Source organism: Papaver somniferum, chromosome 11 (assembly GCF_003573695.1).
Source record: "Papaver somniferum cultivar HN1 chromosome 11, ASM357369v1, whole genome shotgun sequence".
In the NCBI taxonomy this organism is placed as follows: domain Eukaryota; kingdom Viridiplantae; phylum Streptophyta; class Magnoliopsida; order Ranunculales; family Papaveraceae; genus Papaver; species Papaver somniferum.
Window position 1 is genome coordinate 109,269,355 of NC_039368.1, and position 72,089 is coordinate 109,341,443.

At 35.9% G+C, this 72,089-nt stretch overlaps 4 protein-coding genes across 5 annotated transcripts; 1 reads left to right on the top strand and 3 right to left on the bottom strand.

The window, feature by feature from the left end:
* Window positions 1–25,457: 25,457 nt before the first annotated feature.
* LOC113324893 lies at window positions 25,458–26,656 on the bottom strand. The gene is made up of 2 exons (XM_026573173.1): window positions 25,988–26,656; window positions 25,458–25,817 (listed from the first exon to the last, which is right to left on the bottom strand). Exons 1-2 carry the CDS (start codon window positions 26,654–26,656, stop codon window positions 25,458–25,460), a joined length of 1,029 nt encoding a protein of 342 aa, XP_026428958.1.
* An 8,873-nt stretch (window positions 26,657–35,529) lies between these two features.
* Window positions 35,530–37,610, top strand: LOC113322378. 2 transcript variants are annotated; one of them, XM_026570450.1, is made up of 2 exons: window positions 35,530–35,859; window positions 36,175–37,610. In XM_026570450.1, the coding sequence occupies exons 1-2, from the start codon at window positions 35,610–35,612 to the stop codon at window positions 37,431–37,433; spliced, it is 1,509 nt and encodes a 502-aa protein (XP_026426235.1). In that variant the 5' UTR covers window positions 35,530–35,609; the 3' UTR covers window positions 37,434–37,610. The 2 variants fall into 2 exon arrangements, with proteins under 2 accessions (XP_026426235.1, XP_026426236.1); XM_026570451.1 differs by having other exon boundaries at window positions 36,352–37,610.
* A 795-nt stretch (window positions 37,611–38,405) lies between these two features.
* On the bottom strand, window positions 38,406–40,780 carry LOC113320683 (O-fucosyltransferase 19-like). The gene is made up of 7 exons (XM_026568574.1): window positions 40,083–40,780; window positions 39,869–39,953; window positions 39,714–39,781; window positions 39,532–39,620; window positions 39,312–39,444; window positions 39,004–39,236; window positions 38,406–38,916 (listed from the first exon to the last, which is right to left on the bottom strand). Exons 1-7 carry the CDS (start codon window positions 40,629–40,631, stop codon window positions 38,532–38,534), a joined length of 1,542 nt encoding a protein of 513 aa, XP_026424359.1. The 5' UTR covers window positions 40,632–40,780; the 3' UTR covers window positions 38,406–38,531.
* A 24,413-nt stretch (window positions 40,781–65,193) lies between these two features.
* Window positions 65,194–68,594, bottom strand: LOC113323196 (protein SSUH2 homolog). The gene is made up of 6 exons (XM_026571472.1): window positions 68,315–68,594; window positions 67,233–67,302; window positions 66,471–66,802; window positions 66,245–66,386; window positions 65,960–66,085; window positions 65,194–65,763 (listed from the first exon to the last, which is right to left on the bottom strand). Exons 1-6 carry the CDS (start codon window positions 68,520–68,522, stop codon window positions 65,379–65,381), a joined length of 1,263 nt encoding a protein of 420 aa, XP_026427257.1. The 5' UTR covers window positions 68,523–68,594; the 3' UTR covers window positions 65,194–65,378.
* Window positions 68,595–72,089: the final 3,495 nt, after the last annotated feature.

Genomic DNA, 72,089 nt, shown 5'->3' on the forward strand with positions numbered 1-72,089 from the left:
TTCAATGTCCGTTAATAATAGCAGGGCTATGTAATTTGATTATGTACAGTCACTCATCTCACTCGTACGTGTTAGCTTCAGTCATGTTTACTAGTTGTGACAGGTTGTACTGAAGACCAATCGTCCTTTCTTTGTTTGTATTATGACAAGAGTATAGTGTATAAATACTCTTGTCCAGTGTGTCTTTTTTTGTATCTTTTGGTTAACATTTTAATACTTGTAACCAATACAACTATGGTATCAGGAGAAAAGTTCTCGCACCGTCATTAATGGTTTTTGTTTCGGATCTCAAATTTTTCTACTTCATTTTCTTTCTTTCAGATCTTACTGCTATTATTTTCTTCTTCGGTTAATCATCAGATTGTCCTTTGATTTTTCTTTTCTCTGTGTTTTCAGTGACGAACTACGAATCAAGAATCTCAACTGTTCCTCTTAATCAAATTTCTAGTATTTTTTCTTATAAAACGAAAGAAGATAACTTCCTAACCTGGAAGTCTTTACTATTTCCTTTGTTGAAAAGATATCGAGTTCATGGATTTCTTGATGGATCCATCCAATGTCCTCCATATCTGGTCGATAACGCTGTAAATCCAAGTTATACAGCTTGGCATGATGATGATGCAACACTCGTTTTGTGGATTCAAATGTCAATTTCAGATTCTGTAATTCCATATGTAGTTGGAGCTGATACATCAAAGGATCTATGGGACAATATAGAATCAAAATTCACAAGAAGCTCATCTACGCACTCAATTCAACTTCGTTTAGAGCTTCGATCATTACGTCTTGGTTCAGGTACTATTTATGCTTTTCTTGGTGAAATTAAGAAGATTCAAGATGAATTATATGTTGCTGGATCTAGAATCTCAGATGAGGAATAAGTTATCACCATTCTTAATGGTTTAGGACCAGGTTATGGTTCTTTCTCTACTTCTATTCGTGTTCGCAATCCTCCTGTTATATCTAAGGAATTAAACAACTTACTTCTCAGTGAAGAAGTAGTTGTCACAACAAAACAAAAAAATTTGCTCTCTAAAGCTAATGCCAAAGCTTTTGCTGCTAATGCTAGACCTAATTCTCACTTTGGTAGAGGCAGAAGTAGAGGTTATTCTCAATTTTCTCAACCATCACCTTTTCAACATTCATTTCCTCTGAAATATACCTTTCCCAAAGGTTATTCTCAATTTCAACTATATCAAACACCTCAATTTGTGCCAAATTTTCAATATAGACCTCATCAAGGTTCTACTTCATACACTCCTGATGTTTCAGCTTCAACCTCCTCGCCTACTACAGATCCACCTTGTCAAATCTGCAAGAAAGATGGTCATCAAGCTCTTGACTGTAGACATAAATTGAATTTTGCTTATCAAAGCTTCAATACTCCTCACAACTTAAGTGATATGCTTGCAACTGCCAACATTATGGGAGAGAATCCTTGGAATGTTGATTCTGGAGCAAATAATCACATTACCAATGATGAAACTGATTTACATCACTCTACTCCTTTTGGTGGTTTTGAAGAAATTCAAGCTGCTAATGGTGAAGGTATGCAAATAACTCATATTGGAAATACTTCTAAAATAACAGATTCAAATGATTTTTTTCTTAATGATGTTTTACTTGTGCCAAAATCCTCTCAAAATCTCCTATTTGTTCACAAATTTACAAGTGATAATAATTGCTCCATCACATTTGATTATCTTGGTTTCACTATTAAGGATCTTCTAACTTGGAGGATAACTTTCCAAGGGCCACATAAAGATGGATTATATCCTATGCAATTTCTCAAGCAAAGTTCATACAAATCTTTTTCAAGAATAACAACTTCAGCTACTACATGGCACAGAAGACTTGATCATCCTTCATTCCAAGTGCTCCAAAAAGTGTGTAAAACTTTAAAACTATCTCACATTGTCAAGACACCTTTGTTATGTAATGAATGTCATCTAGGTAAAAGTCACAAACTACCTTTTGTTGTTTCTACTCATGGAGATACTTCTCCTCCTGCATTATTACATATGGACTTATGGGGTCCAAGGCATGTACCTTCTCTTAGTGGTTTTAAGTACTATGTCAACATTATAAATGATTACTCCAAGTTCTGTTGGATATATCCTTTGTATGAAAAATCAGAGTTCAAGAAAATCTTGTTATCTTTCAAATCCATGGATGAAAATTTACTTCATACTTATATTATTACAATAAGAAAAGATGGAGGGGGAGAGTTCTTACATAATGAACTGAAGGATTTCTTGTGTCTTCATGGGATAAGTCATGAATTTTCATGCCCTCATACACCTGAACAAAATGGAGTAGATGAATCTAAACATAGACACCTAGTTGATTCAGGTAGAACATTTCTTATCCAATCTAGTATATCTTTCTTACTGGGTTAATGCATTTTAAACTGCAAACTATGTGATTAATAGACTACCTGTTACAAACATTGGATTTATTTCTCCCTTTGAAAAGTTATTTCATCAAGTACCAGATTATTCGTTCCTCAAATCATTTGGTTGCTCTTGTTTTCCAAGGTTAAAACCTTATACAACTCATAAATTACAGCCTAGAAGCATACGTTGCATCTTTCTTGGATACAGCTCCACTCACAAAGGCTATAGATGTTTGGATATTCTGGCAGAGTTTATGTTTCAAGACATGTTTTCTTTAATGAGAATGATTTTTCTTTGGTCTCTAATGCAATATCAGGTTCTCCTACATGCTCTTTTACTAATACAGATTCTACTTCAGCTCAAGTTGCTAGTTCTCCTACAAGTATTTCAGGAGATATTCCTTATATATCAAATGCAGATTTTACTTCAATTCAAACTGCTAGTTCTTCACCAATTGCAGATGATGCTTGCCTCAATACAACTACTGCTTCTAAATTCCCAATTCTTAACACTCATCAAATGGTAACTAGAGGAAAAAGAGGTATTTTTAATCCTATAGTTTTCAATACAAAACATGCTTTATCTGCACACTTGGTTTCTAAAATACCTCAACCTACACCTACATGCTTTTCTAAAGAATTTAAAATTCCACAATGGAGGAATTCAATGGTTGAAGAACACACATCCTTAAAAGATGTACTTGGTCTTTAGTAGATCCTGATCCTTCCTACAATGTTGTTGGTTGTAAGTGGGTCTTTAGGATCAAATACAACTCAGATGGCACCACTCAAAAATTTAAATCTAGACTTGGTTATAATGGTTTTTATCAACAAGAAGGTGTTGATTACACATAGATTTTTAATCCTGTTGCTAAGCCAACTACCATCAGACTTATATTGTCCTTAGCTGTGAATTACTCTTGGCCAATCAAACAATTGGATGTGAGTAACGCTTTTATACATGGAGATTTGGAGGAGGATGTTTATATGCAACAACCACCTGGGTTTTTTTTATGCAGAGAAGCCTCATCATGTTTGCAAGCTACATAAGTCTATTTATGGACTTAAATAATCACCAAGAGCATGGTATGAAAAACTTCTCAATATTCTTGTTTCTCACAACTTCAAGTCCTCAGTTGCATATTCTTCTTTGTTTGTGAAGAAGATTGGTTCAAGAATAACAATCATCTTAGTCTATGTTGATGATATTCTTATCACTGAAAACTCTCAAGACTTTGTGAACTCATTTATCATCACTTTGCAATCCTATTTTCCCCTCAAGGACTTAGGAATTTTGCATTATTTTCTTGGGCTTCAGGTTAAAAGGGATAAAGATCATCTTTTTTTGTCTCAAACAAAATATGCTCTTGATCTTCTAGAGAAGTTTGATATGACTGGTACCAATCCTTGCAGTACTCCTATATCTCCTTCTTCTCAGTTATCCAAAACAGATGGTACCCTTTTGGCAACTCCAAGCACATACAGGTCTCTTGTGGGAGCTTTACAATATTTAACTTGGACTAACCCTGAAATTGGTTTTGCTGTCAATCAAGTTTGTTTACATATGCAGGCTCCCACTGAATCTCATTTACTAGAAGAAAAAAGGATTCTCAGATATATCAAACACACTCTAGATTATGGCATTCTCTTCTCAAAAGGTCTCTTAGCTATTCATGGATTTAGTGATGCTGATTAGGCTGGTTCTGTTGATACTAGGAGATCTATATATGGTTATTGTATATTTTTTGGCACTAATCCTATTCCCTGGTCCTGCAAAAGGCAAAATGGTGTTGCTAGGAGCTCAACTGAAGCTGAGTACGGATCCATAGCAAATACAGCTGCAGAGGTAGTGTGGGTTTGTCAGTTGCTTAGAGATCTTTATCTATTTCTTCCTATTCCTCCTCTCATTTCCCGTGACAATCAAAGTGTATTCTCCCTATCTTCTAACCCAGTTTTTCATAGTAAGATGAAACATATTGCTATTGATTATTATTTTTTGCGAGAATTGGTTCACAACAAAAGTCTACAAGTCACTTACATCTCCACATGGGATCAAATAGCAGATATCTTCACGAAAGGATTAGCTGGTCCACGGTTTGATCTTCTCAGACACAAGCAAAGTAACTTCTTACAACAGACTTCAACTTAAGGGGGAGTAATAGCAGATCTGTGTAATTTGATTTTGTACAGTCACTCATGTCACTCGTACGTGTTAGTGTCGGTCATGTTTACTAGCTGTGACAGGCTGTACTGAAGACCAATCGTCCTTTCTTTGTTTGTATTATGACAAGAGTATAGTGTATACATACTCTTGTCCAGTGTGTCTTCTTTTGTATCTGTTGGTTAACATTTTAATACTTGTAATCAATACAACTAGTTAAAACAAAAAATTTGTTTAGTTGTGCCTTGGTTTCATTTTTCCCTAGGTCTTCCTCTACGTATATGTATTCGGCACTCATCTTAACTGGTTTGGAGTTAGGAGTTGTTTAAGACGATGCTACTTCATGAACAATCATGTTTTTACAACACTGTTCTCCGTAATGGTCGTTCAGATCTTCTGGCCCATGAGCATCTTGCTTTATTCAGTGATCTGCATGGTGGAACGTGGATGTTTCGTCTTTGTGTTTTCAGGATTACCCGATAGAGACTCAGTTGGAGCAGTTACCATTAGATGTGAAAGAAGAATCACCGTGAATTTCAAATTAATCTTGCCTATAACAGCCCAACCACATCATTAAAATTTTAACTTTGATTTCAATGTGTTTGCTTTACTCACCCATTTTTTTTGAACCGTTTTTTGGGGACCATGGTTTTTTTGGGGGGACCATGGTTCTATTTTGGGTAAAGACATTGGAAGTAATTCTAGGTCACCCCATATCTGATTATTTATATTAATACCTAAACTACCCTCCTAATTAATTTTAGGTTATGATTAGTGAAATGATTTAGTTAAAAATAATTAGTGAGATTAAATTAAAAGATGGGTTTTTATTAGATGGATAAATTATTTTGAGTAGAATTTTTTGTGAGATTAGAGTTAAAGAAGATGAAGGAGAAAAACATGGAAAATAAAAAATATTTTCAATTCACCCTATTTGAGTATTCAAGTGATGAATCTGATTTTTCATCTCCATCCTCTCCTAGTATATTTGTTAATCTTCAAAATGATCCCGATTTGGCTTATTTCTTAGATGGTGATTGTATTATTCAAGAAGAAACTCAAGATGAAAATCATGGGTTTTATCAACCACAACCGGAGGATGAGTTTTTGGGTGAACATGTATGATGCAAACTTAGATAATGTCCGTTAAATTGGTAGAAATTCCCCAAAAATGTATGATTTGGAACTGGATTTCGAAGAGTTCGGTTAGTATATATGAAGAACAACTAACCCAACTCATCTGAAGGTGTAGTTCGGTTTCCTTGTGAGGATGAACAAGTAACCGAACTCATCTGAAGGTGTTGTTCGGTTACCTTGTGAGATGAACAAATAACCGAACTAGTTTGAAGATGTAGTTCAGTTACTTGATCCAAACACGCAGGTTACCGAACTCCATATCAATGGAAGTTCTGGCATGCAGCGTTATGTTTGGTTAGTTGCGTTTCGTTCGCAACTAACCGAACTTTACGTACAAAATTAATTTGATATAAGTGTATAAGGTTCGGTTGGATCGCAAACTGCATGCTTCTGCGATCCAACCGAACTCAGATTAGTAAGTTCGGTTGGATCGCAAACTTGAACTTAGAGCATATCCAACCGAACCTTCAAAGCACAAAAAATTCTGAAGTTACAGTTTCTAATTCGGTTGATGCGATAAAATTTACACGTAACCGAACTCTCTTCTTTTTGTTTGTTCGGTTACTTGCCAAATTACCTAACAAAACCGAACGTGTAGTTCGGTTTCCCCAATAAAATTTTCACATGCTTGCATTAAGAGGTTAATGGTTGAGGTGAATTTGATCGACATATGGGGAACCAAGCCGGATGAGGTGTATGTTTGCAACATGATGAAGTCTATGAGACTCCCTTGTCGCCACATGATAGCTAAGTATGAACACGGCATAATCCCTTTAAGCGATAATGATCCACATTAGCAACAACTAAGTTTTGTCCCTCCTCCAAAGGGCGATGTCGGAGAAGAGTTTGGTGACAATGAAATGGGAAGAACGGTTATCGAAAAATACCGAAACATGAACAAACTCGAATGGAAAATCTTTTGGGATGACATGCGGCCTATCGTTTTCCCGCACACTTCGGAGAATGTGCAAGAACCGAGTAAAGGCAAGGTAGGAAGAGGTAGGCCCAAAACCAAAGAAACCAAAAAACAAGTTAGAGAATATGCAAAGGTGTTGTCTAGGAAGGCAAGTGAAATGACTCCTTTTACCAGAGATCCTTGTGGGCATGAGTATACCGCGACGAAGTACCAAGAAGATTCGAGGAAAGGGGGAAGGAAAATTATTGAAAATGGCAACTCAAGTGAACGAGATATGAAGAAAAAAGGACCGATGTTACGCTCTCAACCTACTCCATCGGAACCGAGGCAACCAAGTCAACGATGCGTGATTCTAAAGTCTCCAATTCTTACACTACCTCTTGATGATAAAAGGTACTTGGAAGACCTACCTCCTTACATTAGATATTATGTCATATCCACCCATGACGTCCCTCCGGATGGTAATTGCGGTTTCCATGTAGTCGTACAACAAATAGGGCCTTTCATTCAAGGTGCCAAGCTATATAATGATAATCAAATCACTTATGTTCGTCAAAGGTTGTTGATGACACTAAAGGAGAAACCGGAATTCTACAAGACAATGTTGTCTGATGGCGATGGTAGTTCAAGGGTGCAACTTGTTAGGTTTCACATTCGTCTCTACGGGGCCGATCCAATCACAAGGGATCATTGGATGTCAATGCCGATATGTGAGCACTTAATCGTCGAGGCTTCAATTGCGTAGTGCATTATTTTTCAAAAGGTGGTAGTTTCACATACACTCCCAAAACAACCATATGTGTCGAGAAACTTAGACATATGAGAGTGGTGATTGCGTTGGTTAACAACAACCATTTTATAGGCCTCCGGTTAAAAGACAATTGTCCATTGTCACCGATATGCGGGCGCTCTTATTGGTCGGGATTTAACCCCGACACAATGTTGGGTTGGTGCATTATGTATGAATGTAACATGGAGATGAGGAAAGCTTTGGAGGAATCGGACAAAATCATACACGGACATGCGGTTTCCTTAGGGATGATTAGATTTACTCTTGGCTAGAATATATGTATGCTTTTGAATATCATGTGAATGAAAGATTGTGTTTTTTGGCATTTGGTATTATGTATGCTTTGAACCTCAACATAAAAATGAAACATCGTGTTTTTGGGTATTTTGTCTTAAAAGTTCAATAATTGATTAAAGTAACAACACAAAAATAATAAAAAAAAAGTGCAGGAAATTTCTAGAGCTAAAATTACATAACATTTAATATCCGAAACGCGTTACGAAAAAATGCACTAGGATGCGGAAATGATCTTCGTACTTGAAATGCTTTCTCTTCCATGTTCGCCATTCATTTTTTGATGTTAAAAGAATGTCCTCGTCTGTTTCACCCCTAAGTCGATACCGCCTTACAATCATAAACAGAGCCATAAATTCCAAAACTCTCTCTTTAATCTTATCAAATCGGAGTAACAAAGTTATATGATCACGGTTATGAGGGTTTCCTGTGTCGGAGAAAAATTGCTCATGAATTTTCCCCCAATAACTTTGACTCATAATACCATTCATTCTTCGTTCTTCACCCCTCTTTGGATAATATAGTTTGTAGTTTCTACAAAGAGAAAGATCTTCATGTAGAGTAAATTTAGCCGTATTATCAGCCATAAACAGATGATTTTGAGAAAAAATGCTAACTATGAGACACATATTTATACCACTGAGGTGTGTAACGGCTATAAAAATAGTCGTTACTTGAAATCCGTGTCATTCAAACTTCAAAATACAGAGTTGGGTTACTTGTAAAATTGTGTAGGTAACCGAACTCAACCTTTAAAAAAAATCAGAAGTTCAAGGCTTGAGTTCGGTTCCTCGTAAATGTCTGCAGGGAACCGAACAATGTCATGTTTTTTGGAACACTAGAGTTCGGTTACCTGGAAAATTTCTGCAGGTAACCGAACAATGTCATGTTTTTTGGAACACTAGAGTTCGGTTACCTTCCATTTTTGACAGTTCACCGAACCTTCTCCTGGATGTTTTAGCCTCTTTTCTTTTTTGTTCAACATTTCAATTCGGTTACATAGAAATTTTACAATTTATTTGCGATCGAACCGAACTCGTAGGTCATAGTTTGGTGCTTACATTACTCAAAATAATGGGAATAACATCAAGGTTTGGTTACATAAAAAGAATTTTTTCTTTGTTTTTAACCCTAAAGTTCGGTTACATTGAGGTTATAAAATGTTTGCGATCGAACCGAACTGAACCTTTAAAAAATTAGAAGTTCAAGGATTGAGTTCGGTTACTTGTAAAATTATGTAGGTAACCGAACTCAAACTTTAAAAAAATCAGAAGTTCAAGGCTTGAGTTCGGTTCCTAGTAAATGTCTGAAGGTAACCAAACTCTTCTCTTGGATGTTTTAGCATGTTTTTTGGAACACTAGAGTTCAGTTACATATAAATTTTGCGAACAAACTGAACTCATAGGTAGGAGTTCGGTTCTTACAGTACTCAAAAAATGGGAATAACAGTAAGGTTCGGTTACATAAAAAAATTTATTTTTATGCTATTCACCCTAAAATTCGGTTACATGGAAATTTTACAATTTCTTTGCGAAACAACCGAACTCTAGAGTTCGGTTACATAATCTGAATCACATATAACCGAACTGTTCTTCGTGTTCTTCAGTTAAGTGAGTTCGGTTAGGAACCTAGGGCAAATATAAAACACGTTGTAACCGAACTCAACACTGTAACTACCATTTCAAGCCTATTTTGATGATTTCTATTCAACTGAATCGATGAAAAACAAATTAAAATGAATGGGTTTATCGAGAAATACCCGTGTATGATTTCTATTCAACTAAATCAATGAAAAACAAATTAAAATGAATGATTCCTATTTTGATGAAGACGAGTTTGAAATGAAGAAGAAGAAGAAGAGAGGAACAGGAAGACGAATTATCTAGCTTTATCGACTTTTTTTTTAGATTAGGGTTAGGTTAGTATTAGGGTTAATGTTAATTAGGTTAATGGAAAATTAGTAAACTTGCTAAGTAGGATTATTGTTAGGACATCCCTTATCATTGTAGGGTAGGTGGCCTAATAAGACCATGGTCCCCCAGAAAAACCATGGTCCCCAAAAAATAGTTCCTTTTTTTACACTAAAATATTGTTTCTTCTCGTTTTTTTACATGGCCAGGCCACATGGGTAACCTTACTTTTGTATCGTTTTTTTTTTCTTCTGGACTTTATGTTTCAGTATTTTGTAGCTCAGTTTTTATTGCGATTGCTTTTATTTATTTATTTTGATTGGAAGAGAAGAATTTTAATAGATGAAAAAATTTACAAAGGATTACTTGATGTTGTGGTTGTACGTCTTTACCTACTTTATCTCCCATTTCTTTCATTGTTGTAGGTCTTCTTATTTTGTGTAGTCTCAAACTGTTAAGGTAGCTATTCAGAAATACTATGTTTGGGCAACGCAAGTTTAATTCATTTCCCCTTTTTTCTTCTCTTTGTTAAATTAGTAATATTCCCTCCTTTTCTTTTCAGAAGCTTATTTCAGTAAAGCTTGAATGATGGTAGTTCTCTGCGCTGAGAAGAAATTGGTGGCCAAATGGCTAAATCTTAAAGAATAAGTATCCAGGGCTTAAAAAGATTAGCTTGACAATGGAGGTTATTGTTGGTGAAATCAAATAAATAATGACTGGATGTTTATAATCTCGCTCTCCTGCATCCAGTTGAAAGTGTCGATTTACTGGAAATTAGCAAGAATTGTGTCATACATTCTTGCGAGGTGGGGAGGCCGATGTTCTTGAGCCATATACATCAGGTAATATATCATCAGGGCCGGCCCTGAGATTTGGCTGCCCCGAAGTGATGGTAAAATAGTTGCCCCATACATACTGATACCCTTAGTACCCTTTGCCAGTCTTGATGAAAAATCAAGGTATAGAGAGACAGAACAGAGAGGAAAAATAGACGGAAAAGAAGAGAGACTACATTAACAAAAAAAAAAACAGATGTCTTTATAGGACATTACAACCACGACTCATCACGTTAAGCTATCCGAAAGACTAGGAACCATTAACATTGAAACTACACGATTCTTAACAGAATCCCAACTACTGAAAATATGTATACGCGTGAATACTAGTCACACAAGACCAAGTCTAAGACTTACCGAGTAGTTTCACCAAACCCATTCATTAACAAGCTAGATCTACGACTCTTTTCACGCTTGCCAACTGAAAATGAAATAAAACCAAATTAGGCACTACTTTACTTACAGGAGTGTACCTTCAAACATTTAGTGGGCACCAATGAAATTCAAGCATGTTTCACTCAACTCTCCTACATTGCTGCTACCGAGTTCATCACTATCCCATTTGTTCAAGTCATCATCAACTCCCTCTCCTCGTATACGATATTGGTAATTCTCCTGTCAATTATACCAGTGGAAGTACAAGGATCATCTTCTTCTTTGACAAGAAAACATAACTATCACACAATAAATCAAAGAAAATCTATTCTCTCTAATAATAAAATTGGGATTTGAAGTTGTTTATGAACAAATACTAAATCAGTAAACAATGAACAATTGAATTGGGCATCTAAAGCTTTTCCTTAAAATATTAAATTTGGATTTTTGACTTGGAAAACTCAAAAAACTAAATTGAATATATATCATGATCTTTGTATCTATATAATGATATCTTACATCAGTAATAGTTTATCTCACCATTCAATTAATGGTCGTCGAGTCTGGTCGATGGCACTGGCGATAACAAAGAAAGAGAAAAGGGTCTTAAAACCAGAGAGAACTATTGGGGGCTTGAGGCTAAACTATGACTTTGACATTTTTTTGTCTTCTATATTACTTATTTACAGTGGGGGGCCTTTAAACAAAATTTATATTTTTATTCCTGCTACTTCACTTTCATACTTATTAGTCCTTATTTCATTTCTAACCACAGTTTAAACCAGTTTTCTTTTGTTATTCACGCATAGCCTCTAATAGATATCACAATTTTGATGTCCTCTTGGTCGTGCTGCCCCGAAGTTTGACTTGGTCAACTTTACCTCAGGGCAGGCCCTGTATATCAGTGTCTACAGAAAATCTACAGAGGAATTAAAGATTGTTTGACATTAGGAAGATGCAGCAAGAAAGAGGAATTAAAGTTGCTTCTACTTAATGCTTATTGTGCGATAATAAGGTAGTGGTAAGGATGAAGGTGCTGGACATTTAATACTCAATGGATCTGCAGTGGCTGGCACTTAAAGACGTGGCAACACAGTTGAAGGGAAGGTGCTTCAAGGAGAACATGATGGTAGTAGAAAGAGCAAAACTGAACTGATTTTGATGATTAAGAAAACACTATTATTAGAGAAGATACATCCAGCGTATATACTAGCTCGCAAGTTATTTTTTTATTGGGAAAGACATAATTATGGGATAGTTCAAACCTATGTGGTGTGTTATATTTTTGGGCTTTATTCGGTCATGTTTTTACATAACTTCTTAAATCTTGATAAAGATTTTGGGAGCTAGATGTATCGTGATCCTGAAGAAACTTTCGCTGATGATTTTTTTTTTTAGGTTAAAGATCCAGCCAGTTGGCCAAACCCTTTTATACAACTAATTATATACAAAACCCTGCGGTGGGAATTGAAATAGAAACCTCTACCGTGGGGTTGAACCCCTGACTTCCTCTTTACTGGAGTTAGGGATGCACATGGATCGGGTTGGTCGGGTTTCAGCTGATACCAATTACCAACCCAACTATAATGAGTTTTTATTTTCATAACCAACCCCATCCGCTCAAGTATCGGCGGGTTTTTGATCCGTCCATTACGGGTTGGTTGTTTTCAGGTTTTAACCCGCTTAAACCCGCTTCATGTTGTGGCAAACAAAAATTACCGGGTTTATATGTAAAACATGCATGTTAGGTTTATGTGTCTCGACACAGCCGATAATTTTAGTTATGGTGCTTACAAACGGACTGTTCTTTTGGTTACCTCTTGGAGAAAATTCTCTTCCCCATCTTTTGAGGCCTTATGACATTGAGGTAATAATTATACGTGTTTAATATCATTTTCCCTATATTTCTTCATTTGTCGGGATCGAATTGACTAGTAGTCCTTCTTTCGCCTGCAATCATCGTCTTCAAAACATTTGGAAACCTATAGAGCACAACTGAATGGTTGGAAGTCGTCTTCAATATCATCATTCTAACCATGGGCTCATGTAAGTGACTATGTTTATTGGAAACATTAAGGTAACTAAATCAGTAATTAATGATTCTGAAACTTGAGAGACTATCTAATGCCAAGGCATATATAGCATCAAGCCATTAAGCAAATTTCCAAATGCCCATAGCATATAATATTATGTCAAAATACGGGCTCGATAATTTTTGCAATACAAATACCGTAAGTTTCCTTATTTACTATTAGGGTTTCAATAAATGGAGGGCTAGGATTAGTTTCTATCAATGATCTATATTTATCGGGTTTTTCGGGTGGGTTTGAGCGGGTTTCTCTAATAACCAACTACCAACCCAACTATAACCCAACTATATTAGGTTTTTATATTCATAACCAACTACCAACCCGTTACGGGAGGGTTCGGATTAAAAACCCATAGATTTAGCGGGTACATACGGGTCCGGATAAGTCGTGCAGGTCTTGTGCAATCCTAACTGGAGTCGATGAGATACCTGTAACACCCCAAATTTCAGGCTCGGATTCCAACCCAAATCCAAACCCAAAATCCAAGATGATACATTTAATATCAGGTCCTGAGTTCCACACTTGGCCCAAGTCCAAACGACTAATTCTTTGTCTAATCTTTATTTATGTTCAATTCAGAAATTCTGTTGCAGCGGATACATAAAAATTCTTTTAGGAAAATATAACCGTTAACTTGACGTGATTTTTAATTTAAGTGAACCCTAAAGAACTATACGTTATCAGAAAAATTAATTTCACCGTTAAAAGTTCCATATTTAATCCAAAAGAGTTACGTTTTTAAGAAAGAGTCATAGAGAAGAAACAGACACTAGGTAACTCAAGACATTTTACTGAGTTCAATACGAATCCATAAATTATTATTATTATACATTATGAATCCTAGCTTAGCATATTTCCAATTATAAAATTTCTATAATTTTTAGTTTATATTAAAGACCTTTTGACCATAGTCAAACGAGTAGTTGACCAGTACTACAGAAACGTAAAACAGTGATGGTTCATTTTACAAAAATCATATCAGTTCACTCACAACTTCAATTAGTTTTGGTCTACCATTCTGAAAACATAAAAGAACCATCTCCAAGTCTACAGAAGACACCAAAGACTAAAACATGACATAATATATTTTAAAAATAAACAAACTTCAGTAAAGTTGAATCTGACAGAAAACGTCTGAGTTTTGTACAGTGAAAAACAATTAATTTAAAAATACTTATGGAACTCAGAAAATTCTGAAATTTTTATATGTACATATTGAAAACGTGTTACATGTACCACAAAAAAATGAAACAAAAAAGTATTATATACTAATTATGATAGACAGTCAAACTGACATGATCCAGATATTTCCATTATTCAATCAAATAGAGTAGTCTAAACAAAGCATTGTTTTCATTGGTTATACATTAATCTAATAATATAAAGTTTTAATAACCAATAATTAATTAATTAAATCATCTAAAAGAGTTGATGATATTTTATTACAATCTCCAATCATAAATCCTATGCAAACTACTAATAATAGTACCAAAATCGATCTCTACGCTTTTCCGCCATTAGCTCCTTGTGGTGCCATAAAATCTGGAATTTTTTGTCATTAAATGACGTGAATTGTGACAACCAGTAAGCGGATGACTGACGACCTTATTAGGTTTCAACACTTCTTTTTATACAGCCCAAAGTCCTCCCATCACTATAATTATCTCATTTGACCTTGGCTAATAGGAACTTGACACGTGATAATGGGAATATAATATTTTTAACCTACAAGAAAAGATCAAACTCGATCCAAACTAACTAGGTTTACTTGTCCATAGTTTTAGCTAATCAGGAGACAGGCTAATGGGCACCACTTAAGTATTATCTAAAAAAATTTCTAGTATATAATAATAACATTATAAGGACAACCATGAAATTATTTAACCAATACTATCTTGACAAAAAACTCACTCAATAAATGTCTCATCACCCGTAGTCTAATTAAGTCCATGAGTCCAACAAAAGATATGTGTGAACATGTCATAAATAAATAAATAAATGGAATGAACTAACTAATTGCCCTTCCTCAGTGACACAATGTGCACTAAAAGTCCTATTAACGACTATATACTCAACTGTGTATACGGTTAAATAAGTATGAACCAATAGCTCATATGCCTGGAATGGCCCAACAAGGCTAACTTTTATTGGGCCTAAACTACACAACAAATCAAGCAATAATCACCACTACCAAATGTACTAGCACTTTTGTACCCATAATTACGATAATACCATTTATGCAAAAAATATGACTATTTTACCCTCAAGAGTAAAATCACACAAATACCCTTAAAATTTGGGACAGGATTTACAACTGTATCCTCCTTAAATGAAATTTCGTCACGAAATCTAGAGGTTACCTTAGAAAAGCTCAGGATATTTGCTCCGCATTTCGGACTCTAACTCCCACGTCGCTTCCTCAACATGGCGGCGTTGCCACTGCACCTTAACCATAGGGATGGTTTTAGTGCGAAGCACATGCTCCTTAAAATCCAAAATTCGAACCGGTCTCTCTACGTACGTAGCATCCTCTTGGATTTCCAAATCTTCCCAGAATAATATGTGAAGGGTCAATAACATAAGACGGATCTCTCTCGTACTTCCGCAACATTGACACGTGAAAAGTGTCATGAACGTGCCCAATTCACTGAGGTAACTCAAACTGATAAGCAGCTGCACCAACACGTCGAATAATTTGAAAAGTCCCAATGTAACGTGGTGATAACTTTCCTTTCTTGCCAAAATGCTTAATACCTCTCCTCGGGCTCACTTTGAGCAACACCAAGTCACCCTCAGTAAACTCTAAAGGTCGACGTCTCTTGTCTGCATAACTCTTCTGACGACTTTGAGCTGTCATTAACCTCTATCGGATTAACTGAACCTTCTTAGTCGTCTCTCGTACCAAATCAGATCCAAAAATGCTACGTTCGCCGATCTCGGTCCAACACACTGGTGATCTACAAGGTCGTCCATACAATGCTTCAAAAGGTGCCATACCGATGCTAGCCTGATGGATATTGTTATAAGCAAACTCTACTAATGGCAAGTGATCACTCCCACTTCCCTTGAAATCCAAGGCACAAGTTCTTAACATATCCTCTACAATCTGAATTACCCGTTCAGACTTCCCGTCGGTCTGAGGATGAAAGGCAGTACTAAGTGAAACACGTGTACCTAACGTCTTCTGTAAACTCTGCCAGAACTGAGAAGTAAAACGAGGATCTCTGTCAGATACAATTAACACCAGTGTACCGTGCAACCTTATTATCTCGTGGATATACATCTGACTTAACGTGGCCAACGTATCAGTCTTCTTGATTGCTAAGAAGTGCGCCGACTTGGTAAGTCTATCAACAATAACCCATATAGTATCCTTACCATGTGCAGTTCTAGGTAATCCCATGATAAAATCCGTAGTGATGTGTTCCCATTTCCATTGTGAGATGGGTAATGGTTGAAGTAACCCTCCTGGTTTCCGATGATCAATCTTCACTTGTTGGCAAGTGAGACATCTCAACAATACAAGGAAACATCTTTCTTCATCCCTTTCCACCAATATTGCCTTTTCATGTCATGGTACATCTTTGATCCTCCCGGATGAACGCTAAATTTAGAATTGTGAGCCTATTCTAGTACCTTCATACTCAATTTCACTGGCACAAAAAGTTTCCCCATAAAACGAAGTACACCATAAGTTTGAGTCCAACATTCTGGTGTTTGTCCTTTCTCTATTTGAGCACGAATCGAAATTATCTCTCTATCAGCCTGTTGAGCTTATACAATCCGTTGTTGTAACTCTGGAACAACTATAGTATTGTAAATAATCTCGTCAGGGCCCAAGTCACATTCCTCCATAAGTCTGCACAAATCCCAAGTATGAAGAGTCATACTTGCTACACTGGCCCTCGATTTTCGGCTAAGAGCGTCTTCTACCACATTTGCCTTTCCTGGGTGGTAATGTAAAGTGTACGTGTAATCCTTAAGAAATTCCACCCAACGCCTTTGTCTCGGGTTCAAATATCGTTGGGTAAAAATATACTACAAGCTCTTATGGTCACAAAATATGTATATCTTCTCACCATACAGATAATGTCTCCACAACTTCAGAGCGAACACAATAGCTGCTAACTCGAGGTCATGAGTTGTGTAATTCAACTCATGTGTCTTTAATTGTTTTGAGGTATAAGCTACCACTTTTCCTTCTTGCATAAGAACACATCCTAAACCCTTCAACGATGCATCAGAAAATATCACATAACCAATTTCGCTTACCGGTGTTGTCAAAACTGGTGCAGTAGTTAATTTCTCCTTGAGCGTGGAGAAAGCCTTCTCACAATCATTATTCAACTCGAACTTGGAATCCTTTCGAGTCAACCTTGTCAGTGGTGAAGCAAGACTTGAGAATTCTTGAATGAATCATCTATAGTAACCCTCTAAGCCTAGAAAACTACGAATCTCAAACACGTTCTTTGGCCTTTCCCATTTGGTAACCGCTTCAACCTTAGTCGGGTCCACTTTGATTCCTTCTCTACATACCACGTGTCCCAAAAATTGAACTTTAGAAAGCCAGAAGTCGCATTTACTCAACTTAGCGTACAACTGATGAGATCTCAACAACTGCAATGTTAATCTCAAGTGTTCCTCGGGCTCTTCTCGTGACCGTGAATAAATAAGAATTTCATCTACAAATACCACTGCAAATTTATCTAAGTACGGACGAAAAATTCGATGCATAAGATCCATGAATGCCGCTGGAGCATTTGTGAGTCCAAATGGCATCACCACAAACTCGAAATGTCCAAATCGAGTTCGGAAAGCGGTTTTTGGAATATATTCTTCCTTGATTCGGAGTTGATGATAAGCCGATCGCATATCAATTTTCGAGAAAAGAATCCTTCAACTGATCAAACAAATCCTCGATCCTAGGTAAGGAATACTTATTTTTCACTGTAACTTCGTTAAGTTTTCTATAATTGATGCACAATCTCAGCGGGTTATCCTTCTTCTTCTTCTTCACAAAAAGGACTGGTGCACCCCAAGGTGACGTACTACCTCGAATAAAACCCTTAGCTTCCAACTCGAGTAATTGCTTATCTAGTTCTTTCAACTCCATAGGTGTCATTTGATAAGGAGCCATCGAAATTGGCGAAGTACCAGGTTGAACTTCAATGGTGAAGTCCATTTCTCTTCTTGGGGGTAAACCTGGTAATTTCTCAGGAAAAACATCTTCAAACTCCTCTATCACTGGAATACCCATAGTAGAGACAGAATCTTGTTGCTCGTCTCCTATCATCTCTAAGTGATAAAGAAAACCTCTAGAATGAGTCTGTCGGAAATGTCTTTCCGATAAGATAAGGGGAGACGCAAAACTACGAGTTCCGGTAAAGTGTATCACTGACCCTTCACCCGAGTGAAGAGTCACACGTTTTTGAAAACAATCAAAAACAACATGATGAGCAGATAACTGTTGTAGTATTTTTCGTGCGGTAAATAAGAGTTCGTTGCTCGGACTTGAAAAGATTTTTAAAACAAAAATATATACAAAATTTTTCACAGGATCAAGAGACACTAGGACTCAGGATTCCACCATTAATCATTCACACAATTCATATATTTATTCGAAACAATTATAGCTCAAATCATAAGGACTCTCATTCTTGCCAAGGTAGATTTTTAGAATATTTATTGTATATCACTAGCATGACGCATCAAAAGCACTACGACCAAGCATACATCATCATACATATCACAACCAATTAAGAAAAATCATAAATCGATTAATAAAAAGTGCAAGTAGTCAAAAAAAGAATTAATATAATTATCATATGCATAAAGAACGGCTTCCTCCATCATCCCAATGTTGGGGTTTAGTTAATCATAATAATCATGTTTTCAAATATATATTTGATGCTCAAAGTATGATTAAAAGAGTCAAAAGTTATAAAACAGTGGTTCTGAGACTCATCCAGAAAGAAACATACCACAAAACTGCAGCTAAATTGCGACACTTAGTCACTGCGCTGGAACGGTTGAAGAACGACGCTTCTCTGCTGCTGACGCTGCTGAAAATAAGACTGTTCTGGGGAGTCTGTTCTTCGTGTTCTTGAAGCTCTTTAATGGCTGCAGCAGTAGCAGGTGAACATTGCTGCTACTCCTTCTTCTTCGCTCCCCCTGGCTCTGACTCGACCCCAAACTCTTGATAAACCTTCTCTAACTTCTCTCCACCTCTTATATACTTCACATCCCAAAGAAATCCCGATAGAATCTCTTTTTTTTCTTCTCTGCCAGTTACGGGTTTCTATCTTCTTCTCTCTTCTGTACGCGTCTGTTAGCTATCCCATTGCCACAAAACTCTCTCCTGACTTGAACAAAACTAGATACATGTATATCCAGCGTGAAAGTCTCCCAAAAATTTCTCACAAAATATTTGAACGTGAACAACAACATACGTGTCCTGTTTGGACTTTGATTGCTTCTCCCGGTCATTCCAGCCACTTCTGGCCCTTAAAATCACCCCCGTTAGCTTCCTATAAGTCCATAGAGTAAGCCCAAACATTTCCAGCCCTTTAATCGCACTATAGCTCCTTCAAAAATTCCGGTCAAAAACTGCCAGTTAACAAACTCACTTTCCCGCCAAAACTTCATTTGAAATGTGAAAAAGAGATGCCCCCTATCCAGCTCCGGTGTCCCTTTAGCAGCTGCCTGGAAAAGGGTCGCCCCTTAGTAATTAGGTTACCCCTTATCCAAAATCGAGGGTCCGTATAGTGAGTTTTCTGGGACATTTTCCGCACTTTTTCGGGGTTCCTCCGGGGTATTTCTGAGGTGCTTCCGGTACTCTATCAACGGAGGTCCAAACGCCGCATTTTCAGCCAATTTCGCCGCAAAACCTTATTCTTCTAAAAACACCTACAAATAAATAAAATAACCAAATAAGTATAGAATCGAGCACTAACACTATATACAATTGAGATATATTAGACACATAAATGCGTCTATCAAATACCCCCAAACTTATTATTTGCTAGTACTCGAGCAAATCAAATAGAAAATAAAATCCTAACTCACTGTCGCAGGCATCGTCAATTGCATTTAGCGTATGCAATAAACCTTTAAACCCCTAGGTGTCCCTAGTGGAGGAGTAATGTCTCCGTAGGGCTTACTAGAGATATACCCACAAAACCTTAATACTCCAGACCCTAGCTATCTACGCAGAACCTTGGAAGGCATTAAAGAGTCTCCTTGGTTGGCATACTTATTAATTACAGTAGGAAGTACCCTGATGCGAATTTCCAATTGTTGTATACGAGTTTGCACCCAAGTATACTAAAATTCATATAAGTTACACAGCTCTACTAAGATAGTTTCACGATGGACATCATATTCGGAGTCAGGCTAATCATATGGATAGAAAAAGAGATGGATATAGAAAAATATATAGATGGTTTTGATGTTAACTAGGTGAACGATGTTTCTCATATCTGTCTGAAGGCCACTGCCAAAATAAACCTATCCTAAATGACTGAGATAGTCTGACTAATATCATATCACTGGAATATACAAGAGAACCAGTGTTCGATAATCCTAACTCTAGGTCAACACAACTGGCATATACAAGGGTTCCAGTGGTCGACTTTATTGAATTTTATTCCGTTTGGTCAAATGGTCTGGTCTAAAACTTTTTTTTTCTTTTTCAATTTTTTTTTTCTTTTTCATAACTTTTTTCTTTTTCAATTTTTTTTTTCTTTTTCATAACTTTTTTTTTTTCAATTTTTTTTTCAATACTCAGTCACTATAATTCATCCTAGCATTGGTAACAACTTGAATCGTGAGCCCCACCTAATCACTTAGAGTAACATAGTTTAAAAAAAAAAAAAAAATAGAAGTGAAAAGGAATCAACGAGATATGGTGAAACTATCATGTTATTTGTAACACCTGAGCTCTGTACTTTTATGAATAGACTCTTCTAGATGTTTCCATCTAGTCAGATTGGTCCCTCAACTCCTAAAACCAAAATGCTTCCATCCACTTAGATTGGTTAGTGCCATCCTCAATACGCATAAATTTCTAGGCTCTGGAGTTTATTTATTACGCAACTAAAAAGTTTTTCCCAATACCCCCAAACTTAAATCTAACATTGTCCTCAATGTTCTAAAGATAAAATTAAAAACATGAACAAGGAGAAACGATTACTATTGAAGTAAAAGAGTTAAGGAAGGATATTACCGTGTTGCGTGAGATTGGGTTACCTCCCAAGAAGTGCTAAGTTTAAAGTCTTCATCCAGACTAAGAAAAAGTTTAGTCAACTCGAACCGTATAACAGTAATCGGAATAATTGTGGGTCTTTAAAACCAAAAAGAGCTGACAAAAGGAGACTGCCACAAGCCAGAGAGTGATAGTCTTCCTTAGAGCTAAGATCCAACAGTTCAGGTTTAAAAGTCTGGAAAAACTCAATTGAAAATAATAATAACCTGAATAACTGGGGGTCCTTAAAGTCAATCAGATTTGACTTACATAGTTGACCACAGTGAGAGTAGTGGTCATTCTTAGGAAAATGTGTCGATTCTATTAACCTAAAGTACTTAGGCTTAGTCTCAGAACTTAATATTCGACTCATTTGAAACGTTCCCACAGTTGGAAGAAAACTATTTGGTGGGAAAGCAAAGTCAATCTGGGTATCATAACCTGGGCAAACCACATCAACCAGAGGATGGGTTTCTAATAACTGAACTCCTTCATGGACGTCATTAGGCTCGGGAAAACGAGTATGAAGGTAATCTTGTAAAATGGTCGAGGCACAGATATCAAGTCCTAAGTGTGGGGACTTTCTGAGAGTTAAAGGTAAGGCACTAGGGAGGTGATAATCACCCCAAAACCTAGAGTTTTCAGTGTCTCTAGATAGACCTCTAATTATTTCTTGAATTTCCGTATCTTTAGAGTCCTTAAAATATTCAAGAGATTCTTCTAAGTTATTATCAGGTAGTGCATCTTTACTCATCTCTACGGGTCTATCTTCTTCTTCCAAGACTATTGTTTCTAAGTCGCTAGACTCTAAAACAGTATTTTCGAAATGAAACCGTTCCTCTAAACCACTATCGGCTTCGTAATCAAAAGGAAAAACTACATCGTAACGGTGGTATCCCTAATCAAATCCTCGTCCTTTTGAATAGGTGAATAATCATAAAAATTATTTGGATTTGAACTAGAAATAATATAATCACTATACAGCTCAGTTGGATTACTAGACTCCTCATCACTATGCCTACATATTTCAGATTCTTCATTACTGCTATCCTCATCATCATAGTACGAAGATGATTGAACCTTATCTAAATAAGTAGTGTCTTTTATTCTAACCTCGTCCTCTAAATTAGGCAAATATTCACTATTTACATCAAGGGTAAAATTGGAAACACTATTTTGGAAATGTAAATCTTTTAGAGAAGTTCTATTCTGGGTCTCTAACAAAAGATTCTGGGCCGACTCACATGAATTCCTGACGTAATCTAGGAAATCAGGTAAAGAAAGTTCACTCATTGCATTATTTTCGTCCATAACTAAGTTATTCATTTCGGCGAACTTACGTGCTGTCTCATCTAACTTACGTGTCGACTCAAGTAAAGAGGAATTAGCAGAATTTTTCTCGTATGACTGATGGTTGTGAGGATAGTGATTGGGCTCACCATGGTATGAACCATAACCTTGAAAAGTTTGGCGTTCCCAACCACTATTCCCACCATGGTAATAAAACTGATGATGTCCATATTCAAATTCAGGTCAATATTCATTGTATTGGCTTCTATCATACCAACTCGACATTCTTAATTGCAAGGGAATTCTATACAATCACAAACAAGGCCGACTCGACTCCACCAAAACAAACCTAAAGATTTCTAGCAAACAAAAAGCATGATGGCTCCACTTAGATTGTTTCTAGACCAGCTTCTATCTTTCGAAAGGGAATTCGTTGCAATTTGAGCAGACCCCTCTGGAATCAATCCGAGTCAAAGTAAGTGGAATTGAGGCGAGGGAAGCTCAGTGGAGCTTTGATACCCAAGGCCTCACCGCTATCACAAGGCGGCGCAGTCACGCATTCAACTCACAGAAACCATCATGAACTTTGGAGTGTGCTTAAAGAGCAACCAATATTTTTCGAACGAGTTTCCTATTTAAGCTCGTTACCCTATCGGTCTCGTTCTATTCCAAATTTTAAGCTTGGGTTCGCGTTAGGTTTCGTTTTCCTAAGGCGGGCAAGAAGGGAACGGTGATGAAATCCGAACCCTTATCTTGTTTAGGCCAGGCCTTGCCCTTTACTAGAAAAATAAAGACAGTATGGTTCGTCCTCAAACAATTATCACCTTACGGCAGACAGTAACCCGCTTGCAGGAGATTCGCGGGTGTTTCGATTGGACTTACCTCCCGTACCAGACGGGCGATGAACCGTTGTCGTCGACTCGGGCCACGACTCCTATGCCGTGTGCGAACCCGAGGGGCCGAGACGATATAGTAATCGTCGTCCTTCCCTGTAAACAGTTTGTATTTAATTTTTTTTTTTAAATTTATAACCCTTCCGTAGGGTTTAAAAATAATGTCCAAAGTCCAGAATAAAGTCCAAATAAAAAAAAAAGTCCAAAAAATTACAAAAATTATGACAAATAAAGCCTATTTACAAATTCTAAAATAAATAAATAAATAAAAGCTATATACAAAAAAATAATAATAATAAAAATTAAATCCTAAAAAAATATTATGTCTATTTTTTTTTCTTCTCTTTTAGCTTTTAGCTTTAAGCTTTTTGTTCCCAAGTCCTTAGTATTCCACTTCAAACCTGTAAATCAAAGACACAAAAAGAAACGTAAAAAGGAAAAAATAATAATAAATAAAAAAAATATTAAACCTAAAAACAAATCTATATACAAGTCCCCGGCAGCGGCGCCATTTTGTTGTAGTATTTTTCGTGCGGTAAATAAGAGTTCGTTGCTCGGACTTGAAAAGATTTTTAAAACAAAAATATATACAAAATTTTTCACAGGAAGAGACATTATGACTCAGGATTCCACCATTAATCATTCACACAATTCATATATTTATTCGAAACAATTATAGCTCAAATCATAAGGACTCTCATTCTTGCCAAGGTAGATTTTTAGAAAATTTATTGTGTATCACTAGCATGACGCATCAAAAGCACTACGACCAAGCATACATCATCATACGATATCACAACCAATTAAGAAAAATCATAAATCGATTAATAAAAAGTGCAAGTAGTCAAAAAAAGAATTAATATAATTATCATATGCATAAAGAACGGCTTCCTCCATCATCCCAGTGTTGGGGTTTAGTTAATCATAATAATCATGTTTTCAAAATATATATTTGATGCTCAAAGTATGATTAAAAGAGTCAAAAGTTATAAAACAGTGGTTCTGAGACTCACGAAACACGTCCAGAAAGAAACGATACCACAAAACTGCAGCTAAACTGCGACACTTATTCACTGCGCTGGAACGGTTGAAGAACGACGCTTCTCTGCTGCTGACGCTGCTGAAAATAAGACTGTCCTGGGGAGTCTGTTCTTCGTGTTCTTGAAGCTCTTTAATGGCAGCAGCAGCAGGTGAACATTGCTGCTACTCCTTCTTCTTCGCTCCCCCTGGCTCTGGATCGACCCCAACCTCTTGATAAACCTTCTCTAACTTCTCTCCACTTCTTATATACTTCACAGCCCAAAGAAATCCCAATAGAATCTCTTTTTTTTTCTTCTCTGCCAGTTACGGGTTTCTATCTTCTTCTCTCTTCTGTACGCGTCTGTTAGCTATCCCATTTCCACAAAACTCTCTCCTGACTTGAACAAAACTAGATACATGTATATCCAGCGTGAAAGTCTCCCAAAAATTTCTCACAAAATATTTGAACGTGAACATCAACATATGTGTCCTGTTTGGACTTTGATTGCTTCTCCCGGTCATTCCAACCACTTCTGGCCCTTAAAATCACCCCTGTTAGCTTCCTACAAGTCCATAGAGTAAGCCCAAACATTTCCAGCCCTTTAATCGCACTATAGCTCCTTCAAAAATTCGGATCAAAAACTTCCAGTTAACAAACTCACTTTCCCGCCAAAACTTCATTTGAAATGTGAAGAAGAGATGCCCCCTATCCAGCTCCGGTGTCCCTTTAGCAGCTGTCTGGAAAAGGGTCGCCCCTTAGTAATTAGGTTACCCCTTATCCAAAATCGAGGGTACGTATAGTGAGTTTTCTGGGACATTTTCCGCACTTTTTCGGGGTTCCTCCGGGGTATTTCTGAGGTGCTTCCGGTACTCTATCAACGGAGGTCCAAACGCCGGATTTTCAGCCAATTTCGCCGCAAAACCTTATTCTTCTAAAAACACCTACAAATAAATAAAATAACCAAATAAGTATAGAATCGAGCACTAACACTATATACAATTGAGATATATTAGACACATAAATGCGTCTATCAATAACCAATCCATACCCAGGATTACATCATACCTAGACATATTCATCACAAAAAGGTCAATCAAAAACTCATGCTTAGCTACGTACTACACACATTCGTGCCACGCGGTCAACACGTGCACTACCCCCTACCGCACTAGCTATGCCTAGGTGCCCATCAAGTAATTCAGTTTTCAAACCCAATGACAAAGTAAACGAAGAAGCAATAAACGAATGAGTAGCACCAGTATCAAATAATATCTTAGCCCAAGAATTGTAAACTAAGAATGTACCTTCAACAACTGAGTTATCCGGATCCTGACCAACATGAGCAATATTGAACGCCTTAGGTTGTTGAGGGGGCTGCCGAGCTTGGTATTGTGGTGGATTGTTCTGAGGACGGTTCTGCTGATAACCTTGACGTTGGTCCTGAGGTACAAAGGGTTGTTGGTTTCTCTGAAAAATAAGTGCATGACAGTTCCTATTAAAATGTTCAGGTTGCTTGCAATGATAACACGAAGGTGCAGGAAGCTCCATATTCGGTCCGTTTCCTTTCTTTTGGTATGGATGGTTGTTATTTTTATCCTTTTCTTATCCCAAGTATGACGTTCTCTAATTCGATTTGCCTCCTCAATGTCTCTCTCAACAATCATCGCTCTTTCCACTATCTCATTATAAGAGGTAATCTTCAAAATAGACAACCTACCCTTAATTGAAGGCCTAAGTCCCTCCTGAAACTTAAAAGCCTTCAGCTCTTCATTCTCCACCAGATGAGTAGCAAAACGAGAAAGTTCTTCAAACTTGGCTTGATACTGTGCTACAGTCATATTTCTCTGAGTCAACTGCATAAACTCGATCATGCGTTGGTTTCGTGCAGTTTGTGGAAAGTACTTATTTAGGAAGGCGAGTCGAAATTCCACCCAGGTAAACAGACCGTCATTCCTAGAACGACGAGTCAATTCCCACCAGCGAGTGGCCTCACCCTCAAGCTTAAAAACAGCAAGATCCAGCTTATCCTCGTCATTCACGCCTAATAGGGTGAATATTTTCTCAATCTTATTTATCCAATCTTCAGCGACCAGTGGATCAGGACTACCCTTGAAGGAATCATGCTTTTGTTCACTAAACCTTATAACTAACAAAGCTCGTTGATCAAGTGGTGGAGGAGGAGGAGGTGCATTATGATTAAAATTCACTTGTTGTTGCATCGCTTGAGCAACATCATTCAAAGCACGAACAACCACACTGAAACCCTCATCATGTGGGCCGATTGAACCATTCATACGACGAGACATGTCCTGATTGAAGGACATTAAATTATAAGTAACACCGAGAGAATTATCTATGCAAAAGATGTGAAACCTATTCCGCATTCAAACAACAACAATCAACAGATACACAAACAATTTCACATTCAAGCATATAGACGTACCGACTTATTCAGAAACTAGCCTGCCCAAAGGATCAAACTAGCTCTGATACCAAATTGTAACATCCAAAATTTCAGGCTCGAATTCCAACCCAAATCCAAACCCAAAATCCAAGATGATAAATTTAATATCAGGTCCTGACTTCCACACCTGGCCCAAGTCCAAACGACTAATTATTTGTCTAATCTTTATTTATGTTCAATTCAGAAATTTTGTTGCAGCGGATACATAAAAAATTTTTTAGGAAAATCTAACCGTTAGCTTGACGTGATTTTTAATTTAAATGAACCCTAAAAAATTATACGTTATCATAAAAATTAATTTCACCGTTAAAAGTTCCAGATTTAATCCAAAAGAGTTACGTTTTTAAGAAAGAGTCATAGAGCAGAAACAGACACTAGGTAACTCCAGGAATTTTACTGAGTTCAATACGAATCCATAAATTATTATTATTATACATTATGAATCCTATCTTAGCATTTTTCCAATTATAAAATTTCTATAATTTTTAGTTTATATTAAAGACCTTTTGACCACAGTCAAACGAATAGTTGACCAGTACAACAGAAACGTAAAACAGTGATGGCTCATTTTACAAAAATCATATCAATTCACTCACCTTCAAATTAGTTTTGGTCTACCATGCTGAAAATATAAAAAAACCGTATCCAAGTTTACAGAAGACACCAAAGACTAAAACATGACATAGAATATTTTAAATATAAACAAATTTCAGTAAAGTTGAATCTGACAGAAAACGTCTGAGTTTTGTACAGTGAAAAACAATTGATTTAAAAATACTTCTAGAACTTAGAAAATTCTGAAATTTTTATTTGTACATATTGAAAGAGTTTTACATGTACCACAAAAATACGGAAACAAAAACGTATTATATACTAATTATGATAGACAGTCAAACTGACAAGATCCAGAAATTTCCATATCTCTACGCTTTTCCGCCATTAGCTCCTTGTGGTGCCATAAAATCTGGAATTTTTTGTCATTAAACGACGTGAGTTGTGACAACCAGTAGGAAAAGATTCAACAAAACATTTTATCAAACATTTTCAATTCCTTTTAAAACAATTAACATGATTAATAACATCACAAACAAATGGAAACACCACATCCATAAGAACAAATCAAATCCGCTCGCCCCAGGGAGCCCCACGTGGATTTAGGGAAACAAAAACGCTCCCTAGGATATCTTGTATCCCATCAAAAAATAATTTTAAGGATCACAACCTATGGACCGCAACCCGACAATCATAATCATGCTCACATCATCATCAATAAAATCATTTATTATCCATACAATAATAAAAACTTGTAAATCTGAAATTAATTAAAAAAAACTTAAATATAAAAAGATTTTTGATTGTGTTGCGCCTACCTCAATGGCTAGCAAATAATCCTAACGAAAAACAATGGTAATCGAACTAGTAAATCCCTTCCAAAAACTCGCTAATCACGGTGCTTCAAACTACAGCCTCAAGATAGATATATGAGTCTCGGCTTGCAAAGGATAAAAAGAATAGAAAAGGAGTAACTTCTCGGCTACGAATTCTCTAAGCGGCTGACTGACGACCTTATTAGGTTTCAACACTTCTTTTTATACATCCCAAAGTCCTCCCATCACTATAATTATCTCATTTGACCTTGGCTAATAGGAACTTGAATGGGAATATAATATTTTTAACCTACAAGAAAAGATCAAACTCGATCGAAACTAACTAGGTTTACCTGTTCATAGTTTTAGCTAATCAGGAGACATGCTAATGGGCACCACTTAAGTATTATCTAAAAGAATTTCTAGTATATAATAATACAATTATAAGGACAACCATGAAATTATTTAACCAATACTATCTTGACCAAAAACTCACTCAATAAATGTCTTATCACCCGTAGTCTAATTAAGTCCATGAGTCCAGCAAAAGATATGCGTGAACATGTCATAAATAAATAAATGGAATAAACTAACTAATTGTCCTTCCTCAATGACACAATGTGCACTAAAGTCCTATTAACGACTATATACTCAACTGTGTATAAGGCTAAATAAGTATGAACCAATAGCTCCTATGCCTGGAATGGCCCAACAAGGCTAACGTTTATTTGGCCTAAACTACACAACAAATCAAGCAATAAACACCACTACCAAATGTACTAGCACTTTTGTACCCATAATTACGATAATACCATTTATGCAAAAAAATGACTATTTTATCCTCAAGAGTAAAATGACACAAATACCCTTAAAATTTGGGACGGGGTTTACAATACCACTGAGCTATGCCCTTAGACCCAGAAAGAAAATTAAAGGCATGTAATAATTTGGCAAACCAAAAGAAACAAAAACATACAAAAGAACAAAAATTTGAGCTTAAAAAATTTAATGAATGTCAAAATTCAAAGAAGAATCGAAGCGATATCATTTTTAGCGAATTTTAAAAGCTATACTAAGTGTTAAATGTCGTAGTCTTTAAAATTGTTGGAAAATCATAGCATTTAAGAAAAAAAATCTATAGTATTTGTTTGTTGTTAGTCTTTAGAATCACGATCTCAATGTTTTATATAGCGGGTTTTTATTTTCATAACCAATCACGTCCGCTCAAGTATCAACAGGTTTTTGATTCGCCCTTTACGGGTTGGTTGGTTTCAGGTTTTGACCCGCTTAAACTCGCTTCAGGTTATAGCAAACAAAAGTTACCGGGTTTATGTGTAAAACATGCATGTTAGTTTATGTGTCTCGACACAGTCGATAATTTTAGTTATGGTGCTTACAAATGGACTGTTCCTTTGGTTACCTCTTGGAGAAAACTCTTTTCCCCATCTTTTGGGGCCTTATTATATTGTGGTAATAATTATATGATCATTTGTCGGGATCGAGTTGAATAATAATCCTTCTTTCGCCTGCAATCATCGTCTTCACCACATTTGGAAACCTAGAGAGCACAGCTGAATGGTTGGAAGTCGTCTTCAATATCATCATTCTAACCAGTGGGTTATATAGGTGACTATGTTGATTGGAAAAATTAAGGTAACTAAATCAGTAATTAATGATTCTGAAACTTGAGAGACTGTCTACTGCCAAGGTATATATAGCATAAGGCCATTAAGGAAATTGCCAAATGCCCATGGCATATAATATTATGTCAAAATATGGCCCGATAATTTTTGCAATACAAATACCGTAAGTTTCCTTATTTACTATTAGGGTTTCAATAAATGGATGGTTAGGATTAGTTTCTATCAATGCTCTATATTTATCGGGTTTTTCGGGTGGGTTTGGGCGGGTTTCTCTAATAACCAACTACCAACCCAACTATATTGGTTTTTTTTATTCATAACCAACTACCGACCCGTTACGGGAGGGTTTGGGTTAAAAACCCATAGGTTTAGCGGGTACATACGGGTTCGGATAATCGTGCGGGTCTTGTGCAATCCTAACTGGAGTTGATAGGATACCAATGAGCTATGTCCTTGGACCCAGAAAGAAAATTAAAGGCACATATTGCATATATTTTTCTGTTTAAGGAATTCCTGATTTTATTGCATATATTTTTCTTTTGCTTAACAAAATTCGTAAAATAGATGTTTATTCCGTTATGTGGGTATGGATGTGTGTGTGTAATTCAATTGTTTCTGGTTAAGAAAAACTATTGTCTGATGTCTTCTTTATTGTTTCGTATCAACTGTTTTTGGCTTAACGAAATTTTGGTGCTATAATGTCTATGTTTGTTTCAATTGCTTCCGGTCAAGAGAAATAATTGTGCAAGTCAATTTATTTGGTTTGTATATATTGTTTATGTCTTAACAAAATGCGGGATCATTTGTTTAGTCCAATTCGATTCCGGATAAGAGAAACTAAGTTGATTCTGATCTTAGTTAGACTTATCAAAGTAAAGGATTCAGTTATTTAAGTCTAACCGAATGCCTTGACAAGACCTAGTACTTGTCTTTTCTAAAGTGAAAGGTCTAAGTTATTGTCTGAATAATTAGAAACTGATGAAAAAATAGAGTTAATTCTGATCTTTATTTTGCTCTAATCGAAATAAGCGATTGTATTTGTGCAATCGGTTTAGCAAGGGAACTAAGTTTCTTAGTCAATTTGTTAAACTATTAGGGAAAATTTCTTCGGGCAATTAATTCCTTGATAATATATATTAAAACCAAATTACTTGTTGTTTCGGTTTTGATATTGGTTATGTAAAATGGTACGTGAAACTTTCGTGCTTAACTCTTAGAGATTGTACAAGTCTTTTAGATTTGTAAAATCCTTTCGGGATGACCTTTATTTGGTCGAACCTTTGTCATTTTGTGACAAAAAGGGGGAGAAATATATGGAGTAAACAAGTGATTTATAATCACTAAGGAAAGGACAATTGTGCTTAAACGTTATATCTAACGAAAGAGTAAATAATTGCCTAAGGGGGGAACATATCATATTGCTATTGTAGTTATCTTGACTACAAAAGGGGAATAACAAAGATCTTCGGATTGAAAATATACCTATCTTACCTTTAGGGGGACTATTAGCTTTGTTATTCAAATGTCAACAACGGCATTTATGGATTGAATATATGCAGGTTATTATGTTGTTGAAACTAGGAATCAAGCGTATGTGTAATGAATTATTGTAATTTGATTATCCATATGGATTAAGAGTTTTGTCACTAAAATTGGTAAAAAAGGGGGATTGTTAGAGCATAGCTCGGTCGAACCCACCAAGCGTTGGTATGTCAAGTTTGGTTGTCATATTTTAGTGAATCAAAACTCATCTAAGAGTCGCTTGATTATGTACTAGAGACAACTTCGTATAGGTTAGACTAGAAAGTCTAGGATTATGAGACATACAAGTATTACTCGAAGACTTGAAGAATGTGAAGAAGTAACAAGCTACAACGACGACATCATCCTTCCTCTTGAGGTTAGTAGTATTTGACTTGAACTGTTTCATTCCTAACGTATCTTTCAAGTCGTGTTATATTGAAAACATAACTGCGAAGCTATGAATGATTATACTCTAGTAGTGAAACATGATCACATGATCATAGTGTTAAGGAATTAGGATACGAAGTATAACGCCTATCTTTTGAACTTGGTATATATATGACATCGACATAATCGTATGAATGTTATTGTGATTATGTGTATGGGTAAAGGGGAAGATTTCGTCCTAGGAAACAATGTTTACATTTGTTTAAAGGAAGTACATTCATGAACTTGTTTTATGAATCGAAAGGGAAATCTCTAGGATTATTGGTATTGTTATTCATTGCATATCTTTGGATTACCAATATGTGTGAGTTAGTATAACCGATCATAACTTGTTATGTATCTTGGTATAACTAGTCACAATGCCTGACTTATGATTTGGTAAGACTTTTATTAGTTTAACCGAACCTAAGTAATCACCTGAGATGGTACAAATATTTGTAATTGGTGTGACCGATCCTAGTAATTGGTGTGACCGATTACAAAAGAATTGTGTAATCCATCCTTGTAATTGGCGTAACCGGTCCTAGTAATTGGTGTAACCGATCCTAGTGACTTGTATAACCGATCACAAGTAATACCATGAGTATATGGTAAACCGGTCCTGGTAATCGATGTAACCGATCCTGGTAACTGATGTAACCGATCACAATAACCATATTAAGGTAGAAACGATCCTTGTGTTTGGTAAACCGTAAACCCATGATTAGTGATTTGATTTTTGATCAATCACATAGTTATCTTGGAATACACATGAACTAATTCTAAACTTTTTTGGAAGTGTGGTATAATCGATTCCAAGATTGTAAATATGAAAGAGGATTTATAAAGACAAGATGTCAACATACTTTGAACATGATCAGTAATTCTTATCTTTTATTGTTCAAAGATATTCTGGTCCGAAATAAATTAAGAATCTTTTAATTAAGGTTGTTAGTTTTATATGCTTTAATTACCAGCAACTAAATGCATATCTCTAGAAAATAAAAATTGGTAATGTACATTTCCTAATTGGAGATTTTCTAGTGAGATTTCGGAAATATTGGACAAAGCATTTCCAGGAATTATGAAAACCGATTTTGGGCATTTAATGCATATCTTGAGAATATTCGGTTTTGGAAATTCCTTGGTGTCCGAACATCCTTGGTCTATAATTACCCAAGTTTGCGTTTATAGCAAACTATCCTAAGAGCCACACAAACTTCATTTTTTATTGTTTCTGGTGGAGTCGTCTATCAAGGAGAGGAAAGTACCATAATTAGGCGAATCTCTTATGACCGCTCGTTTAAAGACTTCCGTGTGATCAGGAAGCTCTACGATTACCGTTGGTGGGAAACTAGATAATTGCAGTTTATTTTAGTTTTCGATTGATTTGATTGACTAACGTACACTGTGAAGATTTTATATCAATATAGCAGAAAAACTACTTTTATTCTCAGCTCTATGAACCATTCTGAAAAAAATCAGAGCACAAGAATATTTGATATTTTCATCACGTTACAGTGTGGTAAATAAAGTAGAAAACCAGAGTTTTGCATACAGTTATTTAACCTCGGGAAAGCATAACACCCTGCAAGATGCTTTTATCAAAAATAGCAAACGATCTACCTTGAGATTTTTATTTTAAAAAACAACCTTAAAAATACAACGACACAAAGAACATCAACCTGTTACTCGCCCCATCATAAGTTATATACAGATGGGGAAAAGGTCAAATCTTGTTACCAACCGGCTAGATAGTCAGGAGGTATCTCACGGACTATCTCAGTTCAATATTTATGAATTGTACCAGAAGTATAATCACAGTAATGATGATACCCAAGGTTATTTTGCGCTTTGCTTCATTCTTCTTGTGATTGAGGAATGGAAAATTCTGATCTTTGGAACTTATAACAAACTCAGCAAAAAACATTTTACTGTTTTTACATGATTTGTTAACACAACCAGTTTGTAAGTCATGATGACATAAATTGGCAGAACCAAAATCAACATAGGAGTTAACCTTATCCTTAATAGAATTAAGTCGTCTCAGGAATTTAAATACATCCTTAAAAGCAGCAAAAAAATCTCTTTCAATTGATCCATCACGATAGTATTCCTCAAACATATTGAGAACCAATCTAGTGAGAGTCCATATCTTTGTGTTTTTGTCAGCATGTTTCCTGTATCAACTTTTCTTGGAGGAGCCTTTCCTTTTTCCTTTAGGTTGTTTTCCATCAGCCAAGGTTTTTAACTTCTTAGATGACTCAAAATTATCTTGTGAGACCAGAGGTCTTAACGAGATCAAACTTTGAACAAATCATAAGGATTTATGGTGTGCAGTCGAAACAGATGAAACGAGTTTTCCAAAAAGATTTCCCGTTAGAATAATTTTTTAAGATCAAACAAACACAAACTTTATCGTGTTTGCCTGCTCTGATACCAATTTAAAAAGTGGGGGTATAACAACCACACCCAATAATTCATTCGGCAATCTGTATGGACTTAAATCCAATATAATTCCAAGAAAATCAACTAGACAGTCATACTCAATCTAGGAAAGTTATCAAAGAGTTATATATTTTTCTCAAATCAATCAGCAAATAAACATGATAGGAATCCGTGAACTGATTGATAAGAAATAACTTGGATGGTACCAAAGACCAATATCCAAGTGTCAATCGATTTCTATCCAACAAGAGGTCAAATTTCTCAACTGATCGAACTACGCACAACCTGTGATATTTCAATCATATAGGTTGATAACAAAAAGATTGTGGTGTACTTGGAACCTCGTCATTTTAATTTTTTTTCTAACATGATTTTATCTTTGTTTGTTGTGTATCTTTGGATTCCCGTTAAAAACACTAGAATAAAAATAAAGTTACGAGGTTTCATTGTAGTCATGGCATACCTTATCTGCCGATACAGTTTGCCATATCGTATATGTATATTTTGGTGCTAATTCAAGATTCTCAGTTTATTTGTATCCCCGGATGCCCAGCACATATCCGCCGATAGAGTGTATTTATGCGGTGTCGACACGTCGTATCTTTTGATACACATGGATGGCATTCAATATTAACGAATGAGAGTAATAATGACTTATAAACGTTGAGGTATGCTCAAAGGTTTATGTTATATCGTTTTTTGTTTTTTATTCATTTAATATTTCGAATATATGCGAGTTTGGACCATTTTTTCTTTAAAACCTTCAATTCGGATCAGCACGTATGTGCTTGTTCACGTGGCCAATTTGTACATGTCAGCTCTAGTTGACACTAGCATCTCGCAAAAAATTATTATATTATTTAAAATATACAACTCTATACGATGAGTAATCTCTCATTATCGGTAAATTTTAGTTGGTATTAGTCACTATCACTCTCACTGTCGTAATGTATCAATATATGTGAAGGATGATACGATATATCAAGTTGTCTGATAGTTTTCATGGCTTCTCAATTTCGCAGTTGCCAAGCCAACTCCCATTTAAAAGAGACTGGCTATTGCCTTGTACTATCCAAAAAAACAAAAAAAGAAAAGGAAAAAAAAAACGACATCTAATGGACCATGACCAAAATAGATGATACGCTGACCGAATAAATCACTGGCTTTTTTTTATCTCGCTTGTAATAACAAATGGGCCCATATATGCCCATTACGATCCAAATGTTGAGAAGGTTCGATATCAAAACTCAAAACCGTCGATTGAATCAAATGAGTGGCTGAGAAATTTTGTCAATAGTATAAATGAGACTGTCTGTTTGAGTTATCTCGGTAAAAGGGCGAGAATACAAATCAAACCAAAAACCCTAGTTTGAAAAAGAGGAGGGGAATGTCGGTTTCAGAATTCGTGGTTAATTATCACAAAAAAGATCATGTTTATGGAAATAATTTAAGGAAGAAGATGAAGAATCAGAAGATCGAAGAAAAAGTGGAAGACAACCCAAAGAAGAAGAAGAAGAAGATGAAGAAGCCGAAGACAGAAGAGGATGATGGTTTCCAGATATCTCTTCCAATTGAATTGATTCTGGAGTTTCTATCAAGACTACCAGTAAAATCTCTGACGAGATTAAGCTGCGCAAGTAAGTATTTGTACAATTACATAAATCAAAATCAACAATTTCCCAAATCACACTTTATTAATTATTCCCGAAAAAATCCCATCCTTTTGTTGTATACTAATTATGGTACCGGGAAAAAACAATGTCTGCTCAAAAGCTTGTTTCATACTAGAGATATTCAAGATGACATGAGTGATAATTACGATGTCGATGTGAGTCAAACACTAATACATAAAGGGAGAGGGGAATTTGTTGGACACTGCAATGGTTTACATTGTTATAGTCAGATTGTTATTGAAATCGGTCTCTTCTTTCATGTTTGGAACTATACTACAGGAGAGCTATTACGGATAATCCCTCATGGTGTAGGAGGATGTTATAAGCTCATTTCTTCTGGATTTGGGTTTGATTCTATTAACAATGAGTTTAAACTGGTAATCATCATTTTCAGGCGCGAGACTAACTCTCCCAAGTGTTTGCTTTTTACTTTTGGAATCAAATCTTCTTGGACAGAAGTCAGGTCTCCTAATTGCGGGTTATCACGAACATCTACTTCAGCCACTTTTGCTTCCTATGGAGCCGCAGCAGGAGGAGAAGCTTTGTTTTGGAGGACCACTGATCCGCAGGTAAGTCTCTTGTTTGACCTCCATGAAGAGAAGTTGCAATACATCCGAATCCCAGTGGAACGCGATGCAGATACTCGGATGTTTGAGCATAATGGATTCTTAGTTGCTGCTGTTCTTGAAATGAAATCACCACCGGTAGTAGGAATTAATACAACTACTTTGGAAAAGGTTCACTTCAAAATATTGAAAGCTTACAAAGATGACCAAGTTTGGGACAAGGAGACTATTGATCTTTCGACCTATTCAATTCGTTTCAGTGACAATTTTCGCTTTGTGAGCTTCTCCGACCAGATATTAATGTACTGGGCGAATCCCGAAAGTTTTCAATTTTTCAATGTGCACAGGAAATGTCTCAAGGTGGTTAAGAACATAGTTTCAGGCACGAGTAAGACGAGGTTACCCCGAGCTGCTGGAGCCAAACACTACTGGTTGAATTGCGAGGTTGAAAACATCTGCTCTTTGAAAACCCTGTTGCCCGTACGAGCTCAAAAATCTGATTGTGCTGCTTTAAATTCGATGAAGGTTGAAAGCTTCAAGGATATATGGTCTCCGCAACAATTGAAAACAGTTGGGGGATTTTTCTATTCATGCTACCAGTCAAAAACCAGCGAATCCTACTTCTTCTTGAATGAACTTGTTGACCTTTTGGATGGGAGCAATCCCACAGCTCAGCTCAAGATGCAAGAACCGCAGCAGTACCACCAACAGGAACAGAATCAACAAAATCGCTCTACTGCCTTTCAATACCTGTCAGATATGAGAGCTGCCATCAGTGCTGGTCAGCAAGTCCTTTCCGAGTGCAGTAGGCATTTTAATGAAGCCGAGGAAGCTCTTTCGGAGGGCACTAGGCATTTTAATGAAGCCGAGAAAGCTCTTTCGGAGAACACTAGGCATTTCAATGAAGCTGAGAATGCTGTTAACCATCTTGAATTGCATATCAATAGGCTATTTCCTGATAAATCAGAATGAACTCGTTTATTTATTTCACGCATTCTTTTATTTCGTAATCTTTAAAATGAAAATATAACTCTTAAGATTGTAGATTTCAGTTTTTCCTTTTTCCCTTTATGGAACATCATTTTTATTGATGAATTTCTTCTGTGATTTCTTATTCCTGTATTGGATTATAATGATTTTGTGGATGAATCTTTGAATTTCAGTACAAATTTTTTGGTGGGTAATGTGTTTTATTTTCTGTAAAGGGTTGTTAATGTTCCGTTATTAAGATAATGGTATCGACAAGGAAGAACCCTTAAGTTTTTTTTCCAGATGCGTCTATTGATGCACGTGGAGATCCTGCTGAGAGGATGGTATTTGAGGTATGTTTTACTTTTATGTTTTAGTAAGAACAAGTGGTGGTTAACTGATGATATTCTGACTAAAGATTATTGGTATCTAATACGCGGAGAATTTTGCAAGCACTTTTCAACTTCTTGGCCATTTGGTATTAATCTCCGCAACTTCGATTCTTCGTTTTGCATGCTGGTATGGTCTGCCTACCAGAGGGTAAGATGAGTCTTGGTATTTTGATTACGAGTTTCAGATATAACGCTAGCATCCAAGTGTTTTCTGTTATTTTTATAAATGTGTTTCTACCTAGTTGCCTTCCACAGCCTCTGCGCTTCTGTTTTCTGGATAGCACGAGATAGAGTGATAGGCATATTTGAGTTGTTAAAGATTTTAAATTTGGTTCCAGCAGAGGCGGTAATAGAACAAGGGGCTCTGGAGTTTAATTTATGGCTAGTATTTGCAGTAACTTACACCTGAATTGTAAAGCTATAGCTATTTCGTCTTGTTGATTATCTCTCGGACTAAAAGTGTAGCCCCAAACCAGGGTTCACGAGAAGAAGTGCCCAGGGAGTTCAGGTCAACCTAGTGATTGCCAATAACGGTTCTACCCACGGCCCATAGTTCATTCTGGGAGCCAGAGATTACACAGGCTCAATAAAAAAACCAAAATTGTTGAAATGGAAATCATCCTGCTACAATTTTTTCAATTATGGTGGTATTGGCGTATACTTTACAGTAAAAAATCATCTAACTATTATAAATATATTTGTATATCCCTCATTCTAATGCCGACCTGCTTTTGATTCGTCTTAAATCAATTTTCATGCGACTGCTAGTAAAATCGTTTTTTAGCTGTGTCGCAAGCGAGGAGTGAGTATAAACGTTTGGGTACTCGGACAACAGAGCATCAATACTACCACTACCATATATTGGCCCTGCAACAATGTAGATAGTTGTGGAAGAAGGGTATCCCATTGCTTTCAAAAATACGGCAGCCTCTCTTGGAGACATTGGGCATCCTCCTTGAATCCTTTTCTCTATGCCATCAATCTCTTTCTCCTTCCAATGTTTCACTCTGTACCGCATTTCTGTTAAATCCTTAGCCTCAGCTTTGGTTAGATTATAACTGCAACCTGTGAATGCAAGCATATCCTTCTCATACCTGCAAAAAGAATTAGTTGGTATTAAGAATTGAAACCTTAAAAGTTAAAAACACAAAAAGAGCAGTATGGAAAGAGCTAGTGCATACCTCAGATGGAGAGCTATATAGGGTTTGCCATATTTTTTTAATCTATTAACCAGTTCATTACCGAGCTCTTCTATCTCGTCTGTGTAACGAAGTGCCTGGTAATTCGCACGACACCGAAGCCTCTGAATATTACTTGCAAGTCCGTTGTTAGCAAGTCTAGAATCGGTATGTGTAAACCTCATCACTTTGTGCTTCTTTAGTAATGGAACCATCTCATCTCTATAGTAACTAGCCTGTAAACATCAAATTACTGGATGAGAAAAGAAATCGGATGATTAGACACAGAAGTTTCGTTTTTGTATCCGAACCTTAGACCAGGAAATTGGTGCCTTTAAGAGGGGTTTAATTCCTGCTAAATGAGGCGGCAAAGACTCGACTATCTCAACGTCATCTTTCAGCTCCTCTATAAAGTGTTGCCAATCAAAAATATCTTTAAAACCACTGCAAAAATCCACAAACAAATTAGACCTTTGCTCCGATTTCAACTCCTGTGGCAAAATACAAGATTCAAGTGTGCGTTTTTCTTACCTAGGATCTGTCCAGAAGGATTCATGATCAAGAGAAGGAAGAACCAGAGTTGCATTCATAATCTTTGCAACTGCAACCATGTCGCATATCTACAGGAAAAAGAGAAAAAAAAAACATAAGATTTTGAGTAAAAGGAAGAAGACAGTTTCAAGATAAAAAAATATCAAAAGAAAATTGCTTACTCCTGTTCTCATCTGGTTCAATCCACCATTAGCATGAATTTGAAGATAACCGTTTGTCTTGCTTCTCCCTGAAAAAGTACAATACTAACACTAAATTCATTTTAATACGGAAAACCGACAGATAAAGATGTATCGAGAATGTCGTCTCCACATACGTATTGGATTCCTGGGACGATCAATGCACCGGTAATGTTCTTCACTATTTGGTTTCTTCCAAATTTCAGGTACCTCCTCCTCCACCTGTTATTCAAGATATTTCCCAAATTAATAAAGAAACTCAATTTTCTTATAGAAACCATTGCTACAGAAACTAAGTCCAGAAGATTATGCATCCGATAATTGTAAAAAAAAATAAATACATCAATTTACCGGGAATACGGTGGTTTCATCAGCAGCAACTTGATTAGATTGAGATTCCTGAACGATATTTTGAGGGATATGATTCCATTTCATCACAATATTATTTCGTTTACTGATGATATCCTCGTCATGATGACGATTATGGTGATGATTATTTGAAAAATACGTTAACTTGAGAAAAACTGAAAAAACTGCCAAAATAATCAACATTGCAAAAATCCGACGTCCTAAATTCCTCCTCGACGTTAACAACGAAAACACCATGAGAATCCAAGATAATAATCTCTCAACTAAAAAGATCCATCTCTCCGGCAAGAATATGATAATCGGCTTCAATATATAATAATGGTGATCATGAAACTGGTGATGCTGATTATGGTTATGGCTTCCACTACCATCATAATTCGCTTCATCATCTTCATTGCCGTCTGAATATAACTCAGCTAAATTCCCTTTCTCTGTACCGATTATAACGTCCGGTACTCTTCTTCTTGCTGTTGATGGTCCTGTGATATCCGGACTCCCTGTACATGAATTCGTGCCACTGTTCGACATCATTCAGAAGAAGTTGAATTCAGAATTCGGATTCATATAAATAAAAAATTTGGCGACGACGTTAATGGAGGATTTTGATGAGAAGAGAGAACCGTCGGCTTCTTCTCTTCAATTTATTTTTGTTTCTCTGCTGTTTTTCTTTTGTTATCCGTGCTCTTACAATTCCCCGAATTTTGTGCCGAATAGGTTGCTTTACTTGCCGTTATTTATATGATGATTTTGTTGACAACACGAGAAAAAAAAGAGTATCTGATATTTGTTCTGTGGGGTCCAAAGTGCGACTGTCAGAAAGATTAAGGACTCTGAAAATCACGGGTTTAGGTTTTCTAATCCGAATTCCGTGTCATTTAATACTGTACGGACTGTACGGGAAATCTCGTTCCATCTTCTTTTGACATTAATTTAAAGGAACCATTTTTTGGGATCATGGTTTTTTTGGATCATGGTTTTATTAGGCCACCTATCCTACAATGATAAGAGATGTCTTAACAATAATCATACTTAGAAAGTTTATTAATTTGTCTTTAACCTAATTAACATCAATCCTAATACTAATCCTAACCGTGACATTAACCCTAATCTAAAAATAAAAAAACTGGCGCACCCACTCAACCATTCCCTACTCGTCTTCCTCCTCCTCCTCCTCCTTTCTTCTTCTTCTTCTTCTTCTTCTTCTTCTTCTTCATTTCAAACTCGTCTTCATCAAAATAGGAATCATTCATTTTAATTTGTTTTTCGTCAATTCAGTTGAATAGAAATCGTCAAAATAGGCTTGAAATGGTAGTTACAGTGTTGATTTCGGTTAGAACGTGTTTTCTGTTTGCCCTAAGTTCCTAACCGAACTCACTGAAATGAAGAACACTAAGAACAGTTCGGTTCAATGTGATTCAGAACTTAGTTACCGAACTGCAGAGTTCGGTTGTTTCGCAAAGAAATTGTAAAATCTCCATGTAACCGAACTGTAGGGTTAGAAAAATAGAAAGAAATTCTGAGGATGTAACCGAACCTTGCCTAGGAGTTCGGTTCGATCGCAAACATTTTAAAAGCTCCATGTAACCGAACTGTAGGGATTGAAAAATAGAAAGCAATTTTGAGGATGTAACCGAACCTTACCACTTTTCCCATTGGTTTTATTAGTCTTAAAACCGAACCCTGACCTATGAGTTCGGTTCGATCGCAAACATTTTAAAACCTCCATGTAACCGAACTGTAGGGTTAAAAACCTCAAGAAATCACAAATAAGTTCGGTTACATGAAATTTGGCAAGTAACCGAACAAACAAAAGGAAGAGAGTTCGGTAACATGTAAATTTTATCGCAACAACCGAACTAGACACTGGAACTTCAGGATTTTTTTTGGCTTTGGAGGTTCAGTTGGCTATGCTCTAGGTTCAAGTTTAAGAAACAACCGAACTTACTAATCTGAGTTCGGTTGGATCGCAGAAGCATGCAATTTGCGATCCAACCGAACCTTATACACTTATATCAAATTAATTTGTACGTAAAGTTCGGTTAGTTGCGAACCAACCGAACATAACGCTGCGTGCCAGAACTTCCATTGATATGGAGTTCGGTAACCTGCGTGTTTGGATCAAGTAATCGAACTACATCTTCAAACTAGTTCGGTTTGTTCATCTCACAGGGAAACCGAACAGCACCTTCAAATGAGTTCGGTTACTTGTTCATCCTCACAAGGAAACCGAACTACACCTTCAGATGAGTTCGGTTACTTGTTCATCCTCACAAGGAAACCGAACTACACCTTCAGATGAGTTCGATTACTTGTTCTTCATATAAACTAACCGAACTGTTCAAAATCCAGTTTCAAATCTTACATTTTTGGGGAATTTTCACCAATTAAACATAGATTATCTATGAGAGGATGAAGATGAAGAATTAGATTCATCATTTGAATACTCGAATGGGGTGAATTGGATTTTTTATTTTTATTTTCCATGTTTTTCTCCTTCATCTTCTCTAACTCTAATCTCACAAAAATTCTACTCATAATAATTTACTCAACTAATAATAAACTCATCTTTTAATTTAATCTCACTAATTATTTTTAACTAATCAAAACCTAAATTAATTAGGAGGGTAGATTAGGTATTAAATAAATAACTAGATATGGGGTGACCTAGAATTACTTCCAATGTCTTTACCAAAAATAGAACCATGCCCCCCCCCCCCCCCCCCCCCAAAAAAAAAAATGGTCCCCAAAAAACGGTTCATTTAAAGAGTCTTTTGACTCTTTTCTTTAATTTTTGAGAACAAAGTTTCACAAAAAGAGCTTCTTTGAATCATTTTGTATTAGATCAATTCTGATGGGACCAACAAATGATTATATTTGCCCATTATACACCTATGTTGGCGTGACAAGTCACTAAAACAGATGAACAAACCATAAAAGGGTTTGTTCATCTCGTCTCAGATTGGGTCGACGATCGGTTTTATCTGGACCGAGCGACTCATACAAAACCGAGACTCAGCTGCAATAGAGACGAGCACTATGATTTTCATTCATCGGTAAGGATGTCAAACTTATACAAAATTTTTATGGATGGTTCAGCGTGATAACTCTGGATTGTCCAACGAAGAACTTGTGAGTATCTTAATATATTTTTCCTCATTGAGCAACCGCATCATAGTTTAATTAAAATCATATTACCTAACTTGTTTTTTATCTATTTTTCAGAAAACCATGGCTTAAGACATGTTTATTTATGAAAACGGAAGAGAGTTTAAGCATTTTGAATGCTCGACTTTATTGTTGTGGTTATGAAATCAAGCTATTATATGTGAAGAAATGTGACAAGTATCTCTTAATATAAAATGGAAGTCAACTTTTACAGTCTAAATATTTTTATTAATTAATATTATTGTCACTTCTTTTACCACATATAAACTTGACAATAATAAGAACTCAAATAATTACATCAATAAAAATTTAATACAATTTTTGGCCTCGTGGTTTTCTTCATTTGACGTAAATTCCATTTAACGCGCTCATGAACTGTTTCTCCTCTGTTTTTGAATTTTCAGTTGTTAACTTTCAAAACTGGAGCTTTTCTTTGCTTTTTAACGAGACATTTTCCTGGTTTAATTTCTAAAACTTGCAGTGCTCTTTCCTTTTTACCATTTTCAAATTTTTTAAATTACCAGGAGCCTCAAAAAAGAGAAATTTCCTTATGAGACATCTCAAGAGAAAAATTAGTGGAAAATATTCAAGAGAAGATTGAATTTTGGTGTGAGTTGTATGTTTAGTGGATTGAATATTTATAGGCGAAAAACTAGCATAAGAAATCCGATCATTGCCGGATTAGTTTGAGACGATCGACTCACATTGGTGTGAGTTGTATGTTTAAATGGATTGAATATTTATAGGCGGAAAACTAGCCGTTAGGAAATCCGATCATTGCCGGATCAGTTTGAGACGATCGACTCACATTAGGTCGAGATCCGTCTCAATATGAGCCGAGTCTCGGTCCAATTTGAGCCAATCGTCTCAAGATGCTCCGGCCGCCTCATTTTGACTCGAGGAAACCTCTCCCTACTGCCCAAAACTCAGTTCTTCCATCCACCTAGACATGCATATTTCTAAATTAGATATGTACCATTGGAGTTGCTCTTACTCAGTACTACTATTAAATTGTTACCGAAATTGTCTTTTTTTATTGTCATGCAAATGCTAAGACACTACTAATGAACTGCTGTTGGAAATGTTGCGACCAATTATGTTTTTTCTCTTTTTCTTTTAGCAGGGTTTTTCAGGATAATCAAATCTCACGATTTTATTTTTGTTTTGATAAATACATGATCAATATTTTATGTAGGAAATAGGAATCTAATGTTTGGAGATATTAGAGTTGGCATGTTGTATTTATCATGCATGCCATGATTGGTAGGATGTATTCACTTACGTTTTTCTAAGATCTTACTTATAATAAAATTTTCTCTTAAAAACCTATGCACCCTTACTTAATAATACATGCACCCCACTCATTTAAATCTTTATTACTTATTTCAAAAATAAACTTTTACTCACATATAAATAAGAGGAACATGGCATCAAAAAATTATCTTTAAACTTATTGTCGTTTGAGATTTACGGAATAAAAATGACACGACAATTTCAAAATAATATCTTATAACCATACCATTTGATCTTAACCCATTACTAACATACTGAGAGAAAGTCCTTTCAAGTAAAAAATTTTACTTTTTTTATCATGTTTATGGTCTGGGAAGTCGTTGGACCTTTTCTTCGTCAAGAATAACTGTGTCCCGAGTTCTCATTGAATTGTTCATCCATGTAGGTATGAAAGTAGTTGAAGATATAGCAGAGTTTAGAAATATTTCGCGAACCATATACGTGAACCAATTCATAAACCAAAGTCCATGAGTTCTTGTGGATATGCAAGACGGGCATTTTTCCATAAGACAAACATATTCATGGATCAAATAGTCCATTTTGGTTTTTAATTTTAAATATCAAAGTATGATTAGATAAAATATAAGAACATATATTAGCTTGATATAAAAGAATTCACATGGATCCAAATAGGCATGGAAAACTCTTTACAGGAACATAATCTATTTTGATATCCACATCGAATCGTTACGTTTTGGAATAACTATTAATGATGTGGTATCACCAAGTTAGATATGACTAATTGAGTCGCAAAAAGGATAGAGATGACCACAAGGTCAACACATAGACCATTATGATTATTTATTGGAGAAAGACTCAGCATGTAAAATAAACTTTTTTTTTTTATTTTCTCTAAAAGAAATGGTATTTGTAATAAGGATCCCTAACAACATGTAGTAAAAGTTAATCAAATCATAAAAGAAAATAACTTGAGCAACCTCTTCATTATAAAAGTTAAGAAACAGTTATGACATTTGTGCAATCCTCTTAACTCTCAAGTCAGTGTTGATGGTGCACTCATCAAAACAATTAATTGATCATAGGGTGAGAATAAAGATCACCACTCGTATCCATAAATAACACAACGATATTTTTTGTCTTATGATGAATGGTTAGACTTTTACCTTTTGCTCCATATCGTTTAAAAAACCTTTCCATAGGGAGACGAACTTCCAATGTTCCCATCCAATGAAGATCCTGATGATCTTCTCTGCCTTATGAACCTGTTAAACAATTGATTTTCAAAAGAAGTTTTACTTAAGGAAATTTTTTAAGAATCTTTCGAAATCCATATTCTTGGATAGAAGCCATTCGAATCTAAGGTTTGAATTGAGAAGGTATTCTATTTTCATTAGTTGGAAATCTGATATTCGAAATACCCCCATTTTGTTTGGACATCATACCATGAGAGTTACTTGACTTATGAAGTACTCGAGGTGAGCAATCTTGAATATTTTTATCATAAGTTTCTTACCTAAGGGTGCAACCAGGATCAAATGGAGATGGTGACAGACTAGACACTTTCTTCGTTGCATAAGAGAGAAATCTTGAAGATTTTTAATCTGTTGCTTCCTGTGGAAGCATTCCAGTGCAAGATGATCCTTTTTTTCCCAACAATGGGGACAAAGTTGTGAAAAACTATAAGAAGTGTTTATCAAAGATCACCCTTAGAAGCAATCTTTGGTGCTGGTTTTGATGTGTATTTCTCCATCGTTTATCAGCTGAAACAGGAGTGACTTTTTCAATATCAAATAATATATTTGAGGAAGTATCAAAGACTTTATCAGATATTAAGCTAAGTCCGCACTTTAAGATAATATTTTCCTTTCTCAAAGAATTACACTACCCGAGATCAGACTTATCTTTTTCTTTCTATCAATGGAGGTTATCCATTGATAAGGAGTAAGACTCAACATGTTGTTTATATCGTTCAATATTTTTTCTGACAATATCTTCAAGTATATTAACCTTTTTCATATTTTGGTTCAGTTTTTGAGTGAGTTTGTGGATATTGCTAGAAAATAACTTAACCTCTTCACGGAGATCACGTTATTTGTTAAGAGATTGGTTGAGATCATCATCACACTAACCATACTTTTTCTGGAGATCGTTTATTACAAAGATTTGATGTTCAATGCATACGAACACAGACTTGTTAGGTCTAGCGGTATTTACCTTCTTTGATACTAATTGAAAAGGAGAGGGTACCAAGAACACCATAAACTTTTTCTTCGACAACCTGTATGAAAAAATCTTGACACAATCAAGTAGGTCAAGGCAATGACCCTTGAATAAGATTGCATATATAGTTTTTTTCTTTCTCTTCCACAATCAATATGTATAGACTAAGAATTCCATGAACCTGATTGTGTATAAGAGCTCTTGGACGACCTCAAAAATCAATATCCAATATCAATCTAGTTGTATCCAAATCAATAAGATCTGAATTATTCCAAGTATGAAACTTGTTATCTATCTTTCAAGATACGAATTCAGCAAGAATAAGTCTCGTTATTAATCACAATTAATAAGGACTTAAACTATTTAGATTGATTATATACTACTTGTGTTATTCCTATTATAAAGATAAAACAATATAATGCTAAAAAGGAAAAACATGTACAAGACACCAGAAGTTTTGTTAACGAGGAAAACTCCACTTGCAGAAAAACCTCGGGACCTCATCCAATTTTGAACACCGAACTGTATTATGCCGCTACATACACTAACCTGTTATCAGACTTTGGATTGGAATGTAGTTGAGACCAAATTAACCCTCCAAGCAATTCAACTGCAGTCATGCACCTCACGTCTCTTGTACATCACAAAGATCTTCATAATTGATTCCCTTAGCTGACATCCTTTACAGCCTAAGAGTTACTTCAACCTAAGTGAAGACTTTTGATACCAATATGACTCTAACAGATAAGCCTATTTGATTTCCCTTTTGATCTTTCGGTCTAGGTTTGTAAATATGTTTGCAATTAGACAAAAATAACAAACCTCACGGATACGAAAAATTATACTCATTTAACTGAGAAGCTTGGATTACTAACCACCTCCCAAGAAAAATCTAAATCGACCTATGAAAAATTTAGATATCTATCTTGAGGAATCACAAAGTCTGACACGGAAAGAAATTTGCGGTTTTTATCTATCTCGTTTGCGATCTAAGATTACTAAAACCTTTAAGATCAATAAGAGCAAGATCTGGATACAAGAACTATCAATTAAAAGATAAACTGGATGGGCTTCACGAATCCCTAAGTGAAGTCTTCAAGTTGTATCCTTTAATACAATTCACGAACAACCTAGGTTATAGAAGACATATCTAGTTTGCAAATAGGACACAGAAGTTCAAGGGATAAAGAAACATAGTTATAAGAGACTCTCTATTTATAAATTTTCAAAGCTCTAGGTTGTTTTGAATTCAAGCTAAGATTACTTGAGATTCAAGTAAACACATTCTCAGTTAAGTTGAAATTATTATTAGGAATTCGTGTAAGCATGTGAGACGTCCTCCTTGAAATTAACATAAGAATATACATTATAGTACAAGGTTCTAGAACCGTACACACTGATGGTTCATGGTGGCTCAGTAGCCGTTGAACGTGTAAACATAGTCAGTGTTCGTTAACACTCAAGATTTAAACCATGATTCTCAAACACATACAAAGTTATTTAGTGAACAAAGTTGTCTTAGAAGTGTTTATGAGAGTTGCAACAATGCCACATGTATTTGTGAAAATATGTTTTTAGCATCTGCTTAGTTTTTTGTTGGGTAGGTATGTATAGGGGTATGGATACTTATGAATTCAACATGCTAGGGTATGCGTACTGGCTATGCATTCCTTTAGCCAGTCACAAACTCATGACCTTGGAGTACGCGTACCTACTTACATTCACGAACTCAGAAACTTAAGTTACGCATACTGGGCATGCGTACCTATCACATTCGGAAACTCAGATCACTAGGGTACACATACTGGGTATGCGTACCTTCCCTGTGCCCGAAATTTCAAATAGCTCTGAAAATTCTTTTTAATTAATTTGAAACTTTCCCAATGGCTTTAAATAATAAATATCATTGCTTAAGCTGTTTTCAAATGATCAACTTGAAACAAAAATAATCCTTGAACAATAAATTGTTCTTAACTAAGATTGTCAAGGATATATGAGCATCCATTGCTTAAATCATATTTAGAGATGTTTAACAAGACAAGCTTGACTCGAGATTTCTTCTTTGTAATATTATATCTACTAAAATCATACTACATAGTCTCATAAATATATAACGGTAAATGTCATGAGTAAACAAGATGATTCAGTCTTCACAGACCTCTTTCATAAAGTTCTCGCAATTATCTTCGTTTGTAATTCAATCTTCAACCTTCGAAGGTTACTCCGTGATGTCTGATACTCAACTACCATACTTTAAACCTAGTATGATATTTGACTTTAGTTGACAAGAAATCTAGATATAGTTTTGTGCATCTAACATTTACAACAGGTTTAGATAACAAAGCTTACAAGTTCGACCGAGAAGTGCTTTAACATAAAGAAAAATTGGGTTTTGAAAATCCTAAACTAAAAATTGACTTAAGTATTTGAACTCGTAGGTAAAATGTTAATTAAAATATTACTGATAACACCAATTACCTCGACAAAAAAAGAATGATAACAAGAAAAAAAACATACCTAATTATAGATGATAGAACAATATCCAAACTCATCGATAAATATACTAAAACATGTAATGTTAACATTTTGAATTCATTTCAACAAATAATATTAAGGAGAATCCTAAATATACTTTTACATATATGTAATGCTAGATCATACAATTAAAAACAACAATAAAAGCATGATTTAACAAAAACATAAAGAAAAACGACAAAAAAGATGAAATAAGCTCTGATTGTCATAGCTCGATCACTTCCTTTTCCACTAAGTGATTGCTTGGGGACCTTAGCGTGGAATTGAAAATCTGCTCCATCAAAATGATATCAGTTACAAAAATAAATTCATAAAAAAAAATCGAAAACACAAACAAAATAGATCTGAAACACTGATAAATTAATTAAAAAAACTGATAAACAGTGATTTCTACACAAGAGATAGATTTTACACATCTTATATCTACACCATAATCATATTATCTTTAGTATACAACATATTATAAGATAATGTTATCATATTATCTTATATTTACACAATAATTTATTTTTGTGAAAAGACGTCTAAAAACATATATCTGGACCCTTAAACTTATAAGATTATGAACATGCATAGATTCTATAAAAAAAAATTCTTTTATCACCCGTGCTTTGAGTAAAGGTTCATTTTTCACCCATTTTTCATTTTCTTGGATTTCAAATGAAAAAAAATTTCACTTTTTTTTCCAGAAAATTTTCTTTTTTACAGACCAATCATAAGGTTAATAAGATTCTAGAAAAGATCATATTTCATGGGAAGCCATCGCTTTTACTGTTCGGGATTATCTAGAGGTCTACCATTACGGAGCAGCTAGAAAATTTGATGGCCAATATTATGTAAGTATTACTTACCATGAATTACAGGCTATTCAAACTGTTGTATTCACACACATCCAACAATGTTATGGGGATCTAAGCCCTATAGTCAATAGATCGGGTTCTGGAGATGTAATCAAGTTATTGAAGTTAAGACATGATCCAGATATTGTTCATGTCCCAAATACCCCCACTCGTGCTAGAGAAAAATCTTTCGTTTGGAAATAGAAACATTAGTAAAGAATAATTTTCTGAACATAAAGATGAGAGTTAAGGATGAAGGATCATATTGGTTTGGTCGAGGCTATCAATATCAACAGGTTGCGAGAGAAACAAAATTTTTACCCGATTTCTTGTGCAGTGTAGCACAAGGGACAGATTTACAATTTTTTTGGAGCGACGTGGTTAACTCCGATAATACTATTGTGGGCATCAATATGAGGTTTATTATACACAAAGATAAGTTCGGGCCACCAAACATCAAGCATCCTAAACATGAGTATTAAAATAAAATTGGAGTTGTTAATTACCATGTGCAAACTTATTTTTCTCCATGTGTCATTAATATAATTCATGTTATATTAAAAAAGTATTGGTCACTCACATGCAGTGTATGAGATGGATTTCAAGTGAAAAAAGATTTCACTTTTGTTTGTAGTGAAGTTTTCTTTCTGGTGTGTTAGCCAATTGGTAGAGGGCCTAAGCGTTAATCAATTAAGTAGATGTGGATACGATTCTCACTTACCCTTTTGATGTGTTTCAATATTAGTATGTGGATTTTTATTTTTGTGAAAAAAACATATATACGCACCCTTAAACTTATAAGATGATGAAACATGCATATTTGCTGTAAAAAATTCTTTTGTCGCACGTGCTTTGAGTAAAAACTCATTTTCCACCCATGTTTCAAGTAAAATTTTCTTTTATTTATATTTGTGGATTTCAAGTGAAAAAGATTTCACTTATTTTTACCGGGAAAGTTTCTTTTTACATACCAACCATAAGGTTGATAATATTCTAAAAATGATTGTATTTCATGGAGATTTTCTTTCCACCCGTGTTTTAAGTGTTTTCACCATTGAGTTAAGACTATGATACTGGTAGGCTTTGAAAAGTCCTAAAAATTATCCCCGGCAACGGCGCCAAAAACTTGATAGGCTTCTAAAAGGTCCTAAAAATTATCCCCGGCCAAAAACTTGGTGGGCCCGGAGATATGTATAAAATTAAGCGCAATAAAAACGGGGGCCTACAGTAATACCGCAAGTGCACGGTCGTCAGTTGTAGCTCGTGCAAGTACGGGTCGATCCACAGAGATCGGGTGTGTTTTGGGAAGTGGTCTAGCTAATTGGGTTCCTAAATTGCTATTGGGCTATGAAGCCTTTTGGCTTAAACTGGGCTTTGAGTACTAATGGGTTTGAATGCCCTTTGAATGAATTGGGCTCTGTAATGTGAACTGATGCTTTGGGCTCAGAGTTTTTGAAGTGTAACTGGGCTTTGGCCTTACAGTGAGTTCAGGCTTTTGGGTTAAGCCTGAATTGGATTGGGCCTTAATAATGAACTTGGGCTTTGGTCTTAAACTTAGGCTTGGGCTGAACTGGGCCTTTTCTTTTTGGAATGAGCTGAGCTTTGGAGCAGCAGCAGAAGAAGTGGCAGCAGCAACAGCAGCGCAGTGGAAAGGAAAGCAACACAGTGGCAAAGAAGAAGGAAACAGAGAAGCAACAGACAAGGCAGTGAAGCAAAAACTAAACAGATTAAAAACTAAACAGCAATAAAGCAGTGAACAAAAACAAAACAAAACAAGATGAACCAAGGCCTAAGGCCAAGGGCAGGGATGTGGAGAAACTAACATGGAGCAAAACTAAGGCAAGAATACAGGCATACTAAAAGAATGGGAAGAGAATTAGCTTGCTATGAGCACTAATTTCTCCCAATGCTCAATCACAGTGCAACCTAAGCATACAACAAGAATGGCAAGATAATCAGCTTGCTATAAGCACTGATTTCTTCCATTGCACAATTAGTTCAATGCTTCAAAAGTATCTAGCCTAGCATTCCTTCAAATGACAGTGAATTAAACATGACATTACACAAACATTACATGGCAGTGAACAACAACACATGTTAACAGGACTAATGTAACAGGAATGAATTGGAAATCAAACATGAAATTAAACAAGCACATAACATTAACAGAACATAACATAAGCACATTTAACAGTGACAAAGCAAGAAATTAAAACATACACATTTAACTGAAATTGAACTGAAACATGAACTGAGCTGAAACTGAAAATTAACAGGACATGAAAGTCCTGGATGTTGGCTACTCCAAGCATAGTTTTTACAACACACCCACACCCATATTTATACCCACAGACAATTAGGGTTTTCAATAAAAATCCCCAAATTTGAGAAATTAGGGCTTTTAGAAATTGGAGAAATCTCACCTAATTCTCTGAAATTGTTGTCGACCCATAACTCTATTTGTCCTTCTCTACCTCTCCATGCCTTCAATTGCGTCAATTTCTAGCTATCAACCTAGTTCCTCGAGTTCACATGCCATCAGTGAGAGGCGTGAAATGGATGAACTAACTTGACAGTTAGGAGAGATGGTGGCGTCTGTGATGTCGGGGAAGTGGGTGGTTTGGCAGTGGAGATGGGGGTGAAGTGAAGGCTGGTACGGTGGAGGCAGGAGATGGTGTTTGGTGGTGGCAGGACATGGTGTCTCTGCTGTGGAGGGGAGGTGATGGAAGAGGGGCTCGATGGTTTGGGAGAGACGGGGGGTGTCTGGTTAGGTGGTAGGGTTCGGTTTCTAGGGTGTTAGGCGGCTGCATCAAGAGATGATGTTTCGTGAGATGGGCCGCGAGATGCGAAGCTGGTAGGTGGATCGGATGGTGATGTGAAGTGAAGCTTGTAGCGACCGTCAGATTTTTTGATACAACGAAGTTAACGGCTCTAGATGGGGTTAGGTGTTGTAGTGTTAGTCGGAGATATCAAACTTTGATGAACAGCAAGGGATCGACCGTTGGATTCAACTACCATCTAATCTGAAGGCTTGGAATTTCAGCGCTGTGGTGCTTGGCAGAGACTTCAGATTTTGATGCTCTATGAAGGAGCGACCGTCGGATGCTTCTGAGAACTGATCTGATGGCTGAGAACGGAGGCGTTTTTTGTGTGTAGAAAATGAGGTTGTGCACACCATTCTTCGCGGCTTCCTTGCGTGATTTCTCCCGGCTTTTCACTACTTTTCTGCTCTTTTGCTCCGCGACTCATCCGAACTTTATTTATTACCTAAAAATGCAAAATTAATTAATAAAAATATTTATTCTTGAAAACAATGAAAATACAGAATATGGGATAAAATGTAGAATTACTGCGCAAAAGATGAGTTAAATGCCAACAAAAAGGGATAAATATATACAATATTTGGCACTCATCAAATACCCCCAAACCTGAATTTTACTTGTCCTCAAGTAAAACAAAACTAAGGAAATCCTAACTATACCACTGTCGCTGGTCTCTCGAATGCATTTAGCGTATGCACTAAGCCTTTTAAACCACTAAGTGTCCCTAGTGGACGAGTTGAAGTCTCGTGAAGGTTTACCAGAGGTGTGCCTACAAAACCTAAGGACAAAATATAAGCTCAGATTCCATCAAACGTGACATGTGCAAAACAGTTAAGCTCACAGCAAAATGGAGATGTCAATCTAGCTATCGAAGGCACAATCCTAGCACTGATAACAAAAAAGGACATGTGATAAGAGTGTAAAGTGTATCTACACATGTGTAAAGAAAGATCTGAAGTCATGACTACTAATCACCAAGAGATAGTTTCTCAGGCTAAGAACTGAGGTCGAAATCTAGCTAGTTGTCCGGACTTTACGAGAATTGTGAATGAGTTGGAGGTATTTCACAATTACTCGCGTTGTACATCAATGGCATACACCCTCCTTGCTTACAACAAAGAAACAACAAAAGATGACTATTTACATGACTCTTATTTACATTGACTACTCTCTTTTATTTTTGGAACAAGAGATGATGGAATTGATAAATACTTGATTTTTTTTTTTTTTTTTTTTTTTTTTTTTTTTTTTTTTTTTTTTTTTTTTTTTTTTTTTTTTTTTTTTTTTTTTTTTTTTTTTTTTTTTTTTTTTTTTTTTTTTTTTTTTTTTTTTTTTTTTTTTTTTTTTTTTTTTTTTTTTTTTGGAACAAGGAAACACTTTTACAAATACAACAGGAAACAAAGATTACATACACTTTGCAAGAGGTATCCCTTTTTGATGCACCCAGTTAAATTCGATGGTTGTCTTTCTTAATGTAACCTCCACCTTCTATCCCAACCAACCAAAGAACAAGCTAGTCAAGTTTCGTTCAGTATTCTAAAGTGATTGGCAATCGTAACTTCCTATCAAACACCTTGAAGATCGAGGCCATACATGTATTGGTAGATCGTGGCGCGGCAAATTTCTTATCACTATGTGAATTGTGCTAGAATCAGGGTGCCTAAATATCTAGACTAAGACTCCTAATAAAATACATTATTGCACAAGAGTCAACATTTCAAGGTAAATGAGCTCCATTTTTTTTATGATTTTTTAATTTTTTAATTTTTTTGAATTTTGATTTTTAATTTTTTTTTGGAATTTTTCAATTTTTTTTTTTTCAAAAAGATGGAGTTTTTTTTTTAAATTATGCATATTAATCGTGGCATCTACTCTATAACCCCCCAAACCTAAACTAAACATTGTCCTCAATGTTTTCACAATATGGAAAGAATAAAAAATGCAACATATGGAAAGGGACATGCGAGTAGAGTAAAGGAGAGAATACCCGATTTCGGCGAAAGCAGAATTAAAACTCCGTTTAAGGCAAAAATCCAACATATTTCAGCCGAGATCATATTGGATTAGCAAAATATTATAAAAGGAACAAAAAGGTTTTTTTTTTTTTTTTTTTTTTTTTTTTTTTTTTTAAAAAAAATAGGGAAAAAAAAGTAAAGTTAATTTTTTTTTTTTTTTTTTTTTTTGGTTTTTGAAATTGGGAGCAAGCCCACTGTTGGTCCTCTAATGGAATGGGAGGAAGGCTGCGGCCCACGAAACACTAAGTTTTAATTTTGAAAATTTAATTTGGCCCAGTTGGTTAAGGCCCGACGTTTGTTTTAAAACTTTGGTTTCGAGGTCCACTCTTGAGTGGAAACAAGCCCACAATCGGTTACAAGCTCAGCTGGGTTTAAACCCAGAGTCCAAAATACAAGTCCAATGGAAGAATTTAAACAAGCCCACACAAAATAAATACAAGCCCACAAATTAAACAAACAAGCCCAAAAATAATTAATTACAAACCCAAAATAGAAAAATAAAAAGCCCAAAAAAATTGGGTTAATTATTACAAGCCCACAATTAAAGAAATTTGGAAGCCCACAGGTTGGGTTCTCTCAATGGAATGGGTTTAGGCTTACCTTTTAAGCACAGCCCAGCTGCTCTGATATTGTTGCAAAAACCCAGTTGGGTTTTGGTTCTTTTCCTTGGTGGCGTCCCAGCAGAGGAAAAACAGGTTCAGATCAGCAGGTCCAACAGCAAATGAAGTGAAACAGATGCAGATGCAAATGCTATGCAGTGAAATACAAAATAGCTAAGAAAAACACAAGAAAAACACAGCACCAATCCCCGGCAGCGGCGCCAAAAACTTGTTGGGCCTCGAAAGGGTGTAAAAATTATCCCCGGCAACGGCGCCAAAAACTTGATAGGCTTCTAAAAGGTCCTAAAAATTATCCCCGGCCAAAAACTTGGTGGGCCCGGAGATATGTATAAAATTAAGCGCAATAAAAACGGGGGCCTACAGTAATACCGCAAGTGCACGGTCGTCAGTTGTAGCTCGTGCAAGTACGGGTCGATCCACAGAGATCGGGTGTGTTTTGGGAAGTGGTCTAGCTAATTGGGTTCCTAAATTGCTATTGGGCTATGAAGCCTTTTGGCTTAAACTGGGCTTTGAGTACTAATGGGTTTGAATGCCCTTTGAATGAATTGGGCTCTGTAATGTGAACTGATGCTTTGGGCTCAGAGTTTTTGAAGTGTAACTGGGCTTTGGCCTTACAGTGAGTTCAGGCTTTTGGGTTAAGCCTGAATTGGATTGGGCCTTAATAATGAACTTGGGCTTTGGTCTTAAACTTAGGCTTGGGCTGAACTGGGCCTTTTCTTTTTGGAATGAGCTGAGCTTTGGAGCAGCAGCAGAAGAAGTGGCAGCAGCAACAGCAGCGCAGTGGAAAGGAAAGCAACACAGTGGCAAAGAAGAAGGAAACAGAGAAGCAACAGACAAGGCAGTGAAGCAAAAACTAAACAGATTAAAAACTAAACAGCAATAAAGCAGTGAACAAAAACAAAACAAAACAAGATGAACCAAGGCCTAAGGCCAAGGGCAGGGATGTGGAGAAACTAACATGGAGCAAAACTAAGGCAAGAATACAGGCATACTAAAAGAATGGGAAGAGAATTAGCTTGCTATGAGCACTAATTTCTCCCAATGCTCAATCACAGTGCAACCTAAGCATACAACAAGAATGGCAAGATAATCAGCTTGCTATAAGCACTGATTTCTTCCATTGCACAATTAGTTCAATGCTTCAAAAGTATCTAGCCTAGCATTCCTTCAAATGACAGTGAATTAAACATGACATTACACAAACATTACATGGCAGTGAACAACAACACATGTTAACAGGACTAATGTAACAGGAATGAATTGGAAATCAAACATGAAATTAAACAAGCACATAACATTAACAGAACATAACATAAGCACATTTAACAGTGACAAAGCAAGAAATTAAAACATACACATTTAACTGAAATTGAACTGAAACATGAACTGAGCTGAAACTGAAAATTAACAGGACATGAAAGTCCTGGATGTTGGCTACTCCAAGCATAGTTTTTACAACACACCCACACCCATATTTATACCCACAGACAATTAGGGTTTTCAATAAAAATCCCCAAATTTGAGAAATTAGGGCTTTTAGAAATTGGAGAAATCTCACCTAATTCTCTGAAATTGTTGTCGACCCATAACTCTATTTGTCCTTCTCTACCTCTCCATGCCTTCAATTGCGTCAATTTCTAGCTATCAACCTAGTTCCTCGAGTTCACATGCCATCAGTGAGAGGCGTGAAATGGATGAACTAACTTGACAGTTAGGAGAGATGGTGGCGTCTGTGATGTCGGGGAAGTGGGTGGTTTGGCAGTGGAGATGGGGGTGAAGTGAAGGCTGGTACGGTGGAGGCAGGAGATGGTGTTTGGTGGTGGCAGGACATGGTGTCTCTGCTGTGGAGGGAAGGTGATGGAAGAGGGGCTCGATGGTTTGGGAGAGACGGGGGGTGTCTGGTTAGGTGGTAGGGTTCGGTTTCTAGGGTGTTAGGCGGCTTCATCAAGAGATGATGTTTCGTGAGATGGGCCGCGAGATGCGAAGCTGGTAGGTGGATCGGATGGTGATGTGAAGTGAAGCTTGTAGCGACCGTCAGATTTTTTGATACAACGAAGTTAACGGCTCTAGATGGGGTTAGGTGTTGTAGTGTTAGTCGGAGATATCAAACTTTGATGAACAGCAAGGGATCGACCGTTGGATTCAACTACCATCTAATCTGAAGGCTTGGAATTTCAGCGCTGTGGTGCTTGGCAGAGACTTCAGATTTTGATGCTCTATGAAGGAGCGACCGTCGGATGCTTCTGAGAACTGATCTGATGGCTGAGAACGGAGGCGTTTTTTGTGTGTAGAAAATGAGGTTGTGCGCACCATTCTTCGCGGCTTCCTTGCGTGATTTCTCCCGGCTTTTCACTACTTTTCTGCTCTTTTGCTCCTCGACTCATCCGAACTTTATTTATTACCTAAAAATGCAAAATTAATTAATAAAAATATTTATTCTTGAAAACAATGAAAATACAGAATATGGGATAAAATGTAGAATTACTGCACAAAAGATGAGTTAAATGCCAACAAAAAGGGATAAATATATACAATATTTGGCACTCATCAGATACATACATATTTCAAGTGAAATGATCTTTTTCCACCTGAGTTTCGGGCGAAAAGTTTTTTTTACCTAGTTTTTGATTGAAAAAAAACATGTCCCTATTTATAATAAATTTTTGATGTCACTCTTGATTTTTCCATAATAGGTATGGTTAAAAACAACATATTCCTGTAGGAAAAATAAATTCTAGAGAGAAAAAATCAAGAATAAGTTATAAATCAGAAATTTATATTATTTTTCCAAAAAGATACTACCTTTCCTATAGAAACTGAGGCATGCTCAACCCTCTTGATAACACACTTTGCGACCTACAAAAAACCCAATTTACCCTTCAAACTTTTGTTCTCACTTTATGTAGTACAATATGAACAAGAAAAAAACCAGATCTACCTCATAAACTTTTGTTCTCACTTATAAAAAACAGAGCTACAAAAAAACAGATGTACCACTATAAACTCATAAAAATCAGAAGCAAAAATGTAAAACACAGGAAGAAGAGAAAAAAACGGCATAAACATAGCACTTACTTTAGCACCGTCTCAAAAATCCTTTTGACGCAACTTAGGTCTTTGATTCACTTATCGAGAAAAAAATATCAAAAAAAATACAACAAACATCCCCTCGAAAACTTATATTTTCCCCTTATAAAATAAGGTGAACATGAAAAGAATCAGATCTACCTCAACCCCCTTCTTCAAATTCATAAAAAATCAATGGATTAAACATAACACTCAGATTTGTATTAGTACGTAAACCCTTTTTGAGTAACTCGGCACTACCATTCACCACCTATTAAGAAAAAAACATCAGATTAAACACCAAATACAATAGACATCACATAAAAACTGAAAACCTAAGAACGAAACACACAACTGTGCCTTGTCTTTGGAAGCTCCGCTGCAACAAATTTTCATAGTTGAGAAAGTTAATAAATGCACAGACTTAATCATCATCGTTCTGATTCTTTAGGTAGGCTAGGATTTCTTCACAAACAAAACTAGGGGTATTTAAACTTCCAATGTCTTTATATACTAACAATGCTAGGTTTCGGGTAAAATCGGATTGGGTCGAACACGATCCAATCTGACACTAAATATTGATATGACTTCTAAACATATATCTTGAACTTCAGCGTCAAGTGTGAATACTTTTTTGAGCTTGCATATATGCAACAAATATGAAAAATAATAATAGATATAATCACAAGAAAAAGTAGGATAAAAAAATCATTGTGACTTATAGTTTTATACAACAACAAAAATGTTGAAGAGGGTGTATCCACCCGCCACAACAGAGAAGTGAAAATTTTCATTCTGATAGCTCATTTTCCTCAAAACGAGGAAGTAGGGATAGGGATAAACAATAGATGCATCTCGACGATATTCAGTTCAACATTATATCTGTAAATAAATCCATCTACAAGCAACCATCCAAAAATCACCATAGAAAACAACGTCTCTTTGACTATAAGATACCATTGGTTTTCCTGAAAAATCTTAAGAAATCCTCTAAAGAAGTCTATTAGATTTCTAAAGATCAAAAGTTTTTTTTTTTTTTTTGAAGCAATGGATAACCGATGATTACAACAACAAAAAATTATCCAGCAAACATAAAACATATTTCGATGTACATCATAAAAAAATAAAATTCATATCATGAGATATTGTGTCTTACCCACTAAAAATATTTTAACAATTAAGTAGCTATTAATGTGCATAGTAAACATATAAATTTAAATAATACTAAATGATTTATGTGTACTTTCGTGACCTTTATCATTTAAGATGATTTTCTTATATACCACGACTTTGTTATTTTGTTTTACACCACGATTTTTGTTCCAATTTTGTTTTCATATGAGTTTATGGAACAAGTTTATAGGCTACTACTGTTTTACCCAATCCACGACTTTGTCTTCTTAACCCGACAATTCAAGAACTTGGTTTTTTCATAAAACAAATATTTCTTTGGAGTTTGAATCGTATGATCGATATAATGAACTTTTTAATGAAGTTTGAACTGGAAGTATGTTTGTTTGTGTATATAAAGGATGATTGTGATCAATTTAATCGATTGTCTGAATTTTTGTCTCAAATTCTAAAAATCGTTAACTCATTTTGATTTCCTTGTACAATTTTGTGATATAAACACTCTATTCGGTTGTTCAATGAATGCATTAACGAGTTTTTTTTATCTATTTCTTAAACTATTTTTTTGTAATGTAATTAACACACAAATACTACTAGCAAAACATATTTATATGTTAAAAAAATTACAAAAAAGAAAATTGTATGCAAAAAAATTATTCATATGCCAATGCAAGAAAAAAATCATGTTATAAATTTCATATATAAACTAAAATTTAGAGTATAACACTTTTCTACAAAAATTTGAAAGTGGCAAAACCCGTAAACATGTAAAGAAATATTGGTTTTGCAAATCCAAAATCCAAAATTTGGTTTAAGTATAATAAAAACTCCATATAACGGTATTCTATATATTAATAGACTCTATATATTAATAAAAAAATCTTAGTCCCAATTTGGGCCAGTTATAAATAGTAATAACCTTCACATTTTAATATTAATAGATTTTACTAGTCCTACCATAAAGAATTTACCTCCATATATTAATATAATCAATATTATTGAAAACTTATAGATCTTGTTACATCAAAATTTAAGATGAAATAAAATAATTATCTATAGTTGTTTGAGAAAATGATGTAACTTTTTGGATCGTCGTCGCATCTTTTGATTTGCAGATGCGCAAGATCTCATTACTATGAGGACCTTCTTGTTGAAGCCAAAACATTTCCAACTTATCGAGCATGTTTAAAGCTTCCCGGCATGAAACTTTTGGTATCTCCGCACTATCATCATCAGGATTAACTCCCTCCGCTTCTTGTCTAACTCCACCGATTATTTCTTCTACGGTTATAGCATATACAACTTGTTGCTCATTTGGATGATTAAGGAAGACATCCATATCCATTATCATTTACATACTTTGAATTAGCAAAAATAATAAAAAAAATTTTCCTATATCTCCCTATATTAATAAACTCCATATATTAATAATCTTATGAAGTCCCAAGGTTGTTAATATATGGAGTTTTTACTGTATTTGAATTTGTGGGTAAATATTGATTAAAATATTAAGGGTAACCACCAATTACCTCGAAGTATAACAATAAGAAAAAAAAAGATACCTAATAATAAGTGATAAAACAATATCCAAACTCACCAATAAAGATACTAAAATATAATGTTAACATTTTAAGTTCATCACACAGATACTATTAAGGATAATTTAAATATCAGAATCTGTTCAGAGGTACACCTAAACTTAGGTGGTTACCTAGAAAGAATGAAAAGTTTATCGATAGGTCCTTATGTGTAACACCCATATTTTTCGCGTGATGCATATTCTATGATGTGTTATTGAATGGGATGAAGCTTCATCTCAACCTTCTGAAGCTTACGATCAAGGATGCATCACTTGGCTTGCGTTGCGAATCTGGATGTCACTGAATTCAATGAACCGTCTACTCAAAGTGGTGGTGCCCCGAAGTTCAATGTGTACTTTGTGATGCATTGCTAGGAGGAATGCACCACCTCGAACTTTTGATGCACACTTGGTACAAGTGATGCAATTATACTACGACGTCATCATTATGCTTGTCCGTCCATTACCAAGAGATGCAACATTTACCTGTGTAGCTTATCCATGGAAGCATTATGATACTGCGCATCATTATTCTTGTCGCAAAAAGTTAACGAGATTTGGTGCATGTCACCTAGATCCAAAATCTATATTTGTAAAAATATTAGTAAGACATATATAGGGAACACTTGTTGGTTGAAGGTGCATCAAGGAAAATGCATCTCTAAGATACAAATCTTAGACCATAAAACATATTTGATGCGAAAGCGTCGTTATGCCATTTTCTTTACCGAAAATACATCATTCTGATGCATTTCCAAGAAAAGATCTGTGTTGCGACAAATTGTGTGTCCCGGAAAAAAGAATTCATGTTTATTAAAGAAATGGCATCAACGACGCATAATCTTGTGTATATTTTGTGAAAGTCTACTGGACAATACGCATTAGTCTTTGCTTTGTCTTTGGCCTTGCAACACGATTTGGTTTTTTTTGCTAGTCCCGTTGCTGACGAACTATGGTATGTGTTTGATCCTTTCATGATACTGTGGGTTTCTAGGAAGTTGCAACAAGGTCTAGATTATTCTATAACTCGTGCCATTTGTCTCGGCAATGCGAGGCAAGATATGATTTTTACAACACTTGATGAGGTGGTTCTATTCCATTCACTGGATACTCATGTTTCCTATCAAACTCGATGTTGGCATGCACCAATTGCGAATTGACATGGCCTGGAAAAGAAGCTAAATGTATTTCAAGTTAGAGGAGCTTTCATAAGCCACTAACGTTGTGTGAATGATGCATGGAAAGGATGACATGTGCCTGGTTAATGCACCCTTGCCAAAGGGAAGATCGGTGCATGCATTTAGCGCATAATTGAGGCGAAACAAAGATGCGGAACAACAGGCTTGTAATGACCTATGTGCTATCCCAAGGCATGACCGATGCTCATGTTTATGGATTTCAAGTGAAAAATATTTCAGTAATGTTTGTGGCGAAATTTTCTTCATGGTATGTTAGCCAATTTGTAGAGGGCCTGAATATTAACCAATCAAGTAGATGTGGGTACGATTCTCACTCGCCCTTTTGTTATGTTTCACCGTTAATAAGTGGATTTTTATTTTTTTTAAAAAGATTTCTAAAGACATACATCGACACCCTTAAATTTGTAAGATTATGAAACATGCGTATTTTAGTATAAAAAAGTTCTTTTATCACCCGTGCTTTGTGTTGTACCTGAAAAGTGGGTACTCATTGATTGGGGGCAGACCACCCTTAGAAAGGACCTTGGCCTATGGATATGAGAGGATAAAAGAGGAATTAAAGAAAAATTAAGGTTAGTGGGGGATGAATGGCAATATTGGCAAATAAAGGAATTCCAAGAATACGTACCATAATGTTATGAAAATAGAGAGTTTACGGGAAATATATAAAAGGGAAAGAAATAATAATATGGAAATGATCTTCTCTTATTAACTTCTCTCAAAAATGGTATGATTTGGAAAAGTCACTCATATTTAGATTAAATTTTTTTATTATTTACTTTTGTGGATTTCAAGTGAAAAACGGTATCATCTATTTTTGTCGGGAAGGTTTCTTTTTATACGCCAATCATAGGGTTAATAAGATTCTAGAAACGATCTTATTCATGGGATTTTTTTCTCACCCGTGTTTTCACCATTGATTTTGTCGTTATAAGGTTAAGACTATGATACAGTCATATTTCTTTAGAATGGTCTTTTCCATCTGAATTTCGAACGAAAAATACTATTTAACTTGGTTTGTCGTGTGATGATATCAATAATTTGATTTCCCAATAAAAAAAATTTATATTTTAATGCGATAAAAATGCTTTAAAAATAGTATCCCCAAGTTTCTTTTCAACGAAAAATAAAAATGCTTTGAAAATATCTATCTACTAAAACATTAGGAAAAGTTATGTATTGCTCATGCGATAAGCGCACTGGATACAAAGACTAGTGCACTACATGATGGCTCAAGGGGAGAGTGGGATGGGGATACAGCCGTGCAGATTGAAAAGGCATGAATTTTTTAGTCCACTCACAAAATGGGAAGTTTGGAAGGACTCCTTGTTAGTGGGTTGGCAATTGTTGGTAGGTGGCCTCACAAATCTCTTCTTACGTAGAATTCAGTCTTCTTTTTCTATGGATTAACTTCTCTACGAAGTGCAGCATGGTTACAAAAATGGTTAACCAGTATATGAATGCCACGGAGTCTTCGGGGGGACGACTTGACCTAGAAACACAACAAGTAGCGTATTTGTTTGTATCTCGACTTTGGGTCTTTGTCTTCCATGAGTATAACGATTCTCCAAAGCCACCATTTCCATTTTCCAGTCCCCCTCGACGACCATTCTGAACTTGACTGGGAGTTGGACTACCCCATTTCGAGTCCTTTGGACTTGTCTTACAAAGGGCCTTTATTTCCGTAGAAGTAACTTATACTCCCATAATTTCCACAAGGCACAGAAAATCTCAAATCTTAGAATCCCTTTAGCTTTTGTTTCGACAATTGAGTTTTCTTTATTTTATTTTTTTCTTTTAAAAATCATTTCGAATTGTATTATCATTGCCTAACTACACCTTTAATATTTTTATTTGTTGATTGCCGAATAAAATAATCGAGTAGTACGTATTCGTGTCAAACACGGGCTTAAAAATTGTGGTTGTTGAGTTCCACTCGGTACAACAATGAGCTTTTTTTAGACGTCAATGAGAGCAACGTATATGAAAAGATAAATAAGCTTTAAGAAAATGGTCCTCCTAAGTGATTGCCAAATGGAAAGCACATATAGGATTTTTCCGAGTCTTTTATTATTCCTTCCGTTTCTTTTTAATAGGCTGTTTTTTATAAATAAATGTTTGAAAAAATAGACTGGTTTCATAATTGGAAAAGTCAAATGTTACTTTAATTTTCTGGAATCATTTTTTCTTCTTAACTTCTTTTGACGACAAGTGTTACGTGGACCATCTCATTTTACTTCTTTTACTAACATGTGTTATGGGGACCATTTCACTTCACTTCTTTTATTGACAAGTATCATGATAACCAATTAACCTGTTAAAAAGAAATGGAGGGATTTAAAGAAAAAAAATCAATTGATAGGTTGATATCAAAAGTGACAAAACTTTTTAGAAAAATGACTAAAACCCTTTTGTTCTTCATTGAATTGAATATTGAATCATTTCCTTGTACTCTTCAAACACTAACCCTGAGAAAGTGCAATAGCTTTATCATTAGTTAATTCACCGTCAAAGAATACACCCTTAAATTGCTTGCTTGGTCTTGTAGCCTTGTCGATTATGCCGCGGACTGCTTGCACTCTCCTCTGATGACTTCAGGAGAGTATTTGTCAAATTTTGGTTCAGTCAAAAGGTACTCTTAATTTGTATCCCTCAAAAGATGATATAGTTGACAGGTAAAGAAAGCTTTGATGACATACATTCGACAAAGTAATTATATTACAAAAACAAACATACATACAAGAGAAAGAACAAGTTTACCAAAATGTCAATCATATACAACCAAATTCCAGTCTCTGAGCTTTCTTGAGTATAAGGGAGAGGTTTAATCAAGCTATAGCTTCAGCCACTCAAAGCATGGGCAGAGTCCCCAACAGAACTTCGAGGGATAGTAATCTTTTAGGTATACCTCTCGACTAACTCCAATAATGTAAAAGCTGAAGGACTGGTTTCCTTTAGCCATAGTAACACGAGTCACGGGAACAACAGAGATGATATGCCTCTCACAAATTATTCTTGCTGCTGGAGGAACATGGGCTCGCTCTGCAATAACATCTGAGGAGAATTTGTTTAGGAAGTAAGAGTCTGCGAAAAAGGCAGGTGTGCATTGATATGCCTGTATGTTGCAGAGTTGTATCCCTTTGGCTCTGTGAAAGACCTCATCCGGAACTGATGCTGCACCGCTTGTGGCACTTACTTTTCGGGTTGAAAGTGTTTTCCTGTACATTCAGCAATTTAATGTCACTCTTTTTTATCTAGCATGAAAAACACACCCCTCTTTTTTATCTTACACTAGCTGAAACAACTGTATCATTCTGTGCTTTGACTATGTATCGTTATTATATACGTTTAACATTAAAGTAAGAAGGCTAAACTAGGCATGGTTATCATGCGCAGTGAAACAAGTTGACTTACCATCTAACAGTGGCAACATTGCGGGTAACATGAGAACCTCGTCCTTCACAAGTTTCACATTTCATCAGTCCACGGGAACCACAAGTAACACAAGGAAGCTTTCCCTTGCCATTACATTTCTTACATCTGCAGGAACATAAGAGGAAAATAATCGATCCAAGTGAACACAACAACCACCAACCATACAGGCTTATTAATCACATAATCAATGACGGAATCAGTTGTATTCTAATGAGGCAGTAGTAAACAAGCCTAGCTTTAAATGGATGGTGAAAATCAGCTTACATTGTATCAGATCCATCTCTATGAGCAACAAGGCCCCTCCCATAGCAGACATTGCAGTCAGTCATTTGATTTTCTTTGTAATGCCCAGGTGCTTGACCTGCGTTACAAGTGCAACATGGAAGCTCACCTCGTCCTTCACAACCTGTGGCTAAGCTATTTAGGTTATCGTTCCAACAATTTCTTAACAAACAGCAAGAAAATACAGTATATAAGAAAAAGAAATTACCTGAACATTTCTCAATCTTTTCAGAATGAGGAATCTTAGTCCGAGTTTCTTTGTGTGGGACGAATAGCAGAGGAAACTCAGACCTTAGATCCAATTCCCATAACCCAAGTTCAGGACTCTTGTCTTTTCCATCTATTTTCCCACCAAGATATGGCTCTGTTTCTGTAGTACTTTCTCTCTCTTCTATAAAAGTATCTAGTGTTCCCACATAAACATTGCAGTCTTCCACTGCACGAATCTGCCATGTCCGAGCTGGGCGACTTCCCCAACAACAGCGATGTCCAACATAATCGATTAGTAACTCTCTTATCTCCACTTCATCCAAAAGTTGCCTATCAAATAGAAAGATGCAGTTTTCTTTTAGTATAAAAAAACATGGAGGTTCCTCTGGAGAGAATAGATTCAAGCACAGCTAAACTCGTATAAGGGAGGGATCTGTATAGATGCCAATTGACAATAAAAAATAGTAGTGCAAGGGAGGTCAGGCGAGGAGGTGGTGCTACCATCTCCAGGATCCCATAAAGGACGGATTTACGAGTTAATATGCTAGTAAACCAGTCAGGTTTTGAGGGCATAATCTAAATAAGTGTACAGAAAATGATGAGTGGAAAAATAAAATCGGAATGAAAACTGTATTTTGTTCTCAGTTATAGGCTAGATAAGCTGGGATTTTCCAAACCAAACTCCAGAATTCAACATAAAGATGTCAATTTGAGGTACACACTAAGCCCTTCTCCAACAGGAACTATTTATCAATCTCACCTTCCAGTTTCACCGTAAGTATTTGCAGATGTAACTCCTCCATATTGACCTTGATAAACGACAGCTTGTTCTGCATACAAAATGAATTACTGTGAAAAATGAACCTCCTATACTAACTGAATGATGTAAAACATGAAAAACGAATATCCAAGGCAGGTCAGATATGAAGGTTGTTTGATAAGTATTCTTGCCAGACCCAGACTACCACTACAAAATAGGTGGTCAAGGAGTAACTAAATTGTTACCACGAACCACAACAAACATTCATTTTCGTAATGTAACACCACAACTAGTGCTATTCAGACTCATAGCTAAGTCGAGGAGATGCAAAACTGAGCATGCTTATGTTGGAGGCCAGTTGGCCGAAAATTTTGTGGTTCCTAGGTGCTTCTCATCTCAAAGTGTCCAAAACACAAAGTTATAATCATTTAAATCGTCTGGTAGGTACAGGAATAGCTAATCAAGTTGTATGTTGTATGTAAATAAGTAGAAGTCTGCAAAGTTAATAGTGTTTTGAAATGACTGAACAGGAAAGCCAAGTCTAGGTTCACCCTTCTTTCCCTTCGCACACCCCCTTCTGCGGCACCCTTCCTAACTGCCATGTCCTACTGGAAGCTAGAGCAGAAGAAGCAACTAAATGGCAGACAAATTTGAATCAATTCAGCATTTAACTGGAAGGTATGTAAAAGAACAATAGACCGACAGCAAGCAAAACCTAACCATGATTATAATAACATTGATTGTTTTTCTATAACTCAGTACTTTTGAAATTTGTTTTCTCAGGTCAATCCCTAAATATGTCGTATTTGTGCCACCCTAATTCAGGATTAGTTCAGTTTCTTCCCCACTGATAAGAAAATCAAGAAATTGGGACAACTTGATATCCAAACCCCCAAAAAATTACTTCAATCCCGTGCATTAATTTATTTTTCAGGAATTTCAAATCAATTCGAAGAACAAATGAAAACTAAGGATTGTCGATCAAAAAAAAATGAAAACTAAGGATCATGTACAACCTAAATTATCAAAAACCCTAAAGTCAACAAATCAAGCAACAAAATATAATTAGGAGTAGTAAGTACCATTAGGATCAGGTTCATGAGTAGTAACCAAAGCAGCATGAATTGATGGGGGATAACCAGAAAAAACAGAAGCAGATCGAATTTCTTCAAGGCTGACTTGATCAGTTCCAACAGAACCAGTAGGCACATAAGAATTTGATCTCCCCATATATTGATACGTACCCCATGATTCCTTCTCTTTGGTTGCTGGTAGCAGAGCTTCTTCCATTACTGGTGATGACAGAGAAATATACAACTCTGTTCTCTGTTTCAAATGTCTTCGCTAAGCTACGATGATTTGTCAGCCATCATATTTATGGCGAGGTCCACTATTATATGTGCATACATTTCCCGCGTAAGTATCCAACGTGATGTGGCAGCATCTCAGCTACTACTCTTAATACAAATATCCGAGTCGCCCGTTTCAGATAAGAACACGTAATCATTTTATGGTCTTCTAAAATAGGACCCACACAGTCTTTGGACGCGGTTCTGTCCCACACGGTCCGTTTCTTTTAATAAGAAAAGGAGTGCTGGTATCGCGCACGACTTTGCGGGAAACTATACCGTAAAAGCGGTTTTTTTACTATTAGATCATGTTAAAATCCAGATCTAACAGTTTTGAACTCTTTAAGAGAAATGATGAGTTCTATCCTGAAAATGACGGGTCCTTTCCTGAAGGTAATCTATCCTTTCACGAATGTGAATCTAACTGTTGATTTAATCACCCAACGGTAAAAAAGACAATTTTACGGAAAATCATCCCGTAAAATCGTGTGGGATAGCATTTGTCTAAGAAAAATACATGAAGAAAACCAATACTTCTAGCCTGAAGTACGGTACTTGTAGAGACAGACATGTGATTATATCATTTCATGTTGAGATGATTAATCAAATATTCTACATGTTCATTTTTCCCCTTCTTAAATTGATATAGATTTATTAGAAAAGACTGGCTCATTTTCCCTCTTTTAAAGTGATAGATTTATTACAAAAGTTTGGAATATTTGCAATAATAGTATTTGGGAGTATGATTACTAAATTAAAAGACATAGCTTTAAAAGGTGAAGGCAGAGTCACATATATCTGAAAGCATAGAGATCGTAATGTGCCGATGGTGGATTTTTGACAAAGACTAAAATCGTAAAATTAACATTTTGCATATTTTTGATCCAGCAATCAGACAAGTATGTGAAATTTATATTTCAAAATTTAGACGTGAAAGCTCATGTCACAATCATTTCTGACTGAGTATATAGCCTCTCAGAACACACATAAACAAGCAATCATTGAAGCCTCTCAATTGAGATTGCAATGTTTTGCATATGTCATCAATACCGAGTTATTTCAGTGTTCACTTCTATATAGAAGCGAAAAACGATTGGACGGCTCCTAGACAGATTACCTGCTAGTATGGAGCGATAACGTCTTCAGGATGTCACAATATTCCCCGACAATATAGAAAACATATGTATAGGATCATAATGATTGGACGACTCCTAGATGGATTGACCACTTATATGAAAAAGAACGTCTTCAGGATGTCGAAACGTTTCCTGATTATGCAGAATAAACATTCAGAACGAGTATGACGCTTTACTATCTCATACCTTGACTCTCAAATAAATATAATGCTCCTAGACAAATTTACTTCTAGTGTAGAGCCATCCATTGATTAATTCTAGCGCAATATTCAATAATTGAATTCCTATAAAATAATCTGTTTTTATCATAATATCTCATTACTACTGCAATTCACGGCTTTTTCTCAACTAAATTCCATTAATTAGTAACAAATATTCACTTTTCAGGCATTTGGCCCATCACGAGTAAGCCTCAAAAAAATGTTGTAGGTGTACTTAACAATAATGCACGAACGAGCACCAAATATGGACAAACGTGCACCGAGATATGGACGAATGAGGAAATATGAAGAGTTAAGGAAATTAAAACATAATAATAAAAATATGGAAGAGGCGTCGCTGGGACCGTCCGGCATGCCACGGTCGCGACCAGTCCTGCGCCTCTCTATTTCCTTATTTTATTAATTATTTCCTCATCTCTTGAAACTCTTTCGTTTGAGCAAAACTCCTAGCTTCCATATTTTTCCAAATATTGCCCAAATCTCCACAAACCTAGTCTCACGACTATTAGGTTTTCCTTTATCAATAATATAAAAATAACATTATTTTAATGTAAAAATTGGACACGCGCGCGAGAGGATATTTGGAGACCTATGCAGAATAGGAAAAGGGAGAAAAATAATAATAAAATAAAAAGAACAAGAGGCGCACATGACCGGGCCCATCATCCGCCGGCCATGCCTAGACCGTAGCCGAACATATGACTTTTCCTTTTTATTATATTATTATTATATCTCTCACATCTCTTGAAACTTCCATGTTCGAGCAAATTATTGGTTTCCATAATTCTCCAATATTGCCCATATCTCCAAAAAAGTCAAATAATCCCACAACCTTCCGCGCTTCTCAGACAAATATTGAAATATTATTATTTTAATACTTGGACGCACGAGAAAAGTCCTACTCGCAAATTCATGCAAAATTGAAAGTTTAAGTCAAGAACTCTTCTGAAAATCTAAAATATTGTTCAAACGTCCAACAAAATACCTGAAATTCTCAGAACGGACGCGCGAGGGACATGGTGACCAGTGCACCACCGTGACTGGACCTGGCAGGTCCCTTGGCCATCATGGTCGGGCCGTCTCACGCCTCTTATTATTATTATTTAAATAAGAATTCATATTTTTTTACAAGTCTCTAATAATGAATCCTCGTTCATGGAAATCTTTCCTCATGCTCAGAAGTCCATCCACCATCAATGGACTACATTGGACAACTCTCCATCTTCAAGATTCAGGGTTCTTGATAGGTCTTTAAACAAGCCTACGACTATGTCTAACTGCAAGTGCATGACGTCTATTATAGACATAGCAAGTACATGTCGATCCTACAGAGACTAGGTGGATGTAAGGTTGAATAAGAATTTTACTTATACTGATTTTGAGCAAAATAGCAACACAAAGGGTTGTTTTGTTGGGTGTCGATACGATAAGGCAGTGGTTGAAATACTAAAGCAGAATGTAAAGCAAGATGCAATAACAGATTGTAAACACGTATATGGAGGGTACTAGGGTGGTTGAATCCACCTCCTAACCTTTGCTAAGTCATTTTAGTCTCAATATTATTCTTGTCCCTTGTAATAGACACCAGTCAAGATGCAAGTCTGTTGTTTATCTAGGGTAATCTCAACTAGATGACCTAATATAAACTAAGGTAACTAATCCCTAGCATAAGCTTCCTTCTTACAGCACAACTCATCACAGATTAGTTCAGTCTCTTAACCATGAGCTGAAGCACAATATACAGTTATTCTATATATCTATGCTGCTTAGCAAACAAAAGGTGAAAGAAATATACTGCAACACACTGATTAAACCATTCCTAATTCAGTTTAAGCTCAACAAGAATAATGATCAAAACATGAATAACCTAGCATCAGATTAAGGATTTCATCTAAACCTAGCAAAAGTATTTAGCACATGATTAACAGGATGCAAACACAATGGTATTAAACTAGACAATTGGCCCAGCTAATTTGGATACCTTGTTACAGAGAAACAAGCCCCTATTTATATATAAAAAAATCCTCAACTCATCTTCAATTCGGTAATTAATGAAAACCCACTCACCAGAACGCGTTTTCCTTCTTTAATTCGTCTCTGAGTTTCATTAATTTGATGTTTCCTCCACTGTAGAGATAACCCTAACCCTAT

Bases quoted from the DNA above. Each gene is read 5' to 3' on its own strand.
- LOC113322378 (XM_026570450.1), top strand. From the start codon at position 35,610: ATGTCGGTTTCAGAATTCGTGGTTAATTATCACAAAAAAGATCATGTT. The intron at 35,860-36,174 runs GTAAGTATTTGT...ACTATACTACAG, and splicing joins GACGAGATTAAGCTGCGCAA to GAGAGCTATTACGGATAATC.
- LOC113320683 (XM_026568574.1), bottom strand. From the start codon at position 40,631: ATGATGTCGAACAGTGGCACGAATTCATGTACAGGGAGTCCGGATATC. The intron at 39,954-40,082 runs GTAAATTGATGT...CTTGAATAACAG, and splicing joins ATGAAACCACCGTATTCCCG to GTGGAGGAGGAGGTACCTGA. The intron at 39,782-39,868 runs GTATGTGGAGAC...GTACTTTTTCAG, and splicing joins TCGTCCCAGGAATCCAATAC to GGAGAAGCAAGACAAACGGT.
- LOC113323196 (XM_026571472.1), bottom strand. From the start codon at position 68,522: ATGGAAGAAGCTCTGCTACCAGCAACCAAAGAGAAGGAATCATGGGGT. The intron at 67,303-68,314 runs GTACTTACTACT...TTTTGTATGCAG, and splicing joins TCATGAACCTGATCCTAATG to AACAAGCTGTCGTTTATCAA. The intron at 66,803-67,232 runs GTGAGATTGATA...TCTATTTGATAG, and splicing joins ACTTACGGTGAAACTGGAAG to GCAACTTTTGGATGAAGTGG.
- LOC113324893 (XM_026573173.1), bottom strand. From the start codon at position 26,656: ATGTCTCGTCGTATGAATGGTTCAATCGGCCCACATGATGAGGGTTTC. The intron at 25,818-25,987 runs GCAAATCGAATT...CTTATTTTTCAG, and splicing joins TTGAGAGAGACATTGAGGAG to AGAAACCAACAACCCTTTGT.